This window comes from Cibotium barometz, chromosome 54 (assembly GCF_041138505.1).
Source record: "Cibotium barometz isolate CiBa-2024 chromosome 54, ASM4113850v1, whole genome shotgun sequence".
In the NCBI taxonomy this organism is placed as follows: domain Eukaryota; kingdom Viridiplantae; phylum Streptophyta; class Polypodiopsida; order Cyatheales; family Cibotiaceae; genus Cibotium; species Cibotium barometz.
The window spans coordinates 3350817-3422905 of record NC_141099.1 but is presented as its reverse complement, the minus strand read 5'-3'; the positions used below and the strand labels follow the sequence as shown (position 1 = coordinate 3422905).

Here is a 72089-nt window from a genome sequence, read left to right as displayed (position 1 = left end):
TGAGCATGGTGTAAGAGACATGGATCAAGAACAAGATAAAAGATACAAGATAAAGATACAATCAAAACGTCATAGTGTATTCCATATCCATCATCTTGTATATGTATAAGAATCATATGTAAGAATCATGTATAATTTGCACACAAGAGGGGCTTTATATAGCCATCCAACCATGTGACTCTTGGGATACCCATGTGACTATTGGGCTCTCATAACCTCCACAAGATCCTAACTCCCCACCAGCCCTCTTATAACCACTTCTTGATATGACATCTTTTAATGACCAAATCCCACAACTCATTAGCCTAAGCTAATGTCAAAATGCTAGGGGGCCTATTAAACAACAACTCTCTTACCTTTTGTTTAGTTGGGGGTGTACTATCTTCTATCAATGTCAAGTACATCATGAAAACCTGTAAATAAGTGGCTGTGCTAGAAGGTACTTTCAAGCCATTTCAAGTTATATAATATATTATGTAGAACCACAAATACTGATGGTAGACCAAGGAGATCGTGGGAAGATGATTTCCACCAATCTGATGAAGAGTCCACAAGTATATGCTTAAGAAGAATCTCATCCATGGGCACTCAAGGTGCTACCGTCTGTGTCAATGTAGCCACCTTCTTCTGCCTCATGTGTCTGAGAAGTTAGCTTTATCTCTAGAAGCCCACTATGAGTTAGCATTATAACTATGCCATAACTCTAGTAAACGAAAGTGGTTGTTATACATAGCCTGTAAATCATTAGCGACATGTCAACCATAATATCGCCAACCATGGCGGAGGTATAAGTGCGAAGCTACCTAAACTTATGAACATGTGAAGCTTCTTTGTACCCAATGCCTTCGTGAAGATGTCAGCCACCTAATGCTCTGTACTGACATAAATCAAATCCACATCAACTACTAGAATATTATCTCTCATAAAAATGATAATACACCTCAATATGCTTTGTCCTAGCATGATATAGACATTGGGTTACTAGTCAACTATATGTTGCTCATGTTGTCATTAGTAAATGATAAATGTCATATCCATCCATGGGCTTACCCATATTTGCAACCAAGCTATCTCACATGTTGTCGCTCACTATAGCAACACCATGTACTCACCTTTGTACTCAATAAAGAAAACATCGGCTCTTTCTTATTGCTCTCTAGCTAATGGTAGGTAGCACTACAAAAAGAGAACACAAAGCTGCTAGTAAATCTCCTGTTTGACACACTACTAGCACAAAAGAGAACATAAAGCCGCTAGTAGATCTCTTGTCATATTAGCCCAATTTGTATCTGTGTACCCATATACATGTACCTATATCCTAGCCTCATATATTCGTCCATAATGTATTGTGGACTTTATGTACATGAGTATCCTCCTAGCCGCATCTAAATGTGGCTTCCTTGGGGCCTATATAAATTGACTCACTAATCCAACTAAATAGCTCAAAGCTGGCTAGGTGCCTACTTCAAGCAATATAAGGCTTTGCATAACCTACAAACAAAAGCTAAGTGTGCATGTTCCTCCTTTAAGTCATCATGTAGACTTCCTCATGTAAGTCACCATACAAAAATTCATTCTTTACATCTATCTGATGTAAAGACCATCCCTTAACTGCACCTATAACAATGATTTCTCTCACATTTACCGTTGTAGTAACCGGGCTAAATGTTTTCTCATAATTAGTTATATGTCTGTGTAGAACACTTGGCAACCAATCTTGCATTGACAAAACATCTTCACTTTGGCAACTAATCTTTCATTTCAAATTTCTTCTTAAAAAGCATTTTCACCTTATGAATGTCATCATCATTGTCACCTATGAGACTATCAAGTCTTCAACATAGATGACCACTAGCACGATCCCCTTGTTAGTATTTCTCACATAAAGTGAGAAATCATCATTGGATATCTAAAATCCAATCGTGACAAGATACTCACCTATCTTGTATGATCATGCTTTAGGTGCCTACTTCAAGCCATACAAGGTTTGCATAACCTATAAACAAAATTTCGGTGTGCATGATTCTTATATCCTGGTGGATATAGCATGATCCTTATATCCTGGTGGATATACCATGTAAATGTCCTCCTATAAGTCACCATGAAGATGTCCTCATGTAAGTCACCATGTAAAAATGCATTTTTTATTTCCATCTGATGTAAAGACCATCCCTTACTGCAGCCATAGCAATGATTGCTCTCACAGTTTTCCATTATAGTAACAACTAGGTTAAATTTTTCCTTATAATCAATCTCATATGTCTAGTGCATATCTCTTGGTAAATAATCATAATCAATGTCATAGAGTATATGCACAAATATGCTATATGTATGTGTATATACCTTACCAACCAATATTTTATACACATGTTAACAAAATCATATAATTTATGCTTCATTTTGTATATGTATACCCATCATATCTCAACCTCTCCACTAGATATTTGACTCTAGTAGACCCGCATACACCTAGAACACTGTCAAGTGTTCTCAACAACACTACCTTGGCTCACACTAGATGTAACAAAAGTTGGGATCCTATACTCCTCATCAAGGCTCTATTTTGAGCAGCCAAAGAAGTGACATGTTTAAACATCAAGTATTATAAAAGGAATGTGCTAATACTTGTGAAATTATTGAATTTTTAGTAATTTTAGTACCACCACATGACACAACCTACCTGACCAAGATCTCACAATAGACCCGTTGCTAGAGCTCCCTTGGTCCAGTAAAAGTGCCTATGATCAGTATTTAAGCTTTTAACATATTTTTTTTTCTACTACCTCTCTTGAAGGATTTTTTTAGCTACATCTCTTGATAACATTTTATAAAATAAACCAACACTTTCCTAGTGTGGCATGAATGAGAGATATAATAATGGCATCCTTTGATTGATGTTATCTTTGTTGGTCACCCCACCCCAAACATCAAAATGCACCACATCCATTACATGCTTATCATATGAAAATGAATGTTTAGCTTTCTTGCCCAATTGGCATGCTTTATATACTTTATGCATTCCATCAACTTTGAACTTTGGTAAACCTGTAACAACTTTGGCCCTGCATATTCTTCAACTGTTGAATATTGACATGCCCAATGTGTTTATGCCCAATATCAATGTGTACAATCACACATGTACTATGTATAAACTTTGCAGCCTTCACTTCAAGCATTTTACATCTAATGTAAACATTCTACCAACTCTATTTCTATTTACAACCAAGCGACACTAGTTGTTACTAAAATCTTCCACATAACATCCATGAGGGTTAAACCTCAGTTGAAGACCCTACGTAATCATTCACTCAACAAAAACCATGTTCTTTGTTATGTTCAGCATATAAAGCACATCAACAAGATACTTCATTCTGGACAGGATGAAAATAACCTCCCTATTCATGCTTAGTGTAGCATTCCTTTTGGGACAAAATAATGAATTTAAATTGAGTATGCAAAATCTGTTGAGAATCAATATAAATTGGTATGTTCGAAGAATTAGCATATGCATGCTTATTTAATTCCATCATTGGATAGACAGAATCCTATTTAAAAATGACATCCCTAATGACAATAATCTTCTTAGTGAGAGGATTATAGAGATGATAACCTTTGCTTTCAGCACTATAACCAACAAAAATGCATTTCACTACCTTGTCTCATTGACCTTAGTTCTACTTTATGTTGGCATATGTGCATATGCCAAACAACCAAAAACACAGTTGTTTAACCTTAGGTTTTCGATTGAACCAAGCCTTATAAGGAGTAATAGTCCTCAAAGCTTTAATGGGACACCTGTTTTAGCACATAGGTAGTACATATAATTGCTTCCATCCAAAACTTATATGAAAGTTGTTGACCTTTAACATGCATCTAACCATCTCAATGAGAATCCTGTTGCATCTCTCAATAACACCATTTTGCTGTGGTATATAAGGAGTTATACATTGATGTGCTTAATGTCTATTTATGCCAAAAAATCTTTGAATGCATTGGATATATATTTCTCCCCTCTATTTGAACAAAGAGTTTAAATTTTTAAGCCAGTTTCATTTTCAACCATAGCAACAAAGTGCTAAAAATGAGACAATATCTCTAATTTTAACTTCATAGGGTAAGACCAATCACATTTGTTGTAATCATCAATGAATCGTACTTGTTGTAATCATCAATGATTGTAACAAACTATAAGTTTCCTCCCAAAGAAGTAGCCTTCATTGGACCACATACATTACTATGTATGAGCTACAATTTGTGGCTAGCTCGATTTGCTGCATTCTTTGGGAAAGATTGGAAAGCAAGTTTGCTAAGGATGCATCCTTCACAAACATATCTTGATGGTGGATCAAGTTGAGGAAGATCCTCTAACATCCTATCTTACTGCAAAAGTATAAAACCACCAATAGAAGTGTGGCCAGACAAGCAACATCACACTTAAATACATGTCTGATTTGTACAATCCATTGGTGGTTAAGGATCTAGTAAGCACAATTTGTTTGTCATGTCCTCTATCACATAAAACAATGTATTTATCATCTAGAAATTCAACATTAAGTCCCCCCTTGTAAGAGTGGGCACATAAAGCAAATTCTTTTTAATTTTTGGAATAAAAAGTACATTTTGAAGATAAAGATCCTCACCACATGCAGTAGTGAGAAATATCTCACCAATACCTTTGACGAGGTATGAGGCATTATTAGCACACGTAACAATGTGACCACTTTGCGCAGTCTTCATATGTTTGACCAAACTTTGTTGAAAAGTTATGTGCGTAGAAGCACCAATGTGAAGAAACCAACTGCCAGCACAATTAAACTGAGACATGAGTTATATTCAAGGTTTAACTACAAATAGCCATTAGTTAGAAGTCTTGATGGACAACAACATTACCACATTCCTCTTTCTTGGAACTTTGATTGTTTAAGGCAGAACTATTGGAACCTTTGTTGGATTTCTTTTTCTTCTTTTCTTTATTTTGAAGTTTAAAGAAATTTTCAATTGTATGGCCAAGCTTTTTGTAATATTGGCAAGTCACCTTTTTTTGTTGTTCGAAATCACCCTTAAGCCTCAAAATTTTTGTTAGAATTGGTCTTCAATTTAAATTTCTTACCCTTATCCTTGGCTGCTAGAGCTTGATCACTACTAGAAATTTTAGAAACATTCTTTCTCGAACAATAAGCTAACAATCTCCTAATAGGTAAGAGGGGTTGCATTGCCTCTCAATGAAAGACGGAGGGAAGTATTGAAACCTAGATAAGATTCAAGCAAAGAGATAAGAGTGATGCTAATTATGTCCTTTTCATCAATGACTTTATCAATATAAAGAAGCTGCTCTCTTAAGTCCTGTAATTTTGTTAAATGTTAGCATGGACCCCTTTTCTTGCATATTTTCATTTTCAAGTTGCCTTCTAAGAAAGGTAATCATTGTATCATTTTTAGCCTAATACATAATTTCTAGAGTGTTCCAAGAAATTATGAATGTTTTACAAGAATGAATGTGTGGAATCATAGGCTTTTTAACCCACAAGATAATCAATGCCAAAGCTTGAGCAAATCCCATCTTCTTTGGTGATGAGTAGTAATTTGAAGAGCTTGTTATTTGCTGGGTCTATTAGCCCTGACCCTTTGTAGAGCAGCAAGAGTAATTATGCCAAGGAGGCGGAGGTCGTCTCACCATTGACATAACCCCATAAGCCTTTTACAACAATGACATTTCTGACCATAAAACTCCATAGGAAGTAATTCGACCCATCCAATTTATCCTCTTTGGAAAGAACACCAAAACACATCATTTGCAGAGTTCTTGGCCATACCTGGTTGTTGGAGAAATTGAGAAGAAAAGATGCTAAAATAAAGCTTGAATTGATGTCAGTAGAGCTGTTGTTGAAAGCTATTATAAATTATCAAATGGATCTCTTATCGGATGATTGGAGGCTTTGATAGACAATTCAAGATGAAGAATCGCCCAATGGACTGTGCAAGAAATTGCCCGCGTGATTGAACTCTTGGATCACCGATTGGAGAAGGTGAAATTGACGATTGTAGAAATGGATGATTAGAGAAGTACGATCAGATGATTGGAAAATCACCGATCAGGCGATTGAAGACAGCCGATCAGATGATTGAAAAATAAGAATTGCTCAAAAAGTGCAATTGGGCAATTGATCCTGATAATTAAAAAAATACAATTGTCGATTTAAAAAAGTTGAATCAAAAGATTAGAAAAGTACAATCGAGCAATTGGACCAACCCCGATTAGAGAAGCCACGATCGAAAAATTAGAGTGATTGCTTTGTGCAATGATTGGAGAAGCTTGCATGATTGGTAAACCAGTGTAATCACACAATTGGAAAAATGTACACACAATTCGAAAAACCTATAAATGATTGAAAAACTAGATGATTACATCGTTGAGCGATTGGAGAGCCGACTGATTAAAAAGTGAAAATTGCACTATTATTGATTGCTCAATCAAGAGATTGGTGAAACACATGAATGATTGCAAACCTTTATGCATGATTGTTATATATATTCATTGCTTCTTTAGGTTTTTCATAGTTGTTTGTTTACATCTTTATATATACTTTTTTATATCTTTAAAATTAATGGTGGTTGATTGTGTCACATAGGGTCCCACATCTATGAGTAAGAGACTCACAAAGGAATTGCCTCCAGAGATTGAGTGGAGTGTGCACAAGTTTGATAGATATGAGAGAGTCCTTTGGAAGATCCGGCTCACAGCACACGAGCATGTGGGTGGTGCTGGTCCCAAAGGCACCTCGGGTGATAGTGCTAGCAACAGTGTTGCTTCACATGAGTTGTGTTTCCTTACAACAGTAGAGGAGCTTACACGTGTAGAGTAGTAAGCATGGACTATTACTGAGTACAAATTTTGGGTTTATAGATAGAGACGTCTTGTAGTAGCATGTCGCCGAGAGAGGGAGAGGGTTATAGTAGCTTATGGGACTCGTGATCTCCTGAGTACACCAGCACTAGCTTATGATCTTGCCTTTGAGGTAGATCTCCTTGCAGATATTCGACCCCCGTAGGAAGCAGTGGCCAGCATCCTCGACGTACATGTCGACCACCAGTCAGAGATGACAAAATTGATTGTCTGCTCGTTTGATAATGACTAAAATCAGACTAGCTGGGTTAGCTCACTTACATTGTACTTAGATTTATTGGCATTGACTAACCTCAAACTAGCTGGGGTAGCTCATTTACATTATGCTTTAATCTATTGAGTTAGTGGTGGCTAAACCCAGAGTAGCTGGGCTAGCTCACATTTTGATGTACTAAGTTGATGTTTATATTTTATGAGTTACGTCTTTATTGAGGATCATTGCATTTTAGTTGATGTTCTTGTTTTATGGATTTTTTAACACTTTGGCTATCATATTGTTTGTTGAAAATCCTGCTCTTCCCCATGCCGTTGTACCCAAAAATTATCCGATGGTGACCAAACTTTGCGAGCATACCCCCCACATGCTCGCAAAGTTTGGTCACCATCAGACGATGCTTAGTATATCAATTAGCACCCCATGGAAAATCCTGCTATTCTCCATGCCATCGTGGAGCCCCCCGCATGCTCGCAAAGTTTGGTCATCATCGGACGATGTTTGGGTTATCATTAGTGTCCAGTGTGGAATTTTCAAGTCTCTTAGTGCTGCTCGAGAGGCCATGGAAAATCCCGCTCTTCCCCATGCCATCGTACCTAAACATCATCGATGGTGAGACGAAACTTTGCAAGCATGTGGGAGGGGGACCCCTCCACATGTTCAAATATGTCAGGTCATCATAGTTGGCCATGAACATAGGACCAATGTGCTCATCGAACAACACTGGATGTGAAGGATACTTGGGGGAGAGTACTGTCTGTATCCATGCATCTGCCATCCTCTCAAGGCACAATCTAACCAATTGCCATCCATATCCACTCCACAAAATCATGCAAACCTTCATGCATGTACTTTTCATGGAATGTAAGCCCAAGGTGCTTGGAACTATGTCACAATCATGGGGGCCCCTATGGTCAACCATGCCACCACACATACCAAAAAAATATCCTGACAATGTGAGCATCACGTTTGTGAGATAGGATGATGCTGCACTCCCACACAAAAGTTGGGAGCACCACTTGACCATGTGGCATGCACTCTGAACGGCTCAGCATTCTACCACAATTGATGACATCTCAAAGCATGTTTCACACATGCACATGCACCATCATGCTCACCCTTCCCATGACCAATCTCAAAGAATGACTAAATTATTGGGATAGTAGACTGCACATGCCACCTATAAACCCATAAAAACAAGTCTTAGTTATTGTTTTCTTTAAGATGTTCTAGTGAATTTAGTTTATTTACGAACCCTTGAGAACTATAAGTACTGCCTATAGAGCCAATAGAACTATCATACCGACTTGAATTGTGCACCATAGCCATCCGACTAAACCCATCGCTGGCACCATGTGACCCCACAATCTCATAAAAAGTCATCATGGAGACGAAAATAGTGTTACACAAAATGTGCATCATGTGAATGATCATCACTGATATAGAAATGATACTCTTGAATAATGACACGGGCCTCGAGGGTACTCGCTATCCCATCTATGTGTGCCTCTGCATGTCGATAGCTAATGTGAACCATAATAGCAACTTGGTGAGGTAAGGGAGAGAGACGATTAGGACACAAAAAATCAATTAAGTAATATAGCTCAAACACGAAACAAATATTATGAAATATAATGATTATCTACTCCGAGAAGTAATACTCAGATTGTATCTCCGTGAAAAGGTGTGAAGGTGTAGTTCTCTGCAAAATCAACCACAGAGACAACCACCCCAATAGGAAACTCTGCCAGGCATGCTCGGAACTGACAATCCTACCTCTTGGCTATATAGGGGTAGATTTTCTCCCTAAATGTGGTTGTGAAGTGACAACATGGTGTATGTTTGTCCACAATGTGCAACTTCCTGGACTGCCCACCACTCTGGAACTAGTGTGTCACGTACTCATAACGTCGCCATGTCACTATATCTCTTGGTCACTTGCATCAAGATCTACCATTTGTAGATGTGCAAGTGAACCACATGATGTGCAATTGCTCTCCACACAAGGCATCACATGGAAATGGGCATCCTCTGTGAGTGCACACAAAAGAGATTGTTCGAAATCATGAGAACTGTGAGGCAACTCTCTATGCTAACTAAGAGAACGGAACACATCATAAAAAAGTTAAAACTCAACATGGTAGTGACAACAACATGTGTTAGTTGTCATGAGTACCTCACAAACCAAGGCTTACACCCCTCAAATGACCTTTGTCCAATTTTAAGGTCTGGATATGATGCCACAAACTGAGAATACAACTCTATTTGGGTAATTTCAAGAAAGCAAGCGCCGTGCTCAATGAACACTCCTCTTGTGACTCTCTTACACAAAGCTTTCTTTAAAACTGATGAGGCACAAAAATTTTCCTCCCAAAACCTTTCTATCAAGGCTGTAGTGGTTTCATCTAGTTGGCAATCATGCCTAGCTACACGACCACTACTCACCCACAAAGCACCGGCCTCATTGGCATCTTAACTTTTTTGTCTACTAGAGCCAACTCTAAGTGCATGAAAGGATGTGAGATGTGGCACTCACCTTACCCGTCATTTGGGAGCTACTTATGGCTTCCACAAAGCCCATCGAGTAGCCAAAGCATCCCCATAGAGTTCCTCTTCTTATTAACTGTATAGGAACAACGCGAACACCGCCATGGAAAGTCTCCTCTCTCTTCGACCTCCAATGTCAGAAAGCGCCCTGCACTTAGCCATGTTGGGCTGATCGATCAAATCATCAAGCACGCATGCCTGTGGATGAAGGCATGAGGTCTTTGAAATAGGATTGAAAGATTGCATGGGAACGACGATACGCCCCCTGACTTTGATTGTTCTTTCCTATCGACACTATGGGCACCCAAAGGAGGGGGTGGGTTCTTGTGGAAGAGAAGGGGGCTCAAAAAGGACTGGTTTATGTGGATTATCTAAACTTAAGGGATAGTGGTGGAGACGAGGGCAGAGGGAGAGGAAGAGGAAGAGCAGGGGCAAGGCTTGGATCATCGCCCAACGGAAGGTGTTGCTCGTTGACATGCTCTCTACTCTCTCTTTCTCTCATAAGCTACCCTTTTCCTCTCCTCTTGAACTTGGTGGATGGGAGGAAGTCTAGTCCTATCACATTTCGACTCCTATGACTTTGAGAACCCATTCCCAAGGAAGCTAAGAGAAAAAATTATGAAGGCTTAATGATGGGATAGTAATAGAGATGTGTGTGGAATAGTATTAGAGATGTGTATTTATATAGGAAAAATAGCTTATCCACTTCACATCTCATTAGATTTCCTATCTATATAGTATGCGATTGATTGGATAATTAAGATAAACATATAAAGAAAACTAGTATCCACTTAAAAAATTAATATTATTAATAATAAATATTTATCATTACTAGATATATAAATATATTTTATTTTATAATTATATAACTATATTTTCTTTCATAATATGTTTTTTCAAATTTTATTCAAAGGTTTTTCCTCCATATAAAATATTTTCAAGACATATTAAATTCAAAAAATTAAAATTTTAAAATGAAATAACATGGACTTTTTTTTAAAATTATTATTTATCTAATTTTAAAAATATAATTCTTTAAAATTAGTGATTTTTAATTCTTTTATATTAATAAGTTATATTTATTTTATTCTTAAAAAATATTTTAATTCTCTTTTTTAAAAAATTTAAAAAATATACTAAATTAACTTTTTCAAAAATATGTTTTAAAAAAATAGGAAGGTGGGAAAGAGGTGCCACATGTCAGACATACATGCCATGTGGCATTTACTTACCATGTGGCACTATTATGGTTGATGTGGCTATACTCCCCATGTCTACATAGGTTGACATTTAGAGGGATGATGTGGAAAGATACATGACATGACATTCCATGATGTGGCATGCCATGTCACCAAGTGCAAGGTGGCATGCAAAGGTGACAAGAAGATGTGGCATTAATGATGACTAGGTTGATGAGGTGGGAAGTCAACTAGGTTGACCATGTTGACATGGAGGGTGGAGGTGGCAAGGTGAGGTGGCATGGTGCTTATGTGGATCCTCTCGAAGCTGATGTGGACATAAAGTGGCAGGCACATATAAGATTTGTGCCTACCCAAGCCTCACACATGGCATGATATCTAGGCTTTGAAGATTACCAAGCCTAATTAGGATTGAGTTTAGGGAGAGTGGACATAATATGGGAATTTCACTTGGGACAATTGAAAATGGACCTTCCCATACTCAAATTAAGCCAAATTTTTTAATAAATTCATAGTAACAAGTATTTTGATCCCTAGAGTTTTTAGATTGAAAGATTCAATATTTGATTTTCTAGAATTAAATTACAATTGATTTAATGGGCCTCTAACAGTCATAACAAATTTTACAAAGTAAATCTACAAAAATCCAACCAGTTAGATTTATAATTTTACCTTAGATTCACATTTTACTAATCTTTCCTAATCTAATCATCACCATATCCATACAAATTGAGCATTTTAAATGGTAGATGTGGTGGGAGGACAAAATAGTATGTTTTTTAACAATTCTAATACCTTTTAAATAAAATAGAAAATAGTAAAACACATCAAAAATTACTTAATAAATCAAGTTAAGCTCTATGTTATGTGAATTTGTGATATGTAAAGTGGGAACATCATATGAGTAAAATTTAAAAGCTATAGGTAATTTACTCACATTTAGTGTACCTGTCCAAACCTCCGACAGGGCCTGTATACATTTTTTGTTTCCAAAGAAAAGGAGCTTTGCAATTATTGGATATTGAATCAAATTATAGTTTTAGTTGCCCAACTTTGCATTTGGCTATTCTTCTTAAAGAATTACATGTTTTCAGGCTAAACCCAAGGGCGCCCACTAAACAAAACTAGATAACCTCATCTTGCAATCACCCATTAACATAGAATAAATTTATATATTTATGACGTAAATAAATAAATATTATATTATTTTAAAATTATATATATATATATAATAGTAAATATATACTTATATATATATATATTTATATAATATATAATAAACATATATTTATATATAGTATGTAAATAAAAAACTTTATATATTAATGTATATAACATCTATTTATTTACATAATAAACGTCTATTTATATATTATACATAGGAGCACTGGGGTGGTGTGTGGCTGGGCGTAGCAGGAAGGCCTCTCTGGAGCGGACAGAGCAAGTAGAGGAAAGGTGGCCGTTTTTTCTTGGTATTGAGCTAGAGGAGCCGCCTTGGGGTGAGCTACTGAAGCTGCAAGCCTAGAAGACGGTTCTGGTTCAGGGGTAACAAGCGAAGATAGAGGGGTGCAAGAGAGAAGGTGGCCTTGTTTGTGAGCGTAGCTGGAGTGCAGCATGCAGGCGAAGTGAGGAGCTGAAGCGAGAAGAGGTGGCCACTTAGACAGAAGTGGCCTCTGGTCTACACAGACCAAATATTTCAAAGGGTGGCAGCCTAGTTAAAGAACAAGCTTTGGGGCTGTGAGACTGGCGACTTACAAAGGAGTCAGAGGAATAGCTTTGAGTTTTTTTTTTTTGCTTGGACCGTCTTGAAGTGGCTGCCGTCTAAGAGAGGGAGAGTTGGGTCTCTGTTTTAGTGAAAGGCGGAGGCTGGTGCCAACTAGGAGGAGAACCGGTAGAGTAGGTTGGTGAGCACGCTGTTTGCTGCAGAGGATTTTGCTTTGTGTTTTGTTGAGGTTGGCTGCAGGTGGGTGACGATAGCTGGGGAACGTCAACTGCAGGCCGGGAATACAAGGGAAGCAAGGCGCCAGGAGGTTTAGCGCTGGAACGAGAGATGATAGCATGAAGGATACAGAAGGATAAGTGGTGACGGCTGGAAACGTAAGAGAGAGTGAAGCCCCGGGTTTTGCATACGGGCGAAGAAGTTATAATGTTATCAACCTTGGATTTTGGTTTGAACCATGATGCTTATGATGGTTTTTGGTACAACTCATATATGGTATGTAAATATTATGGTTCCAGCTTCTGCAGGTGGTGCCCCTTGAAGAGATATATATTCTGTTTCCTTGCTGGGATTTGAAGCGACTCTCACAGCCAGAAGTCTCGCACTTGCCCAGCGATACCGCACACGTCACGACAGCATTGGTGAATCCGACGTGAAACTGCTGGGGTGAGAGTTAGTGGTGAAATTCACAGTGTAAGTTATGGCTGAGAATCCTGAGGGACAGGGGTTCATTTTGACCCCGGGGTTATGCAAATGTTTCAGATGTTTACTATGTATATGCAACAGCAGCAAGTGGCTGAGAGGGTGCAAATTTACACGACTAAAGCACTGCAGTCAATCGTGAAAAAGGTGGATCAATTTGATGGTAAAGACATCACAAAGTACCTGCACAATTACACAAAGGAAATGGAGCTAAACAGGGTGACTGAGGAGGATATGGTTCGAAGCTTTGAGCTGGTATGTGTTCCCGAAATAAGAGAGCGCATAAGAGGATTACATGCAGCACATGGTGGCAGAAATTGGGAGGAGTTCAAGCTTGCTTTGAAGGATGATTATTTCATGGAGGATTCCGAGCGGGTGACCAAGCGAACTTTCTTGGAGTGGGTTACAAAACCCAAAATTGGAATTTCTGCCACCACAAAGTTGCTAAGAGAGTTTGAGAAGCGCTATGCCCAGCTGTCAAGGATAGAGCTCTTCTTACAAGCAGCTGGGAAAGATCTCCAAGAAAAACTGGAAATTCTCCTTGAGGATAAGGATACGGAGCAGGGGTTAAAGAATGATTGGAATGATGTCGAGGATGCGATCACCATGCTAGCAAAGCGGCAGCGAAGGAGGGATAAAATGGTGATGAGCTCGGCAACTCCTATAACTGTTACCCCTGAGAATCTACCAAAACCTGTTGCTGCAAACAAAGTTCAAGGAATCGGAATTTCAGGATCCCCAAGTCTGCAGTTTAGTAAAGGCTTCTAAGTTACTAAAAGGACTTAGAAAGAAGCAGCGCATTTATCTTGTCAAAAAGGTAAATAATGCTAGTTCCTTTGAAAATGAATGTGAGTTTTAAATTAATTATCACAATTTAAAACATTGCATCCTAGAGCAGGGTTTTCTTGAGCTTTTTATTATGCATAGGGAAAACCATTCAAGGTTTGGGTGGCATAGCAAAGGTTCTATGAGTATGTAGCTCTCGTAGGGCTAGCAAGGGCTACCTAATAGTGACAAGGCCTTGCAATTCCACCACCCATCATATCATTCATGTGTTTCCCTTCCCTTCCCTCCTCTCACCTCCCATCCTCCCTTACATCTAATTTGGGGTTAGGAAATTACATTTGTTGCAAGCGCAAGATACAACATCCATCACATTAGAAATGGCCTCTTCTTTGGTTGAAAATAGTAGATCTTGAATTTGAAGTGATTTCTTGTTGACATCAATCAAATCACTTCCTTCAACAGAAACTTAAACCTTGTTAGGTGCAACGACTACTCTCTCTTGTTTACACACACACACACACACACACACACTTGAGTTTAATGTGGTAGAGAAAGAGAGGGAGTGAGCCTAAGAGAGAGAGATAGAGGGCGTTGTCATCACCCCCAATAGCTCCTTGTCATACAAAGAACAGGGCATCCATTAGTTATTTGAAGCTCATTTTCTAATGTTTAATATGTGAAACGTATTTTATGGTGCAACACAGAGTTAATGGATGAGCTTATTAAGGGCATGCGAGACCTAAAACTGAAGATGTCCAGGATTGAGGAAAAAGGGCTACCATTAGGGCAGGCTTCTATGCAAAGGCCTCAAAGCAAAGAAGGGTTTACATTCAGATGTATATGGTGTGATGACCCAGAACATGCGAAGAAAGACTGTGCCAGTTATAAGGAAGTATGTGTTGCATGATGATGTCTTGTACATGAAGGGTGTTGATTTGGTTTTGCGACGAGTACCATGGAAGGAGGAGATATACAAAATTTTGGAAGAAAACCACGAAGGTGCATGTGGTCACTTTGCCATGAAGGTCATTTTGCATCATAAAGTATTGCTTGAGAGCTATGTGTGGCCTAGTATACAAAAAGATGTGCATCATTGGTGTAGATCATGCTTGCCATGGACGCTGCTTGGATGGCTTGGCATCCTCTCGCATGGGAATTGTATGTTGGTAGATCTTTGGATCTACCCCTCTTAAGATGTCGAGCATCTTCCCCTGTAATCAAATCCCTCTTCAGAAATATAAAAGATCTTGTTTCTAACAATTTTAGCCTAGAGAGAGAAAAATTTTGTATATCTCCTCCTTCCATGGTACTCGTCGCAAAACCAAATCAGCACCCTTCATGTACAAGACATCATCATGCAACACATACTTCCTTGCTTTTCTCATAAATGCATATTTCTTGGATGGCAACACCTCCTTTGGTAAAACACATCTCTGCAAGAACTCAGCCTCTTTGGAGAGAGATTTCCTCCCATGATACAATGGTCCTTCTACCCTCATGACAAACACATTGGTTATCACCCCTTGTGAGTATGTAGCTCTCATAGGGCTAGAAAGGGCTACCTATTAAGAATGACAAGGCCTTACAATTGCACCTCCCATATCTGATTACAAAGAAGGTACGTGACTTAGCCTACGAGCTTCTTCTGCCTCCTCATCTAAAAGTTCATAATGTATTTCATGTAAGCCTTCTAAAGAAATATGTGCCAAGCCCAAATCATGTGCTTGATGATGAAATCCTAACCTCTTCAACCCAAGGGCAGATGGAACTCCAACCTGAAGAAATTCTTGATATTCAAGAAAAGATTCTCAAAAATAGAATTCTCAGAGAATTACTGGTAAAATGGAAGTTCTATCCTTTTGAAGATGCCACCTGGGAGAATGAAGCCGATCTGTTTTACGGGATTACCCCAGTTTGTGAGATGAGGGCATCTCACGTTTTTCAAGTAGGAGAGAATGTAAGATTGAGATGTCATCGTATCCCCTCATCCTTGGGCAACCCTATATTACAGCTGTGAGGATGGAGACAAAAGTCTTAGATGATGGCTCAACATATGCAAGAATAAGGAGAAAAGATGGCAAGAAAGCTGTTCAATTCTTGACAGTTTGCATTAACCATGAAAGGAACCGCGAGTCTCTTCGAGAACAGTCACTCCCAAAGATAAACAGAGAATTCATGAACTACAGGGAGATGAGGGATTTTGGCCAGGTGCCATTGTAAAGCGGGATTGCAATGGTACAAGGGGCAATGAGTTCTCGCAGGACTCAATCAATGTAAATAACTTTTCAGCAAACTTTCAGAGATTCTCTAGCTATGGGTCAATAGTCTTTGTAAAAAGCAAGGATTTGAAGCGTGGTATATGTCGATATGCACAAAATGTATAAAAAAGTCTTGAGCAGTGTGGTCTTTTGGAGAAAAATGAGTTTATTTCAGGTGTGCTTGACGAGGTGTGGGTCCTAATGTATGATAGTAGTCTTGACAACCAGTTCACTGTGCAAAGGAAGTTTACAAAAAGATGGTTTGGCCCTTACATTGTCAAGCATGTGCATGGAAATGCCACATATACCCTGTGTGAGCTTGATGGAACAGAGATAAAGAATCTTGTAGAGCAGGCAAAAGGATCAAGATGTTTAAAAGAAGGCATGACAGTGATCCTTTTGATTCGCAGGAGACTCAAGATGAGAGGCTTGATAGTGATAGCATGGATATGGTTGAAGAGGAAGAGGATAATCTTCCTGGTAATGTAGAAGATGAAGACAACATCCAGATATATGTGGATCTTAATGATGACTTGGCACATACCGGAGGATGTGCAGGTTTAAAAGGGGTGGATGTCGTGCCATGGCACGTCTATGGTGTGAAACCATGCATGTGAGGCCATTAAATGCAAATCTAGATGCATGGGATTAAGTGCCATAGTGTACATGATGTATATATGCCTTTACGCATAACTGGGCTTTTTTTTTGTTCATGTTTGTGTACATGGTTTTCATGTGAGCTTGGTGTTTTGAAGCAGATTCCGAGGGCTAGCAGAAGTCCCTGTGCCTGTGTACATATGGAATGCATGGCGTGTGGAGAGTTTTGCTCGGGGATGCCTTGGCAGATGTACAGGGTGGACGGTTTTGCTGTGAGCATGTACAGGCTTGTCTGGAATGTGGGTTACTGAGGTGGTATCAGCTATTTGGCAGCTCTGAATGTGTGCACGTCCCAAGAAATGAGTGGGATTTCGCAGGTTGTATTTGAAGGTGTGGAAGCATGGAGGGCAATTGAATATTGATGTGGCCAAGGTTGCCTTTAAATTGGTGTGAAAAGGAAGGAATAAGGGTGGCCATTTCTTAGGCTTTTTAAATAAAAAAATTATGATTAATGTGCCAATAAAACAATAGCCACATGGCTACTTGTTTGGATGCCAGTGCTGCTTCGCCAGCACGTGAAGCGAAGGTTAGCGAAGAAGTCCAGTCGGCGGGCCGGGTGAAAAGAGGTTCGCGGTGTGAAGTTGGGAGCCGGGGCCTGGTCATTCTGAGGAAGCCGCCTAGCAGACGGAGCTCTAGGCGTGTGCAGACGCAAGCAGGCAAGAGGAGCACTGGTGGTGTGTGGCTAGGCGTAGCAGGAAGGCCTCTCTGGAGCGGACAGAGCAAGTAGAGGGAAGGTGGCCATTTTTTCTTGGTATTGAGCTAGAGGAGCCGCCTTGGGGTGAGCTACTGAAGCTGCAGGCCTAGAAGACGGTTCTGGTTCAGGGGTAACAAGCGAAGATAGAGGGGCGCAAGAGAGAAGGTGGCCTTCTTTGTGAGCGTAGCTGGAGTGCAGCATGCAGGCGAAGTGAGGAGCTGAAGCGAGAAGAGGTGGCCACTTAGATAGAAGTGGCCTCGGGTCTGCACAGACCAAAGATTTCAAAGGGTGGCAGCCTAGTTAAAGAACAAGCTTTGGGGCTGTGAGACTGGCGACTTATAGAGGAGTCAGGGAATAGCTTTGAGTTTTTTTTTCTTTTGCTTGGACCGACCTGAAGTGGCTGCCGTCTAAGAGAGGGAGAGTTGGGTCTCTGTTTTAGTGGAAGGCGGAGGCTGGTGCCAACTAGGAGGAGAACCGGCAGAGTAGGTTGGTGAGCACGCTGTTTGCTGCAGAGGATTTCGCTTTGTGTTTTGTTGAGGTTGGCTGCAGGTGGGTGACGATAGCTGGGGAACGTCAACTGCAGGCCGGGAATACAAGGGAAGCAAGGCGCCAGAGGTTTAGCGCTGACGGGAGCTGATAGCATGAAGGATACAGAAGGATAAGTGATGACGGCTGGAAACGTAAGAGAGAGTGAAGCCCCGAGTTCTGCAGACGGGCGAAGAAGTTATAATGTTATCAACCTTGGATTTTGGTTTGAACCATGATGCTTATGATGGTTTTTGGTACAACTCATATGTCCTGCTGAGATTTTGGTATGTAAATATTATGGTTCCAGCTTCTGCAGGTGGTGCCCCTTGAAGAGATATATATTCTGTTTCCTTGCTGGGATTTGAAGCGACTCTCACAGCCAGAAGTCTCGCACTTGCCCAGCGATACCGCACACGTCACGACAACGTAAAGTGATTGACTCTAACCGTTATGGCCAGCTCCCAGTGTCGAATGACCATGAATGGTTTAACCTTATTAGTGGTGTGTTGATTATTAGAAAGAGCATAATGTGAAATGGTCACAATTAAGATTCAACACAGGTAGACTTCTTCTTGCAAAGCAATTACATGACATTTTTTACGGTAATGAAAAAAGCAAATTTGGTTGATATCAGTGGTCAGCGAGGTGACAAAGGAGCTAAGATTGGTGTAATGAGTATGCAAAACCTCAACCGTAGTTCATCTCAACACACAGAAGATGAAGTATGAGATATGCTACTAAAATAACGTCCACACATTTCAAGCATGAAGGCACCATAATTGATTTCACTAGCTAAAAGGTTGGGTTTCAAAGGAGGAACTAGCATGAAGGCTCAGTCTGCGAAGGCATTTATTAATAAATTGCTAAAACAATTATGTTCTCTTGAATATCAAGTAACACAAAGGTACTACTCTATTTGAAATTTCCAATCGTAATAGATAATGGAATATAATGTATCTATATTCTAACTCAAGCGACTTTTTTTGTGCAAGTTTTTCTAGGCTTATAAATTGATCAAACAGGTGTTCTCAAAATGATAATAGCTTACATAGGAGCAAGAACTTTGAACCAATGTAGTACTACTGCAAGCAAAGAACTGTATAGATGTGAACCCTCACTGATAGTGTTTGTAAGGCATTTTTCCAAAGGATGGAAATCATTATGTTACATTACTCCTAATATCTCAAGACATTTTCCAATGTATTTAACTTCGCTCTTAATAAAGCATTAAAGCTTATGTTGACGACAATATTAAACCCTTCTAGTAACAGTTCTCTTAAACTTTAGTGTCTATTTTGGAGTGGATCATAAGTCGAAGTGCATCCTAGTCTGAGTCAGGGTGCATCCTGCTCTAAGGAGACTCCTTTGATTTCAATACAAGAGCTGTTTACAAAACTTTAAGTCTCAATGTAAATACAACAAAACCATGTGGCTTTTTATATCGTCATGTAACACCATTTTAAGCACCGTTCATGATCGACAAACAAAGTATGTAATGGATGTTTACTTGAAAGATGCTTGATGGAGATTTGTACATATACATAAGGACTATACGTCCATCATGATTCTCTATAATGTGTACTCATTTTGAGGCCATGTACAACTTTGGACACATTTTAACATGTTATACATGTCTTGTTGCTTGCATTAGGGAAAGGCCCTATGGCACTTAGAGATACACCTTGGGCTTCACTAGAACACAGTGCCCATGGTAGAATGGCCCTATGGCCATTCTCAAACCCCTTGCACTTTACAAGAAAAACAATGTGCATGGTAGAGTGGCCCTAGGGCCATTCCATCTCCTTTATGCTACATTTAAGAAAGAGTTTGCATGGTAGAATGGACCTAGGGTCATTCAATAATGTGGCATGCATGTTAGATGTAGAGTGGCCCTAGTTGGGACATTCTTAACGTCCTATTATTAATATACTTATCTCACCTTTGATTTTTCAAGTACGTGTTTCAAACCAAATCTTGTTTGTAATGCTCCCCTTACTAGCCTAAGAGATAAGTTCTATAAAAACATTGTTGATTGAGCAGGCTTATTTCCAATTTCTTATTGGGACAGAAGAAAAACCTTCAAAAACTTAAAAAATGGCCAATCTGGGAATGTAAATTTTTTCATTTTATCTAGTATGGTGTTCAAGTATGTAGAAAACACTAAAAAGCGACTTCTAAAGCTCTTGAATCTAGCCTTTTTTTTAATGTGAGTATGGGCCGGCAATCGCCCATAGATTTTTTAATTCACGCTATACTGACCTTGTATAACACAAGTCAATACAACATGATTTAAGGTGGACGTTCTCGAGTGAAGCCTTACATTGCATTGTACTGATGCTCAAAACCATTTTTCAATTATATATGATTTGCATAGGTAAAGGAATGACACTCACAATCATTTTTCAATTATGAAAAAGAACATTCTAAGATCGATAAGACTCAAGAACTCACCTTAAAATTGCCAAAGATTTGGAGGCTGTCACAGATCAATATTGGAAAGAAAATTGCCTAGGAGAATTGCCAACACAACCGTCGCACCGTTTGTAGAGGAGCAAGCAAGAAAGAGTAAGAAAAAGCCAAGAGTTTATGAAACTCACGCTATAAATAATGCATGTGAGAGTGCATGCGTTATCCTGCAGTCTTTACACATGGCAAGCATACATTGGCGATCGCCCACATTCTTTCACATGAGTGATAGACACGTGTCACTCATGCATTTGATATTCATCATTGCATGGCACGTGCACCTAATGCCATTACTTCTAATGTCATCATGCAATGGCACACCTACTTAAGGTGGGACCTCTTATGTTAAACCCTTGATTGTCAAATTAAGCAACAAGCTTTTCTTGAACATCACAAGTTATTTTCATCTATTTTCTTAGGTGTGATCTGCTCTTCGTCGCCTACGCCATCTCATCTCTTCGTGAACAACATTCTATTGACGAGTAAGTTTTCATTTCTCAATCCAATGTTTGTTAACTTGCGCCATGTCTTCTTCTTCCTCTTTTGTGTGGACTCGTGAGAGATTCCTAATAGAAAACACAACACTCCAACACTTCTCTTCCTATAGAATGATCACTACAACGTGAGGATAGCACACTTACAGACTCTCTTTTCGCTTTGTATTGATTGGTACATGTAGTTGTAAAATAGGTGTTTAACATGTGTGGAGTTTCCTTCATTGTGAATTCAATACAACATGATATGGAGATTTCAATGTGTTGGAAGTATTCTTATCGTGTTGTAGTGAATTTAATCCAAAATTATTTCCTTATTTATTGTTTGAGCCTATTTTATGAGTTGGAGTTTCTTTGATTTGATGAATGCAGTATAATGCGATGTATTAATTTGAATGTGTTGGTTGTTTTCATATTGCGCAGTAGTGATTTTTATCCAAAATTTATCCTTATTGGTCATTTTCAAGAGTCGATTTTGTGTGTTGGAGTTTCCTTCATTGTGAATTCAATACAACGTGATATGGGGGATTCAATATGTTGGATGTCTTTTTATCGTGGTGTGGTAAATTTTATCCAAAATGTTTTCTTTGTTTGTCATTTGAGCTTATTTTTCATGTTGGAGTTCCTTTGATTATGAATGCAGTACAACGCAATGTATGGGTTTGAATGTGTTGGTTGTTTTCATATCGTGTTATAGTGATTTTTATTCAAAATTTGTCCTTATTGGTCATTTGACCCGATTTTGCATGTTGGTGTTTCCTTCATTGTGAATTCAATACAACGTAATATGGCCCGAGGTTCAATGTGTTGGAAGTATTCCTATCTTCATGTTGTAGTGAATTTAATCCAAAATGTTTTCCTTATTTGTCATTTGAGCGTATTTTGCATGTTGGAGTTTCTTTGATTGTGAATGCAGTACAATGCGATGTATGAGTTTGAATGTTTTGGTTGTCTACATATCACGTTGTAGTGATTTTTATCCAAAAGTTTTTTTGGTTAGTCATTTGAGCCATCCATCTGATTTTGTTATAGATGGCATGGACAAAGAAAATTTTGAGGGGCTCCTTGTCAAAAGATCCTAAAATAGGTCAGAAAGCTACACCAAGAAAGAATATATCTAGCCATTGGTCAGTGGAGGACTCGGAGGTATGAGCAACATAGGTCCATTTTACGTGAACTGCGAAAGGTGCAAAGGCACATGTAGAGTGCAATTCTGAAGCTTTCCAATGCGAAATGCTCCTTAATACTTCCCTTCTGATGTGGAGAAGATTGATGTCTTTTCTAGAATGCACAAGGAGGTCAATGATAGAGTTATGCAAGCTATTTTAAGGTTTGCTATGTCCATGCCCTAAAATTTATTTTAAAGAGTTATTCTTTCTCAAAGTAATACGATGTGAAGTATCTATGCAACCTGGTTTTATCAAATCTGCCATGGGAAGCTCAGCGCGCAGGGTATATATTTTGGATTCTCTTATATCCTCTCTTTTGGTTTTAGAAAAGGTTTCCTACCTCTCTTTTGGTTTAAGCGTGTAGTTTTTGACCAAGCCCAGATCTTTATAATGGCCTACAATTAAAAGTAAGTGTCATGTGACCTGAATTGTACTTTTGGTATTTTGACATAGATACTAGATTTATCATCTTATACTGTTTATTGACTTTTTTAGTCACACTAGAGTTTAATTGTTATAGATACTAAGTCAAAGCGATGTTATCTTGCCAATTCAACTCCAGTATTTCATGGAAAGGTGAGGTAGTATGTGCATGCGATCATTTTTTATATTACACACACACAGAGAGAGAGAGAGAGAGAGAGAGAGAGAGAGAGAGAGAGAGAGAGAGAGAGAGAGAGAGAGAGAGAGAGAGAGAGAGAGAGAGAGAGTATTGACAATTGAAAAATGGTGTGCAGATCTATTAAAAAGTTAATAGCTAGTATTGAAGCCCTTACCTACGAGGAAATTTTAGAGGCAACAAAGATCATTAGAAGCAGAGTCCCACAGCAATGAATCCCTTACCCTTACCGAGGAGGAAATTTTGAGGCAACGAAGATCATTAGATGCAAATTCCCACAGCAACATGATGGCTTTAGCTATGGTTGGAGAGTGTGCTACAATGCCTATTGCACTCAATGTTGGTACTGTCCTTAGAAAATGTAAGCATGCACTTCTTCTTCTAATGATATCTCAGCTTCTTTATACATTCACTCATAGCACATATGTAATTTTTGTATGTGTAGAATCTATGATTAGCGGAACATACAGATTTGGATGTACGATTATTCAAGGCCACAACAATTGAAACTCTAATTAACAATATGGGCAACAAGAGCCCGATGTGCCGTATGCGTTTGTGACCCCTCCACAATGGCCTAGACCAATTTCCCCACCATGGCAACATCCACAAATGCCAACTCACAAGGAGTGGATCCACCTTGGAGATTCACCGTCCCCTCGGTGAGAGCAAGCACAGCAAGAGTATACTACTGACTATCCCTAATAGCAAGAGCAAGCTTACTCTCCCCCACAACAAGAGAAAGCTTCCCCTACCCAACGACAATATTTTGCATCAGCCTAGTTAACTAGACATCACATATTAAGAACACACCTTTGATGCAATGTGTAAATTCAATATAATTGATAATGTAAGAAGGCATTGATCTTTGTATTAACTGCTCTCAACATGTATAAAATTTTGTCATGCCGGATGTTAACAAGGCATTTTGTATCTCCATGTTATAATGATGATCTATGATATAATCGGTAGCACCAAGAAAACTTACTTCATGGTGGTAATGTCTTTACATGAAATGTTCCTTTCCTTCTCCACGGTACCTATATGAAGAACTCAAAGTAATGTATGCAAGTAATAGCCTATCATGGCTTAACATTGAAATCTATACATTTTCAAGGTCGAGGAGTAGGGAATCCCAGAACGGGTGCATCACTACACATCAATTGGATCTCTTGTCTATGAAAGGCCAATAGACCAATGTCTTTCTAACTTAAAATAGAAATCCCTAGGTGCATCACTACACATCAATTGGATCGCTTATCTAAGAAAGGCCAATGGCTTTCTAGATTGACCACTAACGGGTCTTGACCTTGTGATTGGATTACAACATCTATGATGGAAGAGTGAGTTCCATCACGCATGTCTTGATCCAAGCTCAGACGCCTCTCCATAGTCGCCATCTTCTGTAATGAAATCGCATGCATAATGTTTTCCTCCCAATGAAATACCTAGTCACAAAAAAACAATCAATACTAAAGATTAATGGATGTCACCCTAACATAATTTCTTACAAACACAAACAAACTTTATGTTTCAATTTCACCTGAATGTAACATCTGGCATTGTTACTTTGCATTCAATGACATCTTCTATAGAGGTCCTCTTTACATCCCATCCCTCCTCCCAAAACTAGTTCATCTAATCATTATCCAACGGACCTCACTTGATATGTTAACTTTTTTTCTTGACACCCTCACATGATGCAAACATATGTGCAAGGGTGCTAAATGGTATAAACCGACTCAGATGGATGTCCTTAGAACCTGTTGATGGTTTCATTGCTACATGGTCAAGAAGGTTAATGAACATAGCAAACAAAATAAAATCACAAATAAATCATGATTAAAAAACATACCTTAACGAAGTTTACCAGACTATTAAGATAGAAGAAAAAAGAGGATAAGATAAGAAGAAGAAGAAGAAGAAGAGATGAAGCAGATATGGCGAAAATAAGTGACGCTATAAGAGAGATGGGAAACCAAGAGAACTAAGTTCAAATTGTGGAGAAAGTTTTCAATCAGACTAGTTTTCAATCAGAAAGTTTTCAATCAGACTAGTTTTCAATCAGAAAGTTTTCAATCAGACTAGGTTTTCAATCAATCCATGTGAAATAATGTTTGATCTTTATACCAAAATTTTTGCAAGAACTTACTCTAAGAAAACTCATCATGTCAAAGTAACTTTCTTGTAGACTATCTTGGTTATTTAACGGCTTCTTAGCCATACATAAATGAACTATTGATATTTTTCTATGTATTCATTAGCTTGCCATGAAACATGCAATTTGACCAATGTTGCTGCCACTTGCAATAATTTTCTTAAATATACTTGTCACAATAAAAGTCTACTCATCACAATAAAAATCTTCTAAAGAGGCCTCTAAACAGAGGCGACATAATGTTTTCACTACTTTCCTATACTTTTTTATATGCTTTTTAGCCAACAAGATGATTTATATTCTGAGGAACCCTATGGTGATGACCCAATCAAGGTCTACACTAAAATTTTCCATGCTACTTATAGCACGAGCAATGTTTAGTTTGTGTATGGCTACTTAAGTCTCTTTTGCAAGTTTTTTTTCTTAATACAATCATGTCTTGAAGGAAATTTTCAGGAATTGAAATTTTCCTTGGGGGTAAAAACTAATTGTAGTAATAAACATTATCACTAATTTCTTTAAATCAAAGGGATCTATAATACCACTTGACCACAAGTGCCCATAACCACCTTAGTTGGAAATTTATATAAACAATTCTCTAAATATGCACAACTATTTGTATTGATCACATGATAAAATGCAAGTAACTTAAGAAGAATTCCATGATCTAGTGCTTCATCAAGAAAGATTTTGCTTTAAAATTCTCTAAGAACCATGGAACTTGTATGATCATCATATCTTCTCTCTTCTGTGTTCTCCAAATATGATAATAAAAGACCATTGATACCACCCAGCCTCCCAACTTCAACTTCTTTGTTTATAATGTTGGATTCCTCTAAAGCTCATTTGTTGAACCTTGGTGGTAAAACCTCCACATTTGACCAACTCACATAACTAGCTTGCTCAAGAGTTAATGTCTCAACTATCCCATTTTGGGTGTTATTCTATTTTGTGAAGGGAAGGGATGGGTACTGAAAGATGAAGGCGGGGGGACACCACCGTGCTAGTTAACCGATGTATATTTTCAGATCAAATGGTTAGCCAGATTATATTATAACCGACGATAACTTACTTTTCCTGGTAGACAAATATAAAATTAAAGCTACCTGGTTTAATTATAGTTTATGGATAAGAAGAGAGAATGACCTGAAACATCAAGTCGATTATTTAAGAAAGAGAGAGAGCGAGCAAGCAGCTGCATGAAGGGGGAATTCTCGCAAAGAGGTGGGAACAGGGCCTACTATAAGAAAAAGGTGCAGAGAAACGTGGTCACAAGAGAGCTTAAAAATAGAGGAGATCAGGTAGTGTAGCGAAGGACAACTTGCCGGAACCGATCAGGGAATGAATGCAAACTAAGGCAGTAGTACTCTAGCAGCATCACCAGCATATTATATGTATGTATATGTATGTATGCAGCAGTCTTGTAATAATTATATAATATCAATGCTAATCCGCACGGATGAAGATAGATTTGGGCGGCACTGATCAAGGTGGCCGGCAAGTCATCCTTGGCTGCAGCACACACACACATGGTCATGCCCTACTTCTAAGCTCCCCAGCGATATATACTGCAGCAGCAGCAGCAGCAGCAGCAGCAACAACTCCTCCTCCTCCTCATGATTCAAGCGATCACACGCTCTGCTCATGCCCTACTACTAATTCTAAGCTCCCTGCAAGCAAGCAAGCAAGCGATACTGCAGGCAGCAGCAGCAACAACTCATGATTCAATCATCACACGCTGATCTACGCGGTGCCCTACTGGATGGATGGTATGTATATAACGCACACCAGCATGTGCACATATTTATAAGGGAAGTGAGGGTGGCCTCGGCAATATTATGTATGTACTATTTGTCGGACCAGCCGTCGTGGTGTTTCAAGCGTAACCGTTAATGGTGGCCGGCACTTTTAACTGTGCTTGTGTGTGTGCGCCTAAAAAGAGAAATGCCACCCAAGTAGCCCTAACAACAACGTACACACACTTGTAATTTTCTAAACCTTATTAACGGCCAAATAAAATATACACACTTTTGGTTTCGTGAAACACCAATAATAATTATTATTATTTAGAACCTGCATGTGAAATCCAGTCCCCCCCCCCCCCCCCCTTCCTTTATGCTCTCCAGAGATTCCATACTCTATCCTTCATAATACACTTAAAAGCCAAAGGATGGATTATTTACTTGGCACACACATGATGCCAAATTCGACTACTATTGTTCATCTTATCATATCATCCTCGTCATCATCATCATCATCACGAATTCATCCGATGTTTTTCCCTTTGTCATTCTTAATCCATGTTATAAATACAAGCCACACCATCCCAGCCCCATCAATGTATATTCATCTCAAAGGCCTTGTAAAAGCAAATTTGTCAGTTCTTTTTAAGCTTTTTTTTTAGTGATGTGATTTTTATTATCCTTGTTCAAATGATGCATGGAAAAGTGTACAATAACTACACCTCAACAAAATTGCCAGTTCTTTTGAAGTTTTTTTAATAAAGTGATGTGATTTTTATTATCCTTGTTTGAATGATACATGGAAAATTTTACAATAACTACGCCTTAACAAAACAAAAGCAAACCCTTTGAATAGTGTTTGTGCATCGTAGTATGGAATATATCAAGTTGTGCAAGTAGTATGCATAGCATATGACAAAGAAGTTGACATCAACTTATCAAGTCTAGAAGCTACTTACAAAAAAAAAAGTCATTCCAGAAAACCAAAAAGATGTACCACATACAAATGAAAAGAGGCCAAATGTTTTCCTTAAAAGCAAGCATGGAAAGAGGATTCATCTTCTTATGTTGTTAGACAAAGTTTAATGGCAAACAAGGAGAATGTCAAATAAAGTAATGTGACTTAAGTATGACAACTTAAGTATGAATGTTTGAGAACATCTACCTTTAAAGAGAAATACAACAATTATTCTACAAGTCAGATGTGAATTCACATATTAATCCTTATTATATCATGTAATAATAGTGATCAAGGCAATTATATAAGGCAGTACAAAGGATGTGAAGCCAAGAGAAATAGAAACAACTATCTATTCTTGCATAGCCTTTCACAAAGTATTTTCTTCAACAAAGCATAATATCGTGTTAAAAAAATAAAACCAAAAGGAGAAGAGTATGTAAACAAGTATACGTTTTCCTTTGGAAGGTGACCTCATGATCATATTTTAAATGGACCCTAATAGACATTGATCTCAACAAAGTAAGCTCAATAAATAACTTATACTTTACTGCTTATTTAGGGGAAATTAGTAACCTTAGAAGGGAAATGCATAATTATTCATTCAATATTTATTACAAAAGTGTCTACTTTTGCATTAATAAGGATTCAATTTCTTAGGGGATGATAAGAACCTTTTACATTATTCTCTAGGTATGACACCTCTTCCAATCATTTTGAAGTCCCATCATGCTTTGGTGATTTGAATAAGGTATTGCACGCTAAGAAAATGTCATGATAGCCTTAATATCTTATAATATGTAAAGATATAATATATTATAATAATCAAAGACACACATGCCACTTTTGATCAAGTGATGCTTATATTAAAAAATAAAATCATTTTCAAGTTGGCTTCTTCTTAATACTAGAGGCATCCTTTTAAATAAAAAGAGGATATTAAAATCACATTGAGAATACAATCAGGTGATATATTTATATAAAAACTTGACATCTGGTATGTAAATAACTTTGATTAAACTCCATGCTTTCACCCTTTTTACGAGATAAAGGATTTGATTAGCAGTTCCATCTCCACCACATGTGTTACCTCTCTCTCTCTCTCTCTCTCTCTCTCTCTCTCTCTCTCTCTCTCTCTCTCTCTCCATATGCATTATCTAATTTTAAGAAAATGATCAAGGGATATGGTTATTCAAGCAATGATTAGTTGGATAGAATAAGGGTATAGGAGAATAGTTGATATGTCTAATAGGGTGGTGGATATGGGTGGAGTTGAAGGTAAGGAAGGCTAACCTGATGTCAAGGGAGGTGGGAAGATGGTAAAAAAGAATGGGTTGAGGGGAGAGGCAAACCTCAAGAGCATAGGGTGAGTGTAGAGAGAAGCAGAAGGAGTGACTACAAAAAAGGAAAGAGTTGTGTGGACTATGTGTATGTGCACGCATGTGCATGTGCATGTGCATGTGTGTGTGTGTGTGTGTGTGTGTGTGTGTGTGTGTGTGTGTGTGAATGTGTGTGTGTGCATGCACCCATGCTCATATAGAGACATGTGTAGGTAGGAAGAGAGTGAAGTAATGGCAGTCATATAAGCATGGGTGCATGCATGCATGCACCCATGCTTATATGGCTGCCATTACTTCACTCTATTCCTACTTACACAAGTCTCTATATGAGCCATGCATGCACACACATGCATGGCTCATATATAGACATGTGTAGGTAGGAAGAGAGTGAAGTAATGATACTTAAACAAGTGCATAAAGAATGAGCCATGCATGCACCCATGCCCATATAGAGACGTGTGTGTAGGTACAAAGAGAGTGAAGTAATGATACTCAAAAAAGTGCATAAATAATGATACATGATATGAAAGGGTCGGGGGGAAATGGAGGCCACATCATTGGGTGGATAGAAGAAGGATAATAGAGGATACTTGATCTTCATTAGGGGTTGTGGATCTTTGCGTGGACTTAGAGTAAGGGAGGATGTGATAAAGAAGTGGGGAGGTAGAGGCAAAGGAGGCAAGGAGATGGTCTAAGACAATTAGGAGGAAACTAAAGCTCAATAGGCTAGACGAATGAAAGACATAAGCACAAGGATAGGGGTTAGAGATAGGGAAAGAGTAGGTAAAGGAAGTGATAAGCATGTAAAATGGAGGAAAACATTGAAAGAAGGGAGTGTAATGAAGTAGCAACTTCATTAGTTAGGTTTAGGGATTATGATCATGGACTCAAGTATAAAAGGGGACTCATGGACCATTATTGCTTTCTTTGCACATTTTATCTTTTGGACAATATTTGAGCCTTTGGCTTGTATGCATTTGGATTATGGAAGGCTATTTCCATCCTCTTAGTGAGAGGCTAAATCACTTAGGCATCATGGTCTTGTATGTGATTACCATCTTAACTACATGAGAGGCTAAATCACTTAGGCATCATGTCTTTTATGTGATGCAAGCTTTCATGGTGATTATATCTTAGCTTTCAAGTTTTGCATTAGTCTCCATTATGCTTGGTATCAGAGCTCATGGCTTAGATCCTAGAAAATTTGAGTACCATTTTCATGTCATGCAAAGGTTCTTGATTTTTTTCACATTTTCTTGAAAATCTTGATCCATGCATGAAATACTTCAAGCTAGTCATTCTTAGTTAGTGGACATGATTATCATGGCATTTGGATAAGATTTAAGCACACTTCCAACAAGGGAGAAAATTGCATCAATTTTGGATAATTTTGGACAACCGAACATGTTTTGGGGCAAAATTTTGATAAGGGTGGACAAAGTATGGAGGTGTGGACCTATAAAATTGTGTTTCCTTTGGTGGAGATGGAAGCCTTAGAGTAGTAGCCATTGAACACCATGAGAGTGTGATTAAACAATGTGAAGAAAAAAGGCAAGCTATGAAGATGTGGAAAGGTGCATCTAACAGTCAGCATAAGCAAAATCGACGTTAGAGCTTGTTAACATTGCCCCCACCACTGCTGCCTAGCAATGGTCTTTTTCTTCAAACCCTAGTCACTATTCTATGTCAATTAGCTACCCATAGAAGCTTCTATTAGTGCTAATGGCGTTAATCCCATATGTTCTTACAAGATTTGAACCTTTTCTTGCAATTTAGGGTTTCTTCTAAAAATTAGGGTTTTTTTCCTTCTTTTTTCTCAAGTTTTCCATTCCCATGGATTTTTACATACTCTTAACATTCCATCCTATATACACATGAAGAAACTTCAAGAAAATGATAGTTTCTTAAAGTTCTTGGATTTAGATCAAGACTTGGGGATCTTAAAATTGGACAAATTCCTTCACATAGCATGGCTCTCAAGGTTTTGTAAACACTTTCCATCTCTTATGTGCAAGGATTATAGTCAATTTCATTGAGAACTTAGGCTCTATCAAAATCAGGATTTTTGGACTGAATTGGAGGATTTTTGGACTAAATTGGATTAAAGTCTCTTCATAAGTGTGTTTGACCATGTTCTCTTATACCATAATCCACTCTCATATGCACAAACCTTATTGGCATTCATGCAAGAAATTAGGGCTTATCAAAAATTAGGGTTTCTATAGTAGTGGATTGAATACATTGGATGCTTCCATTACACTCTAATGCTAATGTGGACATAGAGCTTTGATGGTTTTGATCACTTATACCAAGGAGAATATTGAAAAGTTAAAAAATATATGATGAGGGAATACTTTTAGTAAAAAGACTTTGCAAACCTTCAACAGAACTAAAAGAATGGATAATCCAAATATTGAAGAGTTAAGAAGCAAAGGATTATGTTTTGAGTGCAAAGAGAGGTGGTTATCCAGGCAAAGAGAGGTGGTCACCCGAGCATATATGCAAAACTAAGAAGAGAGGCTTATGTTTTAAGTGCAAAGAGAGGTGGTCACCCAAGCATATATCCAAAACTAAGAAGAGAGGCTTATGTTTAAGTGCAAAGAGGTGGTCACCCAGGCAAATATATATATAATTAAGAAGGTTTTGGCCACTATGATTGTCATGGATGGAGAGAAATCCAAGGATTCTCATGAGAGTGAAGAGTTTGAGGATTTTCTTGAAGATACACAAGATGAAGAGTCACATGAGAAACACTCATTCATGAAAGTGTATAATGAATTTCTATTTGATCCCAGTGGTAAGGATGATGGACACATTTGGTTGACATGACATCCCAAAATTCTAAAAATTTTAAATTTTTAGCGTGTGTATGCTCTATATCTCAAGAGCTAAGGGTGGGTTACAAGACTGCAAGTACCCTAATATTAGTGGGGATCCATCAATGGGAGAGTTACTCACATTCTAGTGGATTGGGCGAGCACCAATATTTTCATCATTTCCAAATCTCTTAGCTCTCTCAAGCTCACTTTGATGGAGCTGCTACCCATAGTCTCATAAATTTCAAATATTTTAAATCTCTCAAACTCACTCTAATACATAGTCTCATCAATTTCAAATATTTTAACTCTCTCAAGCTCACTCGGATAGGAGCCACCCATAATCTTTCAACTACAAGTGTCCAATGGAGAAGAAGAGGAAAATAGGATGGCATGCCCTTCTACTACCAAGGTAGTTTTATCCTCTTTACACACTTGGGAAGGTGATCTAGTGGTATTGGACATGGGTCCTATTGCTTGATGTGATAATGGGGTATTGTTAAAGATAACATGCTACCTTGCATATACAACAGAGAAAGAAGAGAAGAAAGATGCATGTAAGAGTCGAGTTCGGAGAGTTTCACTTGGCCAGCTCTATGAGGGTTAACTCCTCGATGTGAAGCCACTAGGGGCTCACTCTACCTCTTCTTGCGTCACCCAAGAAGAGATCCAAATGCTAGGTAGAGAGCAAGAAGGAGGGAGATATGGAGAGCTCAACCTCTATTTAATGCAACTAGCATGCAAAAGGGACATGGTAGATATCAAAGAGAAGGTAGAGAAGAGAAGAAAGGAGAGCATTACCATCCCTACTTACATACACCAACAATCCAACATGCAAGCAAGCAAGAACACAAGCTAACATGTAACCACAAGCTCAAATGAGAAAGAGAGAGAAGGAAAATTCAAGTGAGATAAATGATATTGTCCCTTTTCATATTCCATAAAATGACTTATATCCATGAGCTCATAATTACAATGTTCGGCCGCCCATTTACAATTGGGGGCCCAAAACTAGTCTTCTGAGTTTCTCTAGCTCTATGTACATCTATTCCTCATGAATATCATTACACAAGCTGTAAGCTCGGTCATCCCATGTCTCTTTTACAATGAGCGCTTTGCATGGTTACAAAAAGATAAATTACAAAGGTGTAGCAACGCACAAGGTAATATTAACCGGAGTGGTTAACATATCCCCCTCCCTAATGCAAGTCCGTTCCTCGGAGCTGGCCCGATCTATCTGTAGATCGAACACATTTTGATGAAATCGCGACGCAAGGTTGGGGTAGGGGGAGGCTCGATGGAAGACCTTCTAGCTCGTCCAAAAGGTGGTCTCCATCATATATTATGCATTATGATAAGCATGTTGATTTTGATTTGTAGCAATGTTATTCTAGTCCTCCTCAATTGAGCTTAAATAATGATATAGTAATTTAAACTAGCATAGTGAGAAATCTTTTACAAAATCTTGTGTACACACTCCTCTACTGTACATTCACCACTTATGATTTATACTATGTATTATGGAAAGAATGTCAATTTTCATTGATAGCAATGCAGTTCTAGTCCTAGATTAAGCCTTGATTATGATCTAGTACCTTAGGAATATCAAAAATCCTTATTGAAGTGACAACTCCTCTTTTTTGAATAAATCTTCTCTTTTTCCTAAAAGACTCTTTTAGAACTCCTTTCATGGTGTGCTAAATTGAGCATTTCTCTCTCTTCTTCATGCGCTTTAGTATGTGTGAATCCAACAAGGTCACAATTGAGAAACCCTGGCATTTATCTTGATGGTCACAATTGATGAATCCCAGCACTTAGCTTGGTGAGGTTTCTTGCCCTTCTCGTGCATGAGAATTCTCACAGTAAGTTCTAGGAAGCTATTGCTAAAATAGAGACCTATAAGACTCTATGTACTATAGGTCTTCGCCCGTTCCTTCACAAGATTTATAGGCAAACCCCCTTGATTTGGTGAATTTTACATTCACAAAGAGTTCAATTTGTCTTAAAGAAATTGAGAAGAACCCTTGGTGAATTCCTTGAGGTGATTTCCTTTTGATTATTTTAGGCAAGTCATGGTTGAACTCTCAACTCAACCTAGACCCATGCAGTTCTTTGGGAAAAATATCTCAAAACAAACTATTCAAGTAGCACAAAGAGAAAGGGATTAAGTGCATTTTATATTCTTCATCCCTCTCTTCATTCAAGCAAGGAATTATAGTGAGTGCAACTAGACACAAGTTGTGCAAAAGAAACACGCAAACATAATTATGGTAACTTAATTCAGCTTGGTTAGGCTAGTTAACATGAGGATTAGTAGTTCTATATTAATCCCTAATAGTAGTAGTTATATTGTCCATTAATAGTTTAGCCTAATTCTTAATCATATATTATTAAATTTGAAGCTTAATAGTCTCTTGATCACTAGTCAATATTTCTATTTGGAAATTACAAAGTGTGGGATGACACATAAGATCTTGTCCATTGAATCAAGTTGATCTCCATCCTTTAATTTCTTCGACTTGCCACCTGACCTCATATGTCATTTCACCCGGGGGGAGGCTCTATAATAAAGTTGCCTGGGTCTCATAGGAGACCTAATTGACATTTACAAATAGGTGACCTATTTATCAATTGTTGCCAATGTATTTGAAAGAATGTATACATATAGAAAAAATGATATACATATTCTAAAAAACCATGTTTACGTACCTATTTTGTACGACCCTCTGCACTCAACGTGATATGGTGTTTTTCTTAAGAGTTGGGGCCCCCAAGCATTGCACATGCCGCCTCCCTTCAATTACCACCTCACATGCAATCTCACATGTGTCCCCCCATATGTTATTGCATATGCCATCTCACATGTCAACCCATTTGTCACCACGGTTTACTTGTCATCTCTTTTATCACCTGACTTACCATCTCACTTCATGTGCCACCTCAACCACACGTGGACGACCTAGAATAAATGGAACTTTTAGGTCCCATGTTTTGAATCTAGACCTCAAATGGAGATGCAATAAAAGCCAAGGTATATTTCTTTGATGAGAGATAAAAAGTGAGCATGATGCAAGACACCTAGCTCTACTAGATAAATAAAAAATTTATTAGGTTAAGCAAACTTATAGAGCATATAATTTTTTATAAGGGAACTAGATTGGAGAGCTATAAAGGGAAAATAAGAGAATCTTGGTAATTATTTCCATCCGTCAACCCCTTGATTGATGGGCAACATTACCATGCTTTGGAGAACAAGATATGGGTTTAGGTGTTAGCTTAAGAGAAGCTACAACCAAGGAGCTTGAGATAGTATGTCAACATTTGTGTTAGCGAACTCTTTAGCATATGCATTGGGAAGAAAATCACATAGATATATTAAGGCTTCATCTAAACATGTAACAAAATAAAAACAATGTATTCAAAGAAACTCAAATGCAAGTTCATGTCTATCATCAAACAAGGGAAATGCCACTCCAAGAACAAAATCAAGGATCTTTCTATTACAGGTCATTGACTTCTTTATCACCACTAGTTGAGGAGACATGGGAGCTTTGGAATAACTAGCTTATCTTTTCTAACTAGGACCACAATGTGTTCTTATAGTAAATAAAGAAATTGGATGAGTGTGCCCGTAGAGCAACCTTTTGTAGTGATCTATCTCAATGGAACCTAAGTAAAGTAGTAAATAAAAAATTGGATAAGTGTGCCTCTAGAACAACCTCTTATAGTGATCTATCCAAATGTAACCTCAGTAAAGTAGGTGATCGTATCCAAAAAGCAACCCCTTATAATAGTGTTTGGCTATGCTAATTATCATTAGTCTTGCGATTTATCATTATGATTCTGTAGTCACCATGGCATCTAAAGGTGTCTAATTGTGTTAAAAGTACCCAAAGGACATAACTTGATTAGCTTTACTGATAAGGTTAGGCATATAATTATTGGGCTTAGTGCAAATCAACTTAATCGTATAAACTAAATTGCTCATAATTAATTATCTTATATTGGAAGGATTCTTTTGAAAAACATGCCCTGACCTCTTTTTAAGATGTAAGAACTTGCACCAACATTTGTGCTTATCACTTTTTAGAAATTAGATATTTTCTTCAAAGCAATTTTACCACCATTTTTCCTATATCAAACATAGAAGGTTTTTGTGTGCAAGGTAAGGATAAAGAAATACAAAATGGTCACACATTTTTTGTTGAACTCTACATTGAAGTCTTATTTCATGCTATTCACAAAATAAGATCTTATTTTTTGGTAGATGCAATATGGCTGACAATAAGGCTACTTCGAATTATTCATGCCATCCAATTCAACCCTATCAACATCCATTGGGTACAAGTATTTACATTCAAAGAACTTGTACTTCTATTGTGAATCAAATCATTTGTAATGATACACCACTTCTCTATAAATCAAGTATGATGTGCATACAAAGACCTTAGGAATTGAGAGTTATTGACCGTGTAATTGCTTAAGTGGTGATACACACATTACCATCTTGGCCTCCAAGCAATGTTCAAGAAATACATTTTATTGAGCCAGATTGAAAACTCTGATTGTAGAGGAAATTGACCATTTTGAGAAAGCGTCTCTCTATAAATTTTACAAGATATAACTAAAACTTGAAAATTTTAAAGAGGATTCTTCTCCTTCTCCCACAAATTTGAGCAAGCTCTGTACAAATTTCAACAAGTTCTAGGCTAATTCAAACCTACCTTTTCCCGAACCCTGCCTCCAAGGCTCTAGAGCTCACTTGTACTGTTGTTTCATGATTTTAAAAAACATCAATCAATTCATTGGCACACATGCTCCTTAAAACACACGCGTATATGCCATCTCTCCCCTCAAGCTCACCTACGTGCATTTTTTTCCCCTCTTAGCCTTCGCACATGAAGGTGAGGCGACCGACAGGAAGAGCAGAAATATAATTAAAAAAAGGCGTAAAACTATAATTTATTGGCCTTCACCACCCTACACACTGACCGAAACGAAATTGTCTATTGTTCCAGGCGGCCGACGAATGACCGTTTCACAGCGCCAATAAAAAGTTTCCACATATATAACGTGTTTTGGAGTTTGCCATAACGTTGAGTTTGCCGCTGAAGGTGTTTCTGAGTTTGCCATAGTGTTCAAGAGCCGCTGAAGGTGTTACGCGGGCTGAGGTATTGCAACTAGCTTTACACTCTCTCTCTCTCTCTCTCTCTCTAGATACCGGCCACGCTAATGATTCTCTCTCTTTCTAGTTGCCACATAAGGATTACTCCTGGTTTTGTAAATACATGTATATGGGCAACATGCATGCAAGACTTCTTATAGATTGACAACATGCATGCAAGCGTACAATTTAGTTTTATTACATAAGCATGTAAGTGTAAGTTATGTCATAATGTATGCAGAACCATGTCATCTCAACAAGGAAAGGAAGTACCTACATGGGTTGTGTTTAACACTAAAACTAGCTCTCCATATGAGAATGACTGTGAGGAGTACGTCCCTCTTTCTCCTAACCACCGACGGCCGATCACTTTCATGTCTATGTTGACAACGCCATGAGGAGGCCTTCCTACTGAAAGCAACCCTTTAAGTCCGATCGAGTTTGCGTCTATGCAACATCCATCTGTTTCTTCTCGACATAGTTCACCCATAGCCCCAATTGCTAGTCCCATAGGCTATCTCGACCACCGAGATCCACTCCAAATGCTGGGACTCAATCCAGCACGACTCAATCCAAAGTGACCTCAAGTGCACCATCCAACCCAACTCATACTCTAAAGGATGGACCCCCATCAAAGAGGGCTAAGGTTACAAGAATTGTATGGTCGGATAGCACAACGTACACTTTATTACATCATTATGATGAGGTCTGGACACACATTAACAAAGGAAACTTTCAAGCAAAGGATTGAAAAGTTATCACAGACAGGCTGAACAAAGATACAAGTGGCGCATCAAGCCAAGACCAAGTCAAAAATAGAATAGACACCTTGAAGAAAGCTTATAAGAAAGAAAAGGGAAAGCAAAATTCCACAAGGGATGAGCCATCATCATGGCCTAATATGAGAATACATTGTGGGGAAGCATTCCAAAATGCACTGGCTTGATGAATTGTCTCGCCAACAATGGAATGGTAGAGGCCGAAGTTGATACTAGGGTAGATGTAGAGATACTAGATGAGGAGGAGGAGGATCCAATTGTGGACAGAGGCATTAAAGCAACAACAAATCAAGCTGGAGTGAAAAGCAAAAAAGGCAACATCGTCCATGATGGTGTGAAAGACCAAAAACTGAAGGAATTGAAAAAATCCTCAATAAACATTCTTGGTCAATCGATGGAGACAACAATGAAAGTAGCGTGATAAACTAGGCAAGATTAAAGTAGCAAGGATGATTCATGAAGAGAGACTATTTCAAATAAGGCAAAAAGAGGAGACAAAGAGACAAATAACCTATTTAAACATGCAAGTGGAAATTGCAAAGATTCTTAGCAAATTAGGCAACAAATGGTAAGGATTTAATCATGGTATTGATGTGTTACTTTTGTATTCTTGTGCTGTGCCTTAGGTATTTGAGACATCTTCATGACTTGTGCGCAGACATTTGGAACCACTCACCCCAAGGTAATAACATAGTAGATTGATCAAAGGTATGCATCAATCCATGCATCCTCTTGTGATTTTTGGTTTATTTGTCGATGCTTAATTCTGCTCCTTGCCAGACGTCAATTGAAATGCAACGTAATTGTATTCCAATAGGCACTTTAATGCTTATTTTATATGCCTTTATGATGCAAAGTGTAATCATTGAATTCCTAAAAAAGGAGGAGTGGAGGTATGGTCCCCGAGAATGGTGGTGTTTCACATGCCATGTGACTTTTTGGAGACGCATTCACTCTAGTCTTTGGTCCGAAGCACGACTTGAAAATCAACATAGGTTTTTTTACGCATAACGAATGTCATATGACTCATTCCATGTTTTGCGTGAAATGATTGAGCCCCATTTGCCATCCACACTTAGTGAGAACATAGTCCATGATCCTATACCTACTCACCTTGCATTAGCAACTGTTCTTTGGAGATTAGTATATGGTCATTCTAGTACATCAATTTCACATTTATTTGGGATTTGGGAGTCCACTATTCATAAATATATAGGCATCATCATCCATATTTTGTGCTTGTCGACAATGTTTGCAAGACATGGAACACTGGTGCCTACGGGAGATTGCTTGGTCAAAATTATTTCTGAGTTTGAGAAAATCACATCTTTGCCAAATATGTGTGGTGCCTTAGATGGGACACATCAGTTTGCAACGAAATCCACCACAAGAGTGTTTTCTAACTTAGTACGTGAGTCAACATAGTTTTCCAAGCATTGTGCTTCAAGGAATTGTAGATGCTTGTAAGATGTTTTGGAGTGTTGTGTGTAGTGCTCCTGATGGTACACATGATTCTACACATTTTAAGGGATGCTCACTTTACAAAAGTTTGAAGAGGGATGAGGTATTGGACACTCCAAAAGTAAACTTATATGGGCAAACTATACAACCTTATATTGTTGCTAACTCGACATATAAGCACACTAGTTTCCTTGTGAAGCCATTTAGACAAGTTGCATGACAAATGCTTGAGGCCAAAATAGAGTTTGATAGGCATTTACCCAAAGGTAGAGTGAAAGTTGAAAATGCGTTTGGAATTTCAAGGAACAGGTGTCGCATACTGAGAGAGTTGAATGTCGCATTGCATTTTGCCCCACAAGTGGTTGGTGCTTGTTGTGTGCTACATAATTTTGTGCAAATGCGTGGCGAGGTAGAACCACAAGAACATGATCCTCATCCAAATGGTGGTGGTGGCAATAGGGTTCGCATGGGGAGACGAGTACTTGGACGGAAGCTACGTGCCACTTTGTTTCGTCATTTTCATTTGTGATTGAGAAGGGAGACGCAAAGACAAATGAGATAATTTTTTGTTTTTTTTATCATTTGCTCTTTTTAACTTTTACTAACTATGGGGAGGTGGGTAGGGGAGCCTCTTGGTCATAGAGTGGCCTACCATGACTGCTTAGGGGTTCGATTCCCCTCAAGCTTGATTACTTTGTGCATGTTTACAGGTGTGGTGGTCGGCCGACTGGTCGGAATTTTATGTGCAAGATCCATCCGACGTCTGACAGGTTCTTTGCCACTGGTCGGACTTTTTGGAGATCATGTACGAGATACCACTCCGTCCGGTGAGGTCCAATCGGTCACTCTTTTGCCGAACAGAGCCCATCGGTCAGAGACGTGCGTAGGCTATCTATCTCAACACCCGTCAATAGCAACATTGGAAAGTGTTGGTTAGCAAGTTGGTAAACGGCAACACATCACGAAAGCACATTATGCTTGACTTTGTCTAGTTGTCAACAGAAAGATCACAAGCTCCATTTGCCATTGCCGTGCACCTTTCAAGCAACTCTTCCTTGGAGAGTAACCTTGCATAATAATTGAGTTGCTCTTCATCGGGATGTTTTATTGGATGCAAGACATGTTGATAACACAACATTGAGATCTATTTTTATTCATCTCTATAATATTATATAAATAATGAGTTTCACTCGCGTTTTCATTCCGGTGTTAAACGGCTGACAAATTGCAGACAAAACGTATACACAGTATAACTCACAAATTTCCTCCAAACATAAAAGGCTCTGAGACCCAAAACTTTTGGTCGTGTACGAGCCGCACTTCCGATTTGCCAAAAAAACTTAAAAAGTACACACTGATAAGCTAGCCCTCGTTCCACTTCCGTGGGGGTGCCAGCGACCGAACCCTGGCAAGTCCTGGCCCAGACATGCGCTGGCTTCTGACTGTTTCGACAAAATGGCCAACTGTCTCGTAAAATTGTTCTAATGCCGACGCTGGAAGAATGATCGCCGAGCGGCCAGCACCAGTCACCTGCAAGTTCCAAACCCTCTCTGCTGGTAAGCAACATCCCAAGCTTAGACACTGGTCAAAGAACCTTACCCAGCCACCATTGAGATGGTCAGGGAGTTGGATAGGCAGCATTGCCAATCCATCCGCCATGATCGACCCCTGGTAAGTGATCCTGATGGGCAACCGCCTACTGACGGGCAAGCAAGATTCCGTATTTCCTTTTAATTTACATTACTCAAAGAAAAAAAGAAGATCAGCACAATATTTACAGCAAGGCAACCTCTGATCAAAGGGAAATAGCCCATACCTCTGAAATTCTCAGGTACTGCCCACGTGCATTACTCCCAAGATCAAAGAAAAACCTTTTTTGCTCAGCTCGAAGAACTTTCGAAAATAATGTGCCACCTGCATCACTGCTGGATAAAGGGAAAACCCCCGAGCCATCGTCTACTGGGCTCCCAGAGAATCCTGCCTGGGAATTGCCACTCGGTAAGACAACACCCAATGATTGCAGCTCTATGTGCTCTGATGGCAAGGAAGATTCCTGTTCCAAAAAAGGGAAAAAAAAACTAAAAACCTCTCTCTCTCTCTCTCCCCCTCAACACACACACACACACACCCCTCACGTCAGGTGGCATCTAGACAGCACTTCACATATGCAGGGGATCATGTACAGATTGTTGGCTCGTACATATGACTGGCAGCACCCATGTCATATGCACGGAAGTTGCGTCTCTTCTTTCAGCCCTAAGAATGCTGAATAGGAACCTTGATACTAGACACCAACAAAAAGAGAGAGAGAGAGAGAGAGAGAGAGAGAGAGAGAGAGCTATATTTTCAGTATATTTTTACAAAAGATGTCAAAAGACCGTACAAAATCTGTGGCCTTTGGCCTTCCAACAAAAGGGGAATCTAAAGACCTCAAAGGCTTGACTCTTGACCGGCCCCAAGAATGGGGTCAGATGATCTTCTACCTTCTTGGCCTAGCCTTTATATAGGCTCTTCACATGCCATAAATTGACAGACAGCAGCAAGGACAACCACCCAAATATATAATTATCCCGCTTCATCAGTATGGTCTTGTCTACCCTGCCGACAACTGTCCTGACCTAATCAGGGTTCTTCTGCATAAACCTGAGCCTTGCTAGGGCCCTAAGCCCACTGTTTACCTGCTGCCCAAAGCAGGGATTAGCCTGGGGATCAACCATGTTCATGTGTGCACATGGCATCCCCTCCTGCTAAACTTGATGGCAGGATTCCAACCTTTGACCTTGGATGATTGTCATCATCCCTTTGTCTCTCCATGGACTCCCAAACTTGTCATCCTTCCTGGCAACCTTTTCACTGAAAACCTTGCCGTGTCTCAGATTCTACTCCAAAGCTCATGTTGAGATCTGTGCATCTGTTCCACTTTGTCCCCTTGCCTTCATGCCCTGTCCTTGAACACTACAATGGTCTCCTTCCGGAGGTTGATCATGGCATCTTTGCTCCATCTCCTTGGAACTATTTTCTCGAGAGCCTTCCTTGGTATGCCCCAAATGGCATCCGACCGTCAGGCTACCGCTAACACAGACCAACCCCATGGGATTTCTAGCCTAGTTGTGTTACTCTCCTTGAACCTGTGCACCGTCCTGGGATACCTTCAGCACTTAGCTTTGTTGAGCCTGATGCTCTGATGCCAATGTCACATGCGCGGAAGCTGTGTGTGTCATCTTTCAGCCCTAACTAAGCTGAATAGGAACCTTGATACCAGACACCAAAAAAGAGAGAGAGAGAGAGAGAGAGAGAGAGAGAGAGAGCTGTATTCTCAGTACATTATATGGTACAAAAGATGTCAAAAGGAGGTACAAAATCTCTGACTCTTGACCTACCAAACCCAAGTGCTACTTCAAATCTCCTGCTCCAAGGTCAACAAGCCATCAAAAGGCCACAAGTAGCATCACCCAACCACAGCTCTCTGTTGATGACCCTTTAACCTTCAATGTTTCAATCTTCACAATCTACTCTCCAAGGAAACATGAATCAGCCATTTAAGGCTAATCAAATGTTGGTACAGATTGGAGGGACCGTTCTGCAGAATTTGTGGCAAAAGCCTATCTTCTTGAAAGCAAGATGGCAACAGCTAATTTGGCTAAAATCAGGGCTGAATTTGGTAGCAAAACAGAGTTTAACAGAGTAGTAATTTAAGGCTCAACATCACGGGTTTTCAGAAATGAAAATTAACAGCCGTAAAGAATCATAAAGCATGAACATCGCTATGTTAAACATCATTGTTGGGTATTTCGGAGACTTCATGTGTGTGAGTGTCCATCTTATGCACTTCTCGTGGAGGAAACAGGGAGGCTACTATCCCTAGGCTCACTCTCTCAAACGCAGCTTCATCGGGCCAAGTAAGGGAAAAGAAGGCAAAGGAGCCTTTTACAACCGGCAAAGTGGACTTCAAGCCGAGAGAGAAGAGCGTCAAGTTCGATGCCTTTTATGGAAAACAGGACACCCAAAAAGCCTTATCCTCCATCAAGCAGTTTGACGCCGCTTTTGAAGGCGAGGATTTCTCCGAAAAGTCCAAGCTTCATATGGTTCGTATGCATTTGAAGAATGCCACCTTGAATTGGTGGCTAAAGGTGGTACAAGATGGGACCAAGCCAAAGTTGTGGCTTGGTTTCAAGACCATGTTCAAGAAAGAATGGGAGGAGGTAAAGCAAAAAATCAGTGAGAATGTGGCAACTTACCTTAATAACTTTTCAGCCGTCTCATTAAAGTTTACTTCTTATACTCCCATTCCATCACTAATGGAAATACGTAAGATTGTGAATGGATTGCAACCTAAGCTTATGCAAGCAATTTACATGGCGGGACCGAAAACCTTGGAGGAAGCACAAGACAAAGCTCTACAAGCCGTGGCCTTGCACATGCCTTGGATGGTGGGCAAAGCGAAGAATGACAATCGAGATTCATCCCAAAAGAAGAGGTTCAAAGCGGGGTCTCAAGTAAAGAACGAGCTACAAGAGAAGAAAGATAGAAGTGGGGATAAACCTCCACTTTTCCGAAAGAAGCTATCCCGCAAGCAACTTGAAGAGTATGTCAAGGAAGGAAAGTGTTTCCAATGGGAGAAGAAGGGACACATGGCTGTAAAATGTCCTGACAAGCCAAACCAAGAAACCAAGCCGCCCCAAACCAATGCATTGCCAAAGGAACTCCAACACCAAGATGATACACCGCCAAAGAGAAGGAAACTTTTCAACGCTTGGAGCAAAGTGGCTAACCAACCCGTGCATATACATTTCGATAGAGGTGCTACCCACCACTATATCCATCCCCGAGTGGTTGAAGCTATAAACCTCCCTCCGAATAGGTTCGGAGCTCATATTTCTACAAGTGCCACCTTCGAGGGAATGTCAAAAGAAGTGATCTTGGGAAAGCTTCACTTACAAATCGGGAGCTACGTGAACCATGAAAACTTTGTTGTTGGTAAAGTTGGACATTGTGATGTAATCTTGGGTATACCCTAGCATAAGAAGATAGATCCGGCCATTGATTAGACTGGAAACAAGATTAGGTTTCCTTTTAAAGACAAGAATGTAACCTTTGATGTAGGAGTTCAAGGGAATTATATTCCACTCATCATTCTGTTAGAAGTCATCTCCTATCTTTAGTAAGACACCAGGGCCTTTGTTGTGGGTGTGCCCGCCCTTGTAGGTGTTGTTCTCATTTTTCCTCACTCCCCATAATTTTTTTTCCCATTTATCTGTGGCTTGGGGGGCAGTCGTGGACTGGCAGTTCTCTGGCCGACTGACCTCTGTACAATACTGGCCGACTCCTGAATGCTGGCCGACTGGTCTTTAGGGCTGGTCGTGGAGTTTTGTGCCTGTCGGCTGCCTTTGGAGCAGGCCGACTGTTGCTTGGGATCCATATATAATGGACCCCCACAACCCCTTGTCATTGGTAGCTTGTATCAGTATTCGGGATCTTCTTTGTGTATATAGAGCAGAGTTACACACCTCTATCTCTCTCCTTCTCTTGTGTTGTTATTCTGCACTGTGTTTGCTCGTGTTCCCAGATTTGGTCATCATCTCCGCTATGTATTCTGACATGGTATCAAAGCCATAGGCTCTTGATAGTTCTTGGCAGTTGTGTGAGCAAGAGAGAGACTTGTGTTGCTGATTGGTGGACTGTTAGGGACTATTCGGGAAGAGGAGAAGCAAGAGGAGGAGGGCTGATTTGCTGGACAGCCACTTGCAGGTGTAAGTTCTTCTTTGTTCCCACCCACCCACCCTTTTTCAGAGTATATCCCCGCAATGGCAGATTTGTTAGAGATGGCAGAGAGGCATGTGAAGATCCCTACACTCCCCACGTTCCCGGTGGACCGTCAGTTGGACGGGAACAACTACGGTTGGGGTTCCACGGCCGGAAGTAGAGAAAGAGGAGTTACCGTCAACCCAAAAGGACCGGGAGGCACAGGCACAGTTGTGGGATCGTGTCAACGCCACGGTCCATTCATTTATCTTCCTCAACTGCACACCGCAAGTAATCAATCATATAAAGCATATGACGCTGGTGGCCAGAGGTATATGGCAGCATTTGGCTTCTCTTTACAACAGGGTAACGCCCATGAAGAGGATTTCCTTGGAAGTACAGATGCGGGTTATAAGCCCTGCAAAGTTGTCGACGATGCGAGAGTATATTAACAAGCTGCAGGCTCTTCAACAAGAAGTTCTTCAAGCTGGGAAGGAGATATCGTCAGAGGACATGGCCATAACGTTGCTATCGCACTTGCCCTCTCAATACTCAGCATTTTACTCGTCTTTGATTACTAGTGGCAGGCTCAACACCATCACATGGGAGGAGCTTGTGCCCATGGTCTTGGACCAGGAGGAACGATTCACGAACCCTCCTCAGGTGGGGATTCGAAGGCCTTAACTGGCCAACGATCGAAAGGCCGTAACACGGGCAAAGGGAAGGCTTCATCGGAGAAGTCTTCTGAGAAGAAGTCCGACATTGACCGCGAGAAACTAAAGGCAGAGAGGACCTATAATGATTGTGGTGAGAAAGGCCACTATTGAAGGCAGTGTCCCAAGCGGAAGAACGAGAAGGGTGAAGATTCCTCAGTAGCAATCATGAAGACTCCGGCTTTGGTGCACCTGGAGGTGATGGACACCGATGCTTCATTTTCTTCAAGCAGGGAGGAGGTTGGAAGACTCGCGGCTCTACGGATACTCGGGAGTGGATTCTAGACAGTGGTGCTTCCAGGCACATGACTCCTTCCCGTTCAGATTTACAGGATCTCTGCAAGTATTCTGGTCACATTCTTACTGGGGATATATCCACTATCCCAGTTCACACCAGTGAAGGCAGGTTGGAGATGGTTCCCGATGGCAGAGGGAGAAAGCACTCGTCCCAGATGTTGTATGTTCCGTCACTTGGTTTTCATCTGTTGTCAGTGCATCAGGTTTGCAAGACTGGCATACGAGTGGAGTTTGATGAGCATTTTGTTGCTCTCCGGGACAAGGCAACAGGCCAGGTAGTTTGGAAAGGCGGAGTGGAGAATGGAGTTTATAAACTTTCAGCACTCTCTCTCCTAGGTCCTCAGGTTTGTGATGAGTGGCAGTCTGGTAATGGCTACTTAAGTGTAGATACGCTGCAGGTGCAAGCAGAACTTTCCAATACTAATGTTGGTGATTCTTGTGTTCGTCAGTCAGAGGAAACTGAACAGGTAATTAATGCTCTGATGTCTCATAGTATTCGGAACAAAGAAACTCTTGTAGATGAGAATGTTCTTTCCACGGGGACCTCTTGGAAAGCCAAGTAGGTAGCAGTTGATTACTTGCAGAAGGAGGTGGATGTTGCGCACTCTCCAAGCTTTGTGGTTCCGGATTCAGAGGGGATGGTTGACAGGTTTCAGAAGGTGTGAGATCCCAACTGCCCCCTCTGTGCATCGGATCCCCGAATGGTAGCAACGGAAGTAGCTTCCTCTTGCGCGGGGCAGGGTTTCTCACTCGAGGCCTCGTCCTCGAATGTCTGAGCAGCACGAGACTAATCTGGTGGTCATTTCGAAAACCGAAACTAGGAAAATTTTTCATGTTCGAAAAACGAGGACGATTCCACCATTTATTTTCTCAACGAATTTTTCTAATGAGGTCAAGATACTGAACTAACCTTCATCTGAATAAACCAGATAAAAAGAAAACTATTACAGACTAGACTTAAAGAGATCAACGCTTTTTTTCTAATTGAATCAGGCACAACCGTTGATCTATTCATTAGAGAAGTCTTCAGGCTTTTATTTAACTACTCGAGTTCTAAGCGTACTCCTATTAATCAATTTTATTATTAAAACTCTGCTGATTCCAGCCTAACCCCATCCGACCCATGGATTAGCCACCGCCCAACCACTAGAATTAGTAGAACCAGACAAGTACTCACCCACCCATAATTAAATGTCTTTTTTAACTTTTGCTTTAGAATACAGATACGCACACACTCCTCTTTAAACTTTAACTTTTAAAAACAATCCATTGATAAACAATTATTAGTTACAGATATCATAACTCAAAATTTCTATTCATTCCTTGTTTCTCACAAAACAGTATCACTCTGGACTCTCCGTTGAGACGAGCAGGTCAGCAACAAGATCCAATAACAGATTACAATAATTTTCTCGTCATCATACATATATATATCTTCCACGATATATGCATGGGTGTCCTAAGCACCGCGAGCCCGTGCATCGCCTGGTCAGAACCCTCCAGGATCCTCCTTAGGTGTCCTAGCACTTCACTCAAGCACCGCTTCGTCGACCCTCGCTCATCGTACCCGGAAGCACACCATTTTTCACCATATCCAGGCTGGTCAAGACCTGGGCAAGTTTTTGCTACGTAAGCCGTCCTTTGAGCACTCCCCGCCAACTGTTACAACCGAACTTCTCTTAGAAAAACACATATACCAAATGCTCCCTCCAGCATCTTGGCGTAGTACAATTCTTTAAGAAAACAGGGTTTCTATGCAAGTTTTCAGTTTTGATTTTCTTTTGAATATAATGGGTATATCTTAAATCCGTATCCCCAATACTTCTAGATCACAGGTCTAAAATTCCAACAGAATTTTCTGAATTCTGTAACCTTGATCCTCATATCAGAATCAAGGGTCTTAACTTGATTTTAGATTCGGTTGAGTATTTGAGTGAAATTTTTCTAAACTGGTCACATTGTCTTTTCTTGAAAATGACGAAGGAGATTAAGTCTTAGTCATAGTCTGATTCAGGATTTGAGTCTGGAAAGGTTCTCCCTAAACTAACTTTCTCGAAAGCTAATATTTCAATTACTACTTTACTGAATTTTATTCATTAAGTATTTTGCTTACTAAATTTAAAACTAATCATAAATTCTTATGAGAAATAAATTAATCATTTATCTAAAATTCCGACTTCGATAGTTTTTCTAAATTTTTCTCATTACCATCCTAGAAAATATGAAATGGTAGAATTTTCTCTCACAGAGTATTTACTTATTCATTTACCAATATTTATGGGATTTAAACATAGATGTAGAGAACTCGTATTTTGATATAAAAATTTTGTACGCATAAAATCCAACTTCTATGAAAATAATACTTTTATATAAAAGAAAATCCTTTTATACATCTATTTATGTAAAAAAAAATCAATTTTGATGAAAGTAACACTTTTATAATTTAAAAAAAACTTTATGCATAAAAATTAATATTAGTGAAAGTAACACTTTTATAATAAAAAAAATTCTTTTACGCATCATGTTATGCATAAAAATCAATATTGATGAAAGTAACACTTTTATAATTAAAAAAAATATTTTTTGCATCATTTTATACATAAAAATCAATATTGGTGAAAGTAACACTTTTATAATAATAAAAATTCTTTTATACATCATTTTATGCATAAAAATCAATATTGATGAAAGCAACACTTTTATAATTTAAAAAAAAATTACATCATTTTATACATAAAAATCAATATTGATGAAAGTAACACTTTTATAATTAAAAAAATTCTTTTATGCATCATTTTATACATAAAAATCAATATTGATGAAAGTAAATCTTTTATAATTTTTAAAAAAAATCTTTTATGCATAAAAATCAATATTGAAAAAAGTAACACTTTTATAATTAAAAAAATTCTTTTATGCATCATTTTATGCATAAAAATCAATATTGATGAAAGTAACACTTTTATAATTAAAAAAAATTCTTTTATGCATCATTTTATGTATAAGAATTAATATTGATAAAAGTAATAATTTTATAATAAAAAAAATTATTTCCAATATGCATCTTTCTATGCATAGAATTTAATTCTAATGAAAATCACACTTTTATAATTAAAAAAATATCTAATACGCATCTTTCTATGCATAGAATTTAAATCTAATGAAAATCACTCTTTTATAATTAAAAAAAATAACCAATATGCATCTTTCTATGCATAGAATTTAAATCTAATGAAAATCACTCTTTTATAATTAAAAAAAATTACCAATATGCATCTTTTTATGCATAGAATTTAAATCTAATGAAAATCACTCTTTTATAATAAAAAAATAACGAATATGCATCTTTCTATGCATAGAATTTAAATCTAATGAAAATCACTCTATTATAATAATAATAAATAACCAATATGCATCTTTCTATACATAGGATTTAAATCTAATGAAAATCACTCTTTTATAATTAAAAAATAACCAATATATATCTTTCTATGCATAGAAGTTAATTCTAATGAAAATCACACTTTTATAATAAAAAAATATCCAATATACATCTTTCTATGCATAGAATAAAAATAACACTTTTAGAATACACAAATGGTAGAGATTACTCTTTTTGAATAATAAAAGATAAAACTTATTTCATAAAATTTAAGAAAATTTCACCATGACCTTTTTGGTATGGCTAACCATTTTTTAATTTTTTCTATCCTCAAGTTACTTAAAAATTATCCCAAATGGTTTAAAACATTCTAAACTAATCAAATTCCACTTTTAAAAGAGAAGCAATATGAAAAGTTTAATTCTAACAATTTGATTACTTATCTAAGATAAAGAAAGATTGAATTTAAGAATGAAGAGAGAAGGAAAGCCTTTCCAACGAGGCATAACATCATTTTTTTCATTTTAAAGAAAACAAAAATAAAAAAACCATTTAAAAAAAAGTAGGATTTCTTACTTACTTGAATTTCTGTGAGCTTTTCTTTGGCTTGATGGTTTGAGGGATCTACTCTTGTTTGCAACAAGAGTGACCACCAATTCTTTTGAAGAGAAAAAGATCAAAAACTAATGAATTATCAATAAATTCACTGTTTTTGGCTCTGGAGTGAAATAGAGTAACAGTGCATAAAACACTATTAAGCTTCTACAAAGGGAGAGGCTTCTATTTATAAGAAAAAGTGAGCTTCTAACCAAGCAAACTGATTTTAGAATTTTCCAAATCAATTTGGTAAATTTTTGACCATTTTTTGGTCAGTTTAGCTTACTTTTTGGAACTAGACTTGAATTAGAAGAGAGGAGAGATGAAATATCTCAATATTTGAGAATTTAAAACTCCACCACACATGTGAAATAGGTGCCTTCTTCATGAGGGAAAATCCCCACTCTTGAGATGTCGAAATTTCATTTTTTTAGTATTTCCTTTGATCCTTAGTCCACTCTTCATCTTATGTGAGTATTTACTCATTTTGGAAGAGATTTTCTTTATTTCTTCAATTTATCTCCTCCATACATTTGGATGAATCTGATTGACCCCTCAAAACCTAAATTTAAAATTTTCAGAAAATCTGAACCTTTAGGATAAGGCCTTTTGAACAGATTATAATTTATTTCAAATGCACCTTCTAAAAATCTTTTTGAACTTCCGTTTCGGGGGAATTTATTTTGATAAGAAGAGATATTTTTCCATCCAAAATATCTACAATCTGAATAACCTCTCTCTAGAACATATTGATTTGCTTTGGGCTGTGAAGGTACTCTTCTAGGATCCCTAACATTGGACTCCACATGTTTGAATGTAGGTACATGTTGCCTTTCATTCATTTGAGAAGAACCCGCTTCAAATAAAGTAGGCTTTGTCTCCCTCATCATAGAAGGTCTTCGAGCATCCGCCATGAATCCAAAAGAAACATTCTTGGTTGAATACTCATGTGTCAATTTAGGAGAAGCCTCTTGCATCATTGGTTATTTGCCTTCGCTCCTTCGGCCTTCAAAAGCTATCTCAAAATGTTGCTTGTCTTCATGTTGACCACCATGACCCACCACTATCATATGAATGTTGACTCACTGGTCGAATGACATTCTCTTCCAAAGCTTCCATCCTTGTAGCCATAGTGTCAAGTTTATCATTGACCTCCACCTTTGTAGCCATAGAATCCATCTTTGCATTGATTTCCATTAGCATTTGTAGGAGGGCGTCATTGGAGACGGAATGTGAGGATTGCGGGGTATACTTGGAAACAACTCTTTCTCAAGAGCTTGAAGAACTACCACCAATGGATGAAGAAGGAGAGATAATATATGAACCGGAGAGGATTGTAGACAAGAGGACAAGAGCATTGAGGAACAGAGATATTAAAAAAATTCCTTGTTAAATGGAAGCATTTGCCCATGGATGAGGCTACTTGGCAATCAATGGAGTATGTACAACAACATGGTTTGCTTGATGGAAGTATTCCTTGACCAAGTGGCATGTTTAGCATGTGCAGAATGGGCATTACATGAGGATTACATATGAAGTAATCTTTGGACAAATTTCGTTGGATCCATTGTTGGGGCCATCATTCTACTCCAACACACTTGGAAGATCATCATGATATAAGGCAAAGATGTGGGACTCATTTGGTTGAGGTTATGCATCAATTGCAATCCATTTTTATGGAGATTTCATGAAGTATTTTCAAGGATCTTCACCAACAACAAGGTTGCTATAACAGTCTCATATGATTGCATTGGAGAAAGAGTTTGTGGGCTTCATTACATTTGGATTTCTTCTTCCAAATGTACTTCAAGAGCATTTTTGGGAACCTCTTTCCTTCTCAAAGATTCCAATTGCGGCCACACTTGAAGTGTAAATATCTTGTATGATTTTGAAGACAAAATCTTTGGGAAGGGATAGTTTGTCATGAACCTATAGCATACATGTGAATGGGCCCATGGGTAAAATACTATAAATAGGGCCTTGAGCACATGGATAGAACCTTGTCACTTTTACTAATTTTGGACATTCCATTGTACCTTTGGCTCCTACTATATAAAGATTGGCTCCTACTATGGAGATAGCCATCTATGGTCAAGGCTCATGGCTAGCTTTCAAGCCATCCTCTTGGTGAGAGGTTAACACACTTAGGCCATAGTGTATCTTTCTCTTTGCTACATACACATATGGATTCTCTCTCTTGTTCATCTTTGGCTATGATGCTTGAAAATGCTCATTTCATGTGTAATGGATGCTAGAATTCATCTTTCATGTGTTTGATTTCATCTTTAACTCTAGATCCATTCTACTAACACATGTTGCAAGCTTTAAAGAAGTACCATCAAGAACAAAGCCATTGTAATATGCAACGGAAGTCTTTGTATTGAAGAATCCTATCACACAAATGCTCACACCGTCTTTTGTATCCTAAGTTTCGAGTTTAGCAATCCACTTTAATACTTCAAACTTTAAAGAGATACGAGAGAGAGATATAAGAACTGTACACCAGATTGGATCCCAAATTACCCACTGAAGGGCCCCCTATCTCGATAACGAGATAGTATTTGCTTTATTACTTTAGAGAGAATGACTGTGGATTGTAGATAAGCCAAACGCAAGATCTCAGAGGATCGGAAGCCTGGCTGAACTGTACACCGCTGTAGAAACACCTCAATGAACTGATCTCGAGCCTATGCACTCTTCCCAAGGGCATGAGGAAGGGCTACACACATGAGGCTGAGAAAGGACTGCGATGGACTGTTCTAAGCTATGTAAATATGTTGTAAATGCTTATGAATGATATGTTACCTTCATCACTAGATGACTGTAGCATGTATGGATGATGCACAGAGGGCAGAATACTGTTGTAGAACTGATGCTGGACTGAAACGCAAGTAGGACTACTGTAGAACTGTAAACGCACGGTTGGGCTGAACTGAACACTTGCTAGCTATGTTATATGTAGAAAACGCAGAGATGCTTGCTGAATTGGAGCCTGAAAAGGTGTTGAATGTAGGCGCGTATGATCTGCAGGTCCTGCTGAGCTGCTGTACAGACTACTAGACTGCTGCGTTGAACTGCTATGGCTAATGGAAGCAAAAACGCAAGATCTCCAAGCTGGAGAAGCAAATGCAGAAGCTCCAAGAAGGTTGGATTAGTCTAGGGCTGCAGGCGTGGATGCTCCTAAGGCTGAGGATGAAGGACGCCTGGCTTTTGAAGACTGAATGAAGAACTAAGCCTTATGCAAGCCTATTTATACTAACTAGGAGCTCGTCAAGTTGACTGGTCATTTATTTAATAAAGTTTATATTTATAAATCATGGCCAGGCTCAAAATTGAGGGCCAAACTGGGTTGAGTACCAAACTCTGCGAAATCGACATACTGATCTTCTATGCCTTTTAAGTCTTTTCTAGAGATGTTGAGAATGGTAGACTCCTGACTGGTCTGGATACTGGTCTTTCTACTAAGAACATCTGCTAATACTGGGTTATGCTGACCAAGAATGTACTTGACCATTCCTCCAAACTAGTGGAAGAGCTGACCCTGTCTAGTGTGCTGATCAGTCCACTGGGCACTTGGCATCGTCGGGAGCCACTTAAGTGCTTGGTGGTCTGTGGTGACTGTGAAAATGTGTCCATAAGGAACATGTTTCAAATGTTTGAGAACTGACTGCTGTTCTAGCTTGCCCTTGAAAGTCTTGGAAAGACAAGAGAGAAACTTGCTAGGAGGTTCTGCTAAAACTGTGGGATACTGGATAGGAGATCATCCTTAAAAATGTCTGAATGAGAAAGGAGATCTGCCAACTGAGGGACTAAAGATGATGAGACAACGATTATCGATGAGATAGAAGCTGTCTGAGCATAAATCAATGCTCCTTCTGCTCCCTTGCACATAGCTTGTCGGGCTTGGAGATGAGAAATCATAGGAACGCCAAGAATGCTCCTATCCCCCCGAATCATGACAGGCTCAAGAAAACCTTTAGAGATAATAAAGGTGTCCTGCCCCTAATTGGGAATAGGTTCATACTGACGAAACCACTGGATTCCTAAGATCATGTCACATCCCAAAAGAGGAGAGACGATGAAATCTCGTTGGAATGAGGCCTTTTGAACTTGAAAAGAAAACTGTTGTGCCTGTTGAGATATATGGGTGCGGGGACCAAGTGTAAACCGTCTACCTCCAAATGATAGGGCACTAAGGTACAGCTCATGTTGGTAGCCAACTGGGGAGAGATGGCGTCCTCAGAAGTACCCATGTCAAAAAGGATTATGAACTGTCGACCCTTGGCAGAGCCATAAGCTCGGATCAGGCTTTTCTGTGTGGTTGTTGCCTCACCCTCCTGCTTAGCATCAAGTACCATGGATGACATGGAATGCATAGAAGGTACTCTGAACTACGTTTGTGGTAGCAGACGGATCTAGAGGAGCGGGAGATACTACGGCAACTGTGGCAGAAGGCTCTTTGGAGGCTTACTCCGCTTGCCTTTGTGGACAATCCTTCTTACCATGCCCAATGGTGTGACAGAAAAAACATCTGTTTTATGACTGATACTGTCTTTGATCCTCTGGAGGAAGATAGCCTCCAGTGATGCTTGCTTGAGCCTTTTCCTCAAGGGTTTTCTTAGCCTTGGATTCCTTACCCCCTGAACTAGAGCTAGGACTGTTGTCTGTCTTAGTGTCTTTAAAAGACGAATTACCCTTCCCTTGTTGGGGTTTGGTACTAGACTGTGATAACTGCTTGGGCTTGCCTCCGTTCATCTTCATTTCTTCATTCTGAGCGAGAGTCAAAGCCCGGTCATATGTACTAGGTTCAAAGTTATGAACTGTGAACCAAATGTTAGGATCCAATCCACGAATGAATTGCTCCATCTTGGCCTGCGCAGATAGCCCTAACTGCTGTGCTAAAGTAATAACCTTTTCGGGAAAACTAAAGCATTGGGAATCCGTTCTGTGTTTGAGTCCATAGAACTCATCTTTCAGACCAATCATGTACTGGGGCGGGAGAAATTTGGTCTTCAGGTCATGGACAAAGATGTCTCAGTCAAAGGCTGTGACACCTGTGGCCTGGTCTGTATGAATACTATGGCCTGGTCTGTATGAATACTAGACCAATGCTGCCTCACCAATGAGATGGGGAGCCGCTAAGTGGACTTTATCTTGTGGGTGTGTGATCCTAGCTAATGGAAAATGAGCATTAAACTGATGAATAAATTGATTAACTGATGAATGATCACACTTATCATCATACTTACTGAAGTTTGGTTGACTGCGAATGACGGTGGTTGATGATGCTATGAACTGCGGGCTGGTGACACCTATGACGACTGGGGAGACTGAGGGGAGCTGCTGATACCTCAAGTGTATGGCCTCCTTTTCCCGTTGGTGGTCGAGTAACATACGTTCTCGATCAAGCTCACGTTGGTGTTCTCGAGCGGCAAGTTCAACCTGACGTCGGTCTTCGTCGATCCTGTGTTGGGCTTTCTCATAGTCCCGTCTTTCTTCTTTCCTTCGAGCCTCATCCTCTCTCCTTTGTTGTTCCATCTGAAAGAAGAGGGAGATGTAGTCGGGTGCTGCTGGAGACGGAGGAGAACGTGCTGCTGCTGCTGCCTCCAAGAGTTGGAGACGCTCCATGAGCAACTGGTTCTGAGCTCTAAGAAGAGCTATGGTGTTTGCTGTAGGCGGAAGAACATGGTCTCCTTCGGGGGAGACGTCTTCCGGCTGATGAGTACTCTCTTCTATGGACATGACGCTGAAGTCGGTGGTCATGCCGGAACGCAATCTAACCATCCAAGGATGCCCCCACGCTAGGATGCGGTGTGTGTGAACAATCTGAATCTGATACCAATGTAATATGCAGCGGAAGTCTTTGTATTAGAGGATCCTGTCACACAAATGCTCACACCGTCTTCCGTATCCTGAGTTTCGTGAGTTTAACAATCTACTTTAATACTTCAAACTTTAAAGAGATATGAGAGAGAGATATGAGAACTGTATACTAGATTGGGTCCCAAATTACCCACTAAAGGGCCCCCTATCTCGATAACGTGATAGTATTTGCTTTATTACTTTAGAGAGAATGATTGTGGACTGTAGATAAGCCAAACGCAAGATCTCGGAGGATCGGAAGCCTGGCTGAACTATACACGACTCTAGAAACACCTCAATGAACTGATCTCGAGCCTATGCACTCTTCCCAAGGGCATGAGGAAGGGCTGCACACCTAAGGCTGAGAAAGGACTGCTGTGGACTGTTCTAAGCTATGTAAATATGTTGTAAATGCTTATGAATGATATGTTACCTTCACCAGATGACTGTAGCATGTATGGATGATGCACGGAGGGCAAAATACTGTCGTAGAACTGATGCTGGACTAAAAACACGGGTAGGACTGTTGTAGACTGTAAACGCACGGCTGGACTGAACTGAACACCTGCTGGCTATGTTATATGCAGGAAACGCAGAGATGCTTGCTGAATTGGGGCCTGAAAAGATGCTGAATGCAAGCGCCTATGATCTGCAGGTACTCCTAAGCTGCTATATAGACTACTGGACTGCTGCGTTGAACTGCTATGGCTGATGGAAGCAAAAACGCAAGATCTCCAGGCTAGAGAAGCAAACGCAGAAGCTCCAAGAAGGTTGGATTAGTCTAGGGCTGCAAGCGTGGATACTCCTAAGGCTGAGGATGAAGGGCGCCTGGCTTCTGAAGACTGAATGAAGAACTAAGCCCTATGCAAGCCTATTTATACTAAGTAGGGACTGGTCAAGTTGGTTGGTAATTTATTTAATAAAGTTTATATTTATAAATGACATTAAATGCTAAACGAATACCATAAAATATGGAAAAAATACCAAATAAATCCTAGTAAATTTCCTAAGGCATCTGTGATGTTCTAAATGATGCACAAGCATATGAATGCATATCATGCAAGATGCATAGTGCTTTTTGATGCAAACCCTAAGGCTCCTACTGACTCTACATGCATGAATGATTCTCTCCAAGTGGGTTGAGGGACTTGACTGAGTGACTGACCCACTAAGGCTGAGGAATGACCTACATAGCTCGTGCCTGACTTATCCTGGATTGAGGATGTACGCTGGGATCACGGCGTACGACAAATATCATCCTGCTGGGTTCTAATAATGTACAAATGTTGCATTGCTGTCTGATGATGAGCCATCTTGTCACCATGCACTGAGTGCAGAGTGCATGTGACAGCCATTGGTCAAAGATAGACATATAGATATTGCCACATGAGCAGATAACACCACATATATTAGGAAAGACCAAATGCACAAGATCACCATATGGAGCTAGTACCTGAAACATATGAAACACTTGTATTCCACAGTTAAGGACAACTGCGATATAAGGGAGAATGTAACTATTTGGCCCTCCTAGCTCTTTTCACATGATGGAACACATGTCCAGACACATGGACAGGTTGATGAAAGCATGAGAACAAGGATCATGAAGTTGACTAAAGAAAAAGCACCATTTTTTGACAAAAAAACAAGAAAAAGTAAATAGTCAAACCAAGTTGACCACCACGAGCTAAGGACACCATTGGAAAGAGAAGACTAAGTTGGATCAAAAAGCTAAAAGCCGCTTTTTCAAAAAGCAACTCTAGAACCAAAAAGCAAGGCCCTAAAGCTAGAAAAACGATAATTCAAAAACTTTAGCAAAAGATGAGTAATATTTCATTATTATTAAAATATAAAAGCAAAAGACAAAAGCAAAGCAAAAAGCTTGACTAGAGCTTTTTTGGCAAAACGCAAGACTCTCCCCAAGTATAAAAAGAACCTTGAGTCTCTCTTTTGGTATCAAGATTATGAAGAACAAGGATGTCATCACCATCGTCTTCTTCATCTCCTCGCCGCCACTGGAGGGCTCTAGGTAGATTTCGGAGTGCCTGCATACGTGGCACCCCGCAGGCCCGATCACCCAATCAATGGCCGGTGACGGGCCCATTTGTAGACATATGTCCATAAGGTGTTATGGACATGTGTGTATATCACAAGTGTACGCGCAGTGTAGTGGATAGGAGCTTCGCCTCCCCTAGCAAGGACCTAGGTTCGAATCCCAACAAATGCACTGACATACCGACGTGTGTTCATAACTCTTTTGCACCACTGTCTGCACCACTGTCGAGACCGAGGTGGTCACTGGCTAGGTGACCGCTCATGTTGGGGCCCGCAGGGTGCCACGTACACAGGCACCCCGAAATCTACTTAGAACCCCGCTAGAGAGCCACCTGCGCCAACCCCTGCCGTCGAACTCTGCCAACTCCTCCCAGCTTTGTCATTTGCGCCGCCCAACTGCGTCGGTTGCACTATCGTCGCCGCACTGCGCCGCCTATGCTGCTCCCTACCGCCCTCAGTCACTACCCAACAGCGCCACCCTTACCCCCCAATGCTGCCCTGTGTTCTCTTCAACTTTGCAAGCAAGAGATTTGATATCATGTTCATAAATCCGCCACCCGAGTTAAGGGTTCCATCACCATCTTGGTGTTTGCTTTCTTGAGGATTTTCTACAAATTGGATATTGAGTTTTCTTGGACATCATAGAGATTTGGGATTTGATTCAAACTCTGGACATTGGTACTAGCCCGGTGATAGACTCTTGTGGGTCATCCTTGAGGTGTGCTCGACATCAAAGATCTTGTGCCTCGACATCAACTTCAATCCAGATTTCTACATCGACATATTTGCTTGATATTGTACTCATTGATTGTATTAGTCCTAGCTTGGAAAAGTCCGTGGATTGTTCCTGAACAAATTCCTGAAAGGGGGCGGGGCCTATTCCCCGCTCAATGTGGTGTATTGTGCAAGTTCCCTATCCCTTTCTCTCTCCTCTCTCTCTCTATCTTTATCTCTTGGACACGTGGTTGAATCTGTCACGACACACCCCGCTGGACCTACACTTCGCACCCCAAAAATCCTAATGCAGCACATCATAAAGAAACTATGCAACAAGATCCCATCAACAAGTTTCTCATGTCTTTTTTCATAGTGGATTACCTGTTCTTGCTGTCTCATGGTGTCAAGAGGAAAACCTGAAGGCACGCTTATTGGGTTTCAAAGGGGAAGGGGTTATAATTGTGTGTGTCCCTCTGCTCCGTCTGCTAGCGTGATCCTGCTCCTCACCTGGTTTTCGACTGGTTGGGACTTTTGGCCGTCCTTTGTCTCTGCTGTGTTGTGACGGTCATTGTCTTGCTGCTGTCCTGCGACTTGCTGTGCTGCCTGTCGTTTCTTCTCAGAGCCTTCGCCTCTTCTTTCTGCTGTTGTTACCTTCTTGCTCGTTGGCTATAGCCTCTTCTTGTTACATAATTGCTGTCTGCCTCTTTGCTTCTGTGTGTGTCAGTGAGAGTTGTGTTGTGTCAGTGAGAGTGTCACCTCTTGTTCGCAATCAGACACTGGTGATTGTGTTGGCGGGATACCTGGACGTGGCAGTTTCATCGACATCCTTGGAGAGGTGGTGTGTGTGTGTCGCTTGTTCAAGCTGCAGCTCAAACGTTTTTTGCCGTGAGCAACGTTTGCAAGCGCTCTCCACACACCGCCGCCTGCTATCAAAGCACAAAGAGTGCACTTCCATTTCTCTGATCTTGATTTCTCATTGCTTGACAACTTTGTGACATGCTCCCATGCAGCATCCCTGACGAGGCATGTTCCTCGATGCTGATGTATTTTGGTTTTTGGAGGGGGCAACCTGGTACAAAAAGCCCTAATTTCAAAATCTGATTTTTTACCGAAAAATCAACAAAAGCAGTATGTATAGATTGTGCCTACCTCAAATATGCATGCAAGAAGTCCCCCAACGCCCAGGTGTGGAGATGCATGTCAAGGGCCAAAAATCTGAAAAAGGAGCTTCCCAAGTTGATGTGTTTCATAAACATAAGCTTATCGCTATCTCTTTTTTGTTTGTAGTATGATAGATGTGTTGCTATCAAAGCCTTATCTTATAACTGTCACGTGCATCCCACACTTGGATGCCACGTGGACATATCCAAACAAAAAAGTGCAGAACCTGGAGTGGAAACTAGTCCCATGTGAACCCATTCCGAGACGAGTCAACCAAGGTTCCACTCTACGCGTCCAAGGTCAAGTGTGCATTGTCCTACACATGAAGCACTGCCAGTCCGTACTGTGAGTCTCCCTCTAGAATGATGTCAGATGATCTGAGTGTTAGGTTTGCAACCGAACACCAGGCATCTCCAGAAGCATGTAGGATTGCATGTAGAAAAGGGGTCCAGCCCTTAGAATTGAGTGTCAAACTCTAGATGTGGGCATTGGGTAGGCCTTAGGCCACCCAAGAAGGGCCAAGAAGGCCCTAGGCCTTGCCCACCAGCCTGTAGAGGGGCTGGGCAAGCTGTCGGCTAGCCCAAGGGACTTGGCCAGGCAGCCGACAAGCCCTAGGAGCCTTGCCCAGCCAATTGGCCAGAGCCCAAGGGCTGCCGAGCAACCTGCACAAGCCTGGTCAGTAGCCAGGAGCATGCACTTATGGGCCAGCCACAGCAGCAGCATGAAACGCATGATAAAAAGCATGTATTGCTTGAAGACCTGGTCGTGAGGTTTGCTCCAACAAGCCAACTCCTGTAGAGCAAATTGACCAGCAATAAAAGTGCTATAAATAGCCAACGCAAAATTCATTCCAATTATCTCATAATTCACAAAGGGTAGGTGTGTTCCAAGGGCCAAGACAACCAAGGAGAGTGCTCCAACCAAGGTGAAGAGTGCAAGTCAAGAACCAATCTTTATTTATAGATTTACATCATTCTAATAAAGCAAATACACTATTCCTGGTGAGGGCCCTACACAAGGTATTCGGGACCCAATATTGTGTCCTCTCTCTCTCTCTCTCTCAGCCACGCACAGTGGGAGGTACCAGAGGATCTGGAGGAGTGGCAATACTTTACAGGGAGGAGCTTCGTGACAAAATACATGTGGTACATAGAGATGCAGATGCGAGGTACATGTGGGTCCGAATATGCAAAGAGGGGCTCCGCGAGCTATATGTGGCGGTATGCTACTTTCCCCCAGCCCTTGCACCATCAGGAGAGTCGCCCTATGTACCACTATATGATGATATCATGAGGTTTGCCAACATGGGAGACATATTACTACTGGGAGACTTTAATGCACGTACAAGCACAAAGCAGATAGACTCTAGAGTTGTATGATACTCAAGAGGCTATGAGCGGGCACAGTGGACTACTTGATGGGATCTCCTTCATTGATACCTGATGTGCGGGGTTTCACGATTTCCAGTAGGCCCATAGGCATAGCAGCCAATCATGCATACCTGAGTTTCACACTAGTAGGTAGATCCCCAAGAGATGGGCTAGCCACTCATCTACCTAGGTACCCGATATATCAGTTTACATGTGAGACAGTTGGGGTCTATCGAGATGCAGTATCTGATGGCTTGTTTGCTTTAGACCCGCATAGCCCTCTGGACGAGATCACGAGAGGATTGGCAGGTGTACTACATGCATCCGCCTCATACCCTGCACTATTATCCCTTCCACCCACCCCCGCAGCACTGCCCCACAGAACAGTTGGTATGATGATGAGTGTCGTGAGACACGAGCACAGCTACAGCGTGAGATTGCCATTGGGTCTCACACGCATAAACAGGCTAGGATGATCTTTCGGTGCCTTGTGCGGAGGAAGAAACGAGCCTATCTGGCTAAGCTAGAGGAGAAGATCTACCAACTCTTCCTGGGGAAGGACAGCAAGAGGGCATGGAAGATGTTTCAAGAGAGACAGCCTGGTACTCCGATTACTACACCTGAGGCATGGCATACTTATGCTAGAGAGCTATATGATGCACCAGGACAATCCCCCACCCCCCCTCCACTAGGAGCTAGACCGGCTAGCAACACCTTTTTTACCATGCGGATGGTGCTAGATGCGATAGACAGGTTACAGAATGGAAAGGCACAGGATCATGATGGGCTAGTTGGAGAGCACTTCTCATATGCACGACACTTTGGCTCCGCTCATCGTACATGTGTTTAATCGTGCCATTTGTGAGGGTTTCCCGACAAGCTGGACAGAGCATATCATTGTACCACTCTTTAAGAGTGGGGACCCCATGGTACCAGGCAACTACAGGACGATCATGATTGGTCATTACTTGGCCAAATTAAATGGCTCTATATTGGAGTCGGAGCTGAGCCGATGGACAGAGGCATGGTCATCGAGCACATGGACAAGCTGGCTTCAGGAGAGGATTTACTACCTTGGATCACATACTGACACTTCGGGCTCTTATTGAAGAGGGCAGGGCACAGAAGAGAAAGATATACTGCTGCTTTGTGGACTTCCACAAAGCCTTCGATACCGTACCACGTGCTAGGCTTATGCACAGATTGCATGACATTGAGGTATCCGAGGATATGCAGTGGGGGATGTATGCTTTGTATGAGTCTGTGACAGGCAGAGTCCAAGCTCCAGGCGGACTATCTGATAGGGTGACCAGCACGATAGGGGTGAAACAGGGATGCCCGCTATCGCCCACCCTCTTTGGACTGTACACTGATGCGGTCTCTGATTATGTAGACAGATGGGAGGCCCAGGGGCATGCTTGGCAGGAGTGTTGATACCCATCTTGTTATATGCTGATGATATTGTTCTAATCTCAGACTCTCTGGAGGGATTACAGAGACACCTGGATGCATTACAGGCTTTTTGTGCGGATAGAGATCTGACAGTGAACCTTGGGAAAACCAAGGTTATGGTGTTTAACACCACACAGGCATGGGTGACGAGATCAAAGCCTCAATTCACTTTTCGAGGGGAGCCGATAGAGTACGTCAGGTCATATGTCTACTTGGGAGTTACTTTCACAAGACCGCGTTTCTCCCTAAAGGAGGCAGCAGCAGCTAGATTAGCTCGAGGGCATGCAGCCTTGGGAGCACTTGAGAGGCAGTGTGCACACATACACTTTCAGGAGTCACGCACCAAATTGTGGCTATTTGATACGCTTGTCACACCGACCCTCCTGTACGGAGCTCCAATTTGGGGACCCAGTATACATCACAGATCTCAGAGAGGGACAAATGAGGGATGGAGGCAAATGGAGAGACCACTGATAATGATGATTACCCGCATGATTAGGAGCAAATCATCAGTACCACATGAGATTGTTCGGGCTGAGCTGGGTGCCCCACACCAGTAGTAACCGAGGCCCTATTCCAGGCAATCACCTTTTTACAACGGCTATGGGAGCTCCCTCAGCAAAGGTACTCCCGATTGGCATTGACCTCATCCATACAATTGGCAGAGGATGGAGATACTCATTGTTGGTATGCTCAGATGAGATCATGGTTTGACCTACATGGTTGGCGGATAGAGGCACTACCACCCTTTCAGTACAATCTGGATTGTCCATTTTTGGATCTCACCCGCTCAGAGCAAAACCGCGTGATCAGGATGGATATCATCAAAGTGGACACAGAGAGGACATGGACTAGCCCCCTTGAGCCCTTGGGCACGAAAATGGCTCATTACAAGAGCCATTTTCTACACCTCTCACCGAATGATTTTATCACCTGCCCGGCGTACATGGATGTACACCTATCACATGGGATACGTTGTGCCATTGGACAGATCTGGGCCTCATCACACCAGCTGCAGATTGAGACAGGGCAATATGTGCATCAGATCGTGGATGACCACATTTGTCAGCTATGCTACCAGGAGGTAGAGACAGAGGAACACTACATGTGCCGATGTACATTCTATTATGAGATCCGAGGGAGATATCACTGCCTCTTCCGAGAGGGTTTTGGGCCGTTACACAGGGTCATGGAGTTTGAGGATCAGAGATGCCTAGGATTGTTTCTACGTGAGCTCAAGAGACACAGAGAGACCCTCTTGGTGGCAGATAGGAGGCCGAGCCATGATGTGCCTAGACAGAGGACCCTGATAGATTTCTTCGGCACCAGCACCAGCAACCCAGCCCACACACCACCTGATACCTCCTCCATTGGGCCATCAGGGCACCGACCACGCTCCCAAGGAGTCACCACTGATAGAGCAGTTATCTTATGTCGTGCCCGTCAGCCACGCCCACCAGGATCCCGACCACGGCATCCTCACCATCGCTAGATCAAAGCCATTATTGCTCGGCATCGGAGGCGCCTACCTCGCTTCTACGACCTCTCCATTCTAGACAGCCCCATGGCGGAGATACTTGATCTAAGGAGAGGGCAACACTTCAACTGATCAACATACATGGATCTACCTAATATACATTTTTCAGTATTTTCCAGTATTTCTACTCAGTATCATCTCGGAGTCTTACAATTCTGTTCTTATATAACTGTAATACAATCAGTTTATTATACTTTTTAGTCTCATTTAGTTGTTCTCTTTGATGAGACACCAACTTCAGATGTACTCTCAGTTTTGGTCTCATAGGCCACTATGGCCTCTTAGAGACGTTAATATATCATTTCATTTTCATTTCTGCACATCTTTCTCTATGCTGTGCGTTATCTTCATCGCGAACGATTGCTGAATTCTGAGCATTGAAGTTACCGATTATTCCATCGAGCTACCAATGTTACATTGGTATCAAAGCCTTCTTCAAGTGTGAAGATTCAGCCTTCAAGTTTGAGGGCAGCAGTTTGAGGGCAGCAGACATGAGTGTGCATGACATCTTGTAGCAAATGATTCCAACCCCTTTTTCTCCAACTCCTCCTCCCTCCCCTTCTGTTCCCAGATCCTCTATTGGATGACCCTTTCGAAGGGTTACTACCACAATCGAGTTTAACCCTCGAGTTGCAGACGCGAGCAACGGAGATTCGATTGATAGAGGACCATGGAAGCATCCCGTGCTATTGCACAAAACAACGCCAAATGACATGTGGAGCACGTAAGATTTCTTGCAACCTTAGATGCAAGAGCAACACCAGCGGCTTTCTCGAGTCATCCTCTCGAGAGGATGAACTTCGGTAAGTATTAACGGTAAACTCGTTTCCACAACCCCTTATTCCTGGTTGCATCAATTTGAAGCTTATTTTGGTGTAGTTAGAAAGAAGCCCTAAGCTTGATTAAGAACAAGATGCTGATTTAAACATGATTAAGATAGAGGAGAAAGAAGAAGAGAGAGATTGGTGTCAAGGTTTTTTCTTGTATTTAATATTGTACAAAAAGGTGGCTGAATATATGTACATGGCTGAGGCCCTTGGTCAGCCCCAAAGGGATTGACCTCTGGCCCTACATATGCTTTGCTGAATTAGGAGAATGATTGGATGATGAATGAACTACTTGATTGCTGAATGATGATGCTTATTGCTTATATATGGGTTGAGGTGCTGGTCGGCCAGTTGATGTGGCTGTTGGCCTGTTGCTGGATAGTAAATGTGGATAAATCCCCTGTAAATGCTGTGCTTACTATTATGCACTGCCCATACTGTTGCCCACTGCCTATCACCTGACTGCCGGCTGCTTGGGCCCTTCTGCTGCCTGCTGATTGTGGTGAGGGGGCTGCCGACTGGACACCAAAGCCCTCTTTGCTGATAATGATGTTGTGCTGCTGCTGCTGATGATGATGATGATGATGATGATGCTACTGATGGTGACCTAACTGCTGTCCTAACTAATGGATTAAATCAGGGATTAGGTTGTTCATGCTGAGGATTAGCCATGGCACGAGCATGCACGTGACAAACACCTACCTGGAAGAGCATAGAGAGGCTACAAGTTATGATGTTGTCACGCATGATCAGAAGTAAGATGTTAGTGCCACATAAGGTTGAGCTAGCAAAGTTTGGGGCAACCCCACTCGCGATAGATGCCCTCTTTCAAACCATCACGTACATCCAGCATGTATACACTCTAGATAGGGATCGCCTTCCGAGGCTGGCACAAGAGTCATCTAAGCAAATACATCAGGAGAGGGAGAGCGTGGTTGGAGCACCATCACCATCATTATTCTCACTCGCATGGTACTCGAAGGTAGTTGACTGGTTTGATGCACACGGCCTCCAGCTGCAGTCTCCCCCGTTTTCAGTTGAGGGTTTTGGTCCACCCACACGTGTGATCAAGTTTGATGATCAGAGATGTCTGGGTATGTACTTACTGGAGCTCAGACGTCATAGGGATGCATTACTGAGACAGCATACCGAGAGGCAGATCCGACATGATACTTCCCAGATTTCTTCAGTCGCCATTCACATCAAAGCCCACTGCCCACACTAGGAGTCCGGTCCTCCGCCGCCCTAGAGGGGTCCTCAGTAATTGAGTTTGATCTATTTTTCCGGCCAAATGTCCCCCACCCACAGCAGCACGACCCTCCACCGGACAGATGAGGATCCAAGAGGTTCTTCAACACCATGACATGCTTCCATCACAGAGGCCAGATCTGTATTGGCTGAAAAGGGCATCGTTTTTAGTTGATCATGGCTAGGTTTCCCATAGAGAGTCACCACATGCTGATATCACATCTGTATATACTAGTGAGAGTCGTTTTTTCTTTTCTCTTAGTTACTTTTTCCATGGCTCAGCATATCCATGGTATCATTGTATCATTTATGGTCTCGTAGACCCTTGGGGTCTTTTGTAGATGTTAATATTGCTCTCTTCTCTCTCTCTCTCTCTCTCTCTCTCTCTCTCTTACACCCATACACACGCAATCATTGTTTGTATCAAAGAGGTCTCTGGTTCAAATCCTCTCATCTCTAAACCTGAAGAGCATTGAATGGCCAGATGGTATGTCTCTTATCCCTTGTTAGTATGTCTGCCTAGCCATAAGTGGCTACATGCATGCAGCATGCATTCATGCCTAGAGGCGCACGCATGTAGGCATGCATACATGCATGTGGCTCGGTCATGAGCATCACCAATCTGTGATAAGCGTTCTTGAATATTTAGAAGAAAACCTTTACCTGAAGATCAACTGGTCTATTTTCACGTGCAAGCAAATGCCAACCTTCGTCAATCTCTGCAAGAATATCTCGAAAGGCAGCCCAACCTTCCCCATCCGCATTGCCAGCAGGCACAATAATTGTACTACGATTACGAGTTACCTCAGAAACCTACATAAAAACACACTTTCAAGCTCTTAATTATTGCTTTTCTATAAAGGGTCAAAAATGGTAAATTTGACCAAGTCTCAAACTGGCCAGATATTAAAAATAATAAAAGTGTGCACAACAGCCATTTATACAAAAAATATCGAATCCAGACACAGTCAACCATCCGCTCAGATGTACCAATGGAAAGTTCAGGTTATCCTTCTGCCAGATACAAGCCTGCTTCGCTCGCTTCTAGGCCTATTGAGCATGCATTGTGAATAAACCCAACGGATCGTTTGAACATCAATGGATATTTATGGGAAATGCCCCCAACAGGGGAGGAAGGGGGAGGGAGAGGGAGAGAGGGGGGTGGGGGTGGGGGTGGGGGTGTGTGTTGGTGGGGCTTAGGGCCAAGGCAATTTAGCCATCTCCCTGTTTGGCACTCACGAAGGTGACTGATTGTTTCCATCAAAGCAGTTGTCGAATCCACCAATGAGAAGGACAGACTGATGAAGACCATCTTGAACACCTAGAGAGGCTTGAGGGTGGGGAGAAGAGACAAAGCAGACAGTACTAACAAAGAGGGGGCAAGACTTTGCAGAAAAGAGGGGATGGGGGGGAGGGCTAAAGGTGGTAAGCCAGCCTTCGGGTTTTTCTTTTTTGTTTAGTTTGTGTGGATTGACAGTGTCCATCAGCCGCAGCGGTTTAAGCAGACAGCAACGTCAGTGAGTGGGAGCTGAGCCAGGAGGGCAGGCAGCCACATGGCAGAATGCAGCAGTAGCGGCAGCTAACCAGCAACAGTAGGGCAGCGAAATGCGTAGCGCTAACAACAGCAGCAGCAGCAGCTGCAGGTCAGAAGCATCGGCAATCGATGGAGACAATAACACAGCAAGAAACAAGGCACCACGGCTGGCCAGGCATGGTCAGAGCCATGGCGAAGAGGGAGCTTTCGGCTCTCAGAGTAGTGTCAGTGGGAGCGATGGCGAGCACAGGCAACCTTCAGTGATGGCACAGTCAAAACGTGGCCGCCCAGATGGGCAAACCGTGCATTGTACCAGTGGCACGCAGCGGCGATGGGCAGCCTATGGTATGGCAATGGTTCTGGGTAGCGGCACCCCAGCATCTGCACCCAGGGAGAGGAACGTGTTCGGGGAGGAGAAAGGGTAGGGGATAGGAAGGAAGAGAGGGAGTTTGTGGGAGGAAGGTGGCGGGGAAAGGGTACGGGATAGGAAGGAAGACCGAGGAAGGTGGAGGGGGAGTTTGTGGGAAGTGGAGGAGGAGGTAAGGCTAAGCAGAGAGTTAGAGATAAGGGATCTGTAGATAGCATGAAAGCAGTTTGCCTCCATCATCTGTCTTCAGGAACATGCTAGACACCGTAACTTATCAATGTAGCTACTTGCATCAGGCAAAAGCCCTCGTCATCATCATCTGACTCCGCATAACAGCGGCTGTATAGACTTTTGGAAGCAGATCAAGGACATGCCAATGCTCATACAATTGCACTTGAATGCTTACCGTCAAAAAACGACCTCTCTTATTCTTTCTCACGTCAAAACAGAACACCTGCACATGAGTAGGCAATCAGGCACATCAGCCCCTGCTGGATATAAGCACATCACATATAGGAAAGCCTAAAGGAGATGTATAAGAAGACTTAAACCTTTGGGTCCAGCTGCACCTCGCTACTCTTTAGGAGTGCGTCCTTGCCGGAAAGATCTGGATTGTCTCCAGCCGCGTAGTATTTGAACAGATCCACAAAGACGCTGATGCCAGAGGCTGGCACGATAATGGTGGACCTGGAACCAGAGGTCTTCTCTGAGATTTTCAAATACCGGCCACGAGGATTCTCCTTGAGATCAAAGTAGAAAAGCTTGTGCTCCACCTGAAGGGTTTTGGAGATGAGCTCCACATCGCTTCCGGGGGCACCTTCCATGATGTGGCCCAAAAACCGGCTGTTAAGTGACAGCCCAGCTCATAACAAGATATTCTGAGATGGATTCCTCCGAAAGGCTGTTGGATCTCAGCTGCAGAGCGCCGAGGCTACCGCTAATTAGTGATAGATCGCTATACTTGACTGTAATTTGTGCCTGTTAAAGGGCTTCACGAGGAGAAAACCTATAAAGAAACACGGGAACACAGAGATACAAAACAACTGAACAGACGAACGTTCACACTACTCATGCACTCTATGTAGAAAACCGCTTGTTTGCTATATAAAGGGGACCCTCCCGCAGGATAGGATAAGGTGGGCGATCACTGTTGAAGACCACTCTCACGCCATCGTAGAATTCGCCCAAAGTCGAGAGTGCCCCCACCACCAAATTGTTTCAGACCTGATCAAAAACGATGAAGTACATCATATTTCCTGTTTTCAGCTGTCGTCATTGTGTATCCTTTTATCAACAACCATGACTTCAGCACATAGCATCAATGAGTTACCTGTGCGTTTCCAAATTTCAAATCACCCGCGCACACAGTATACAGATAGTAAGCGCTCGCACAACGCCTCAGTTTCCACGAGAGAAAATAAAAACAATAACAATTAAAGTACAAATTTTTTTAAAAGGAGAATAAAAATAGCTGGGACGGAAAACCCTGTGAAATGGCTATGCCGCAAAATATCCATACAAAAATCCTATGCTTTTGGTTGGAGGGAGGGAGAGAAAGAGAGAGGCGCTACACAATTGATAGAGAGAGTTGTGAGAGTGTCTCTTCACAATGAGAGAAGAGAGGAAGGCTCTTCATGCACACTTCTTAATCTCTTTTGTGTTATTTATTGCATTAAACTATTAAACTCATCGTACCACCCATTAGAGAAAAAATCTCGGTCGTGAGTTCGATAGCAAATGTACACTCCACTAAGCAACAAAGCTTGCGGGTTTCATAACACATTTGTGCAATTGGTACAGTCATTACAAGTTGGAATAGGATGAGCCACTCACAAGATGATGGGATAGTTGCACATACTAGGGAAACCTAAAAAACTCATGGCATGTTGCAGGTATATTCAAAGAAAGATTTGAAGCAGTTGGTGATACGTAATAATAAGAGAGTTGGATTGCCAAAATTTGGGCCTAAAACACAGAGGTGGCACTTCAAGGAGAAACAACCAGTACTGGCATTAATAGAGAACCCAGTTGGACAGAGGCTTGATGTGAAAATATGGAGCAAGAAGGAGGCTATGGAGCAGACAACCAAGGGCTTTACCCCACTGAGCCTGTGCTAGTAGCCAGTTTGCAGGTGGGATACCATATTAAATGGGATCAGTCATCTTTTGTGTGGGAGGATGAGAGGTGGGACCAGATTTGTGGGCTACTAAATAATGAAGAGCTCTACTAGTGTTGGGGGAGGGGAGGGGGGGGTGAATATGGATGCAACATGAGAAGAGTATGGGGGTGCTAGGTTCTCCCTTTTTTTTTAAAGAACTGAACTGTTCCTTTAGTATGTGTAAAAGGATGATTGTTGTACATGTGGATGGATAACATATATATATATATATATATATCCCCAAAAAAAGCTTGCAGGTTTAAAAAACCACCTTGCAAACGGTGGAAAACCTACATTGGTTACTATGGTGTTATAAGCCCAGACACCCATGGCACGACAGCAGTAGTTCTGGGAGCCTAGAGAGCTCAAGCCTCCGGACAAGGCACGGGCGGGGTTTAGGGGAGCCAATATGACTGGTAATGGACTCGAGGGTGGCCAGGCACGTGAAAAGGGCCAATAGACTATTAAAAGAGGAGGGGGTCCAAAATTAGGAAGTAGCATGGAAGATTGGTGAGAGCTCTCAGCCCTTTGGAGGTCAATTAGCCTAATATCGGTATCAAAGCTGTATCAGATCCTTCGCAGCGCTACAGTGCCACAACATCAAACAATGCAAGGCGGCTGCCAACCAACAGTTAGAGACCGGCGGCTCAATAGAACCGCAAAGGCACCATCAATAATATACCGGCCAGCGTGAGGAGAACGCTCTCTCTCCCACTCTCTCAAATTTCTTCTTGCGCAGCGTAGCTAAGCCACCACACAGTTGCCGACCAGTGTTTCTGCAGCACCGTAGACGGAGCAGCCAGTAGCGTTTCTACAACCCACACAACCCGAAGTATCAGTAGAAAAAGACTGAGGCAGACTCCAGCACAGTTTGAAGTCATCACCTCGTCATCGTTCCGCTCAGCCGTCGACACTGTCAGCTCGTCGCCCCGACGACGTGCAGAGTTCAGAATTTTCTTTTTTTTTTAAGAAATCAAAGTCTTTAAAAGACTTTCAAAGGTTTAAACCTTTGCAACTTAAAGGCTATTCTTGCGGTGGAGCTTTAAAGTGGAGCCTTGCACCGACAACTTCACTTGGAGCTAATACTTGGCGATTAATTTCCAAGAGCTTGGACTTGAGGTTGGTTCTTGCGTTCATTCTCTTGCATCGTATTCATAGGGTCCATATGGAAGCTAATAACCCTAATGAGTCTGGAAGTGGAGGTCCCAGTCGTTTGTCAGACACGGGAAAGGCAATAGACGATCCCTATGTCATGAGATGACAGAGACGATGACCTTCTTGATGATCATTTGATCAGTATTAAACAGTTTAAAGCTTTAGAGTCTCGTACTTTGGGCTTGAGGCCAAGTACGATAAGATACTTCTCTCTCTCTCCAAAAGTTAAAGAATAATATGCAAGCTTCTATCATCGTAAGTGCTTTAGTGGAAGGGATGCCAGTAGCTCCTGCCCAAGGGGACAACATGAATGTCCGTACATCTCACCCTAGAGATGTTGCTGCTATTCTAAAAGACCTAAAACCTCCAACTTTTAGTGGGGAGAAGAAGGAACGCAATAAGGATGCAGTTAACACTTTTTTACAAAAGTGGCAGGATTTGCATCAATTGCGCCAAACTCCAGAGGAAATACGCGCGCTTGAAGCAAGCTTAACTCTAGGAGGTAAAGCATATAAGTGGTGGATGAGCTTGGAGTCTGGA

General features: G+C 40.9%; 1 protein-coding gene, 1 long non-coding RNA gene and 1 pseudogene across 3 annotated transcripts; 1 reads left to right on the top strand and 2 right to left on the bottom strand.

Moving 5' to 3' along the window:
* Positions 1–23924: 23924 nt before the first annotated feature.
* Positions 23925–26869, bottom strand: LOC147607776 (uncharacterized). Its single transcript, XR_015264583.1, has 2 exons — positions 24501–26869; positions 23925–24405 (listed from the first exon to the last, which is right to left on the bottom strand). It is a non-coding gene; the product is annotated as an uncharacterized LOC147607776 (long non-coding RNA).
* Positions 26870–38104: 11235 nt separating this feature from the next.
* LOC147607775 (uncharacterized) lies at positions 38105–39904 on the top strand (annotated as a pseudogene).
* Positions 39905–40498: 594 nt separating this feature from the next.
* Positions 40499–69685, bottom strand: LOC147607774 (transcription factor Pur-alpha 1-like). Of its 2 annotated transcripts, XM_086789702.1 has the most exons (7): positions 69567–69685; positions 69010–69460; positions 68788–68923; positions 68643–68690; positions 66999–67148; positions 41192–41428; positions 40499–40905 (listed from the first exon to the last, which is right to left on the bottom strand). In XM_086789702.1, exons 2-7 carry the CDS (start codon positions 69036–69038, stop codon positions 40738–40740), a joined length of 768 nt encoding a protein of 255 aa, XP_086645828.1. In that variant the 5' UTR covers positions 69039–69460; positions 69567–69685; the 3' UTR covers positions 40499–40737. The 2 variants fall into 2 exon arrangements, with proteins under 2 accessions (XP_086645828.1, XP_086645827.1); XM_086789701.1 differs by having other exon boundaries at positions 68788–69460.
* Between the last annotated feature and the right edge of the window lie 2404 nt (positions 69686–72089).

What these genes read in the sequence shown, in the direction of transcription:
- LOC147607774 (XM_086789701.1), bottom strand. Translation starts at nt 69,060, where the DNA reads ATGGAAGGTGCCCCCGGAAGCGATGTGGAGCTCATCTCCAAAACCCTT. An exon ending in ATAGACCAGTTGATCTTCAG is followed by an intron (nt 41,429 to 66,998) that starts GTAAAGGTTTTC and finishes TTTTTGGAACAG; the next exon opens with GAATCTTCCTTGCCATCAGA. An exon ending in AGTACCTGAGAATTTCAGAG is followed by an intron (nt 40,906 to 41,191) that starts GTATGGGCTATT and finishes TGGAACTTGCAG; the next exon opens with GTGACTGGTGCTGGCCGCTC.